The 60948-nt window shown below is 40.1% G+C and overlaps 1 protein-coding gene across 1 annotated transcript; it reads right to left on the reverse strand.

The window, feature by feature from the left end:
- Window positions 1–37546: 37546 nt before the first annotated feature.
- On the reverse strand, window positions 37547–58828 carry LOC122055176. The gene is made up of 3 exons (XM_042616556.1): window positions 58758–58828; window positions 58030–58327; window positions 37547–37726 (listed from the first exon to the last, which is right to left on the reverse strand). Exons 1-3 carry the CDS (start codon window positions 58826–58828, stop codon window positions 37547–37549), a joined length of 549 nt encoding a protein of 182 aa, XP_042472490.1.
- Between the last annotated feature and the right edge of the window lie 2120 nt (window positions 58829–60948).

Below are 60948 nucleotides of genomic sequence, written 5' to 3' on the forward strand. Positions count from 1 at the left end.
TTCTCTGCTTATTTCTGCTCATTCGCTTTCCTCTTCGCACATCTCTTTCGTAAGTGCTTCTCCTCCCTTCTCTTCTACTCCCTCATTTTTCATTCGACAATGTCCGGAGAAATGGTGGTATCGTGGTATGCATATTTTTGTTCTGATTTTGATAGGAGTGACCTCAGGTCGGTACAGTTTAGGTTGCAGCTTTCTGAAGCATACCAATTTCGCCTTCCGGGACCTGATGACCATCCTTATCCTCCTCTCACTGGCTTCGTGACCTTCTTCAAAGACCAACTTCTCAACGGTCTCCGTTTTCCTATCGCTTCCTTCTTTTCCTCTTTGAGTCGGTATTTTGGTATCCCAGTTCACCCCCAATGCCTTCCACATCATGTGTGGAATGGTAATTCTATGCCGCCTATATGAGATTCCTTTGACTCCTCAACTTTTTCATCATTTCTATTCCCTTAAGTGATCGGAGTCGGGTGTCTTCATGGTGCAATCTAGGATCGGATATAAATTTTTTGATGGCATGCCTTCTTCTAATAAAGGCTGGAAGTCTCATTTTTTCTATGTCCAGTTGTCTGATTTCATAACTTGGCCTATTGAATGGCGTCCTAATCTTCCTTCTCCTTTTGAGTTGTGTGATCATCAGCACCGGCCCGACTGTCTCACGGCTTCTGAGAAACTAGATGGAGTGCAACTTCGACTATCTTCTTTTCTACGGGAGAGTGTGTTGTATACTTTCGGGTTGAGCCCCATCTAGACGTCTTTGAGCGCACCTTTTGGTAAAATTACCTGACTCTCCTTTTATATCTTCACTAACTGAGGTATTTTCTTTTGCCTGCAGAAGTCATCATGTTCCCATCCTTCGCCCTTGACTCCTCCGTAATGCCCAGTGAAATCCTGCAAAAGCGAGGTAGAGAGATTATATCTGGCCAGGAGGTTCCCTAGGCCAGCGCCTCAGCAGGGGTCTCCTCTCAACAATTGGGGGACCCTGAGGCCCCCAAAGATGAATCACTTCCTATCAAGGCCACAGCTGGTGAACAAGCCTCCTCTCCGACTCCCGAGCAATATTTGCGCTTTCAACGCAAGAGGAGGCGTGTTACTCCATCAATCCAATCTTCACCCCAGAGGCCTCCTATGTCGCGAGCGTCCTCTAAGGTCAAAACTCTCGCCTGAGTAAGCACTCCGGCTTTATCGGAGGTTGCAGCCTCCTCTCCTGTCCCTATCCTAGTCTAGGAGCAGACAACCTCCCGAGCAGAAAATCAGCCCGGGACTTCTATGCCTTCTGCTCCTCCATCCTCGAGCCAGTAGCCACCTTCAGCTCCTGCTTCCTCCTCTCTCCCTCAGGAGCATCTCAAAGGACAATATTCCTTCACTTCTTCGTTTCAACTTCCATCCCTCCAAGTGCTGGGTCCCATCCCTTCCTTTAACACTTCTCCCAACCGAGGTCAGGTGTAACTTCATGGTGCTCTGGCCGATTCATAGAAAAGCACTACCGACCAGATTTTAGAATGCCCCCAACTGGACTTGGCCGACCAGTTCTCCCAACGACTAGTGTCGGTAAGTCTTATCTGCTTCCTCTTCATGTCCTTGGAATATTGCTAATCCTGCCCGCATTCTTTACAAACCTATGTTATGGGGCTGAGCCTCTCCCAGTACGTAGCCAGTCTTCATCGGGAGAATGAGTCCTTGAGGACTTGAATTCAGGAGACGACATCTCCTGTGACCGCTAGTCGTGCTTTTGACTTGATGACCTCTAAGATCCTGATTCAGTCTCACCTACAAATGGTGGAGGAGCAAAATTGAACTGCCTGAGACCTGGCCCACGCGAAGTCAGAGAAGGTGTAGTCCCTAAAGATCGCCCTGAAGACCAGTGAGTCCAAACTTAAGTCTGAGGGCCTAAGGCATGTTCAGATCCTGGCCGACTTGGAGGTGAGGGGCGCAGAGGTTACCAACCTCTCCCCCCCAACTACAGGACCTCCAAAAGGTACATGCCTCCCTGTGGATAGACCTTGCGGCTAAAACGGCAGATCTGTCTGCCAGCACAGATCGGGAGGCTTCCCTTCAGAAGCAATTGGATGTGGCTCAGGCTACTCTCAAATATGTTCAGGCAAAGCTCTCAGCGGCCAAGGCAGAGACAGCAGTTGCTCATCAGGAGTTGGCTAAGGCATGGGATGACACAAATAAGGTAAGGGAAGAGCTGAAGGACTACCAGGCGGGTGAGGACTCTCGTCTAATAGCTCACAAGACCTCCTTTCTAGCTTCCAAAGATTTTGGAGCTAAGATAGGTAATATTATCAACCAGATGTTTTGTTATGGTGGCACAGGAGCTTTATTGTAGCTGCAAGAGAAAGGCTTGCTCCGGTCAACTCCTCCTGAAAACTTTCTGGACCGGACCCATCTCCTCAACAAGCTCCTTGACGAAGCCTTTCCTTCTTTTCAGTAGTCTGAGATGTCTTGTAACTACCTTCTTTTATTCTGAACCATGATGTAGGCTTTTAAACTTGAAGTTTATCAAAAATGTTGTGTAAGCGAATAAGCTGTTAGCGGGCAACATTGTGTCTAAGTGTCTTTGACATTTTATCCTTATGCTTCCCCTCATGCGGTTAAGTAATAGGTCATGTGCCCAGCCCCTTCGTGAATTCCTGGTGGGCCTATCACCCAAGCAAGCATCATTGACAGAAGGGTTGGCTCTCCCTGGTCAGACGTTATCGTTAGTTATTAATAGCCACTTCATTTTCTTGAGCGGGTCACCCCTTATCGATTCCTGAGCAGCTTGGTCGCGAGTCGCAGTGATTTCAGAGACATCCCACCTGCCCAGGCAAGGACTACTGCAGCATCGTCTATTTCCGAGGTTATAAAGACTTTCATTCCTTTTGTACCATGTATCCCTTGATCCAGCTTTTTTTTGACAAGACCACTTCTGCACAATATTCCAAGACTATCCAACGGCCAACCTCGCTACTATACCTATAGCTGACATCAGCTACCTCGTCTATCGATCGCATGATTGGCGCTGATGTTAAGGCATTCTTCCATGCGTCCTCCCAGACAGCTATAAATAGCCTGCTTCTGTCACTTGGACTTATCGCTAATAGCTGAAGTCATCTTCCCTTCTTTTCCTTCTTCCATGCCTTTGCTTTCTTGCTTTCTGTCTGTAACCTCTCCATGGATTCTCCCACACCTAGGTACGCTCCTGGAGTCCCAACCTTCATCAATGTAGATCTAGAGAATCTCCGCTTTGTGTATGAAGTGTCCATGGTCATGCACACCATCATACCCTCCGAGGTCCATCGACTCTACCGACCTCTTCAAGGTTATGTGACTTTTTTCAAAGAACAGATTATGGTCAATCTTCGTTTTCCTATCCGCCCTTTCTTCTCCAATGTGAGTCACTACTTTCACATTCTCCTTTGTCAACTCGCCCCCAATTCCATTCAGGTTCTATGTGGGTTCGTTCTTATGTGTGACTTGTGTGATATTCACTAGACCCCTCGCCTGTTTCACTACTTCTTCACCCCCCCCCCCTCCCCCAGGCGCCATAGTGAGGGTCTTTTTCTCTTCCAGGCTCATACTCAGACTACCCTTTTTGCTCCCCTACCCCCTTCAGAGTTAGAGTGGAAAGAGAAGTACTTATTCCTTCGCTTTCCCTCTGTTGTGGAGTGGCCTACCGAGTAGCGGTCATTCGTTCCTTCGGCGCCTCCTCTGGGAGACTATCGCTCAGACCCTACTTTTGTAGAGGTGTCATCGCAACTAGAGGGTTGGCGCTTTGATCTGGGCATGTTGCTAATGGAGGATGTGCTATATCTATTTAGACTAAGTTTCGTTCCTTCAGAGTTGCCACACTTTCTTGGTAACTATTATCTTCGCCCTGCCTTTCTTTTGCCTCTCGTTCTAACCCTCCTTTAGCTGCAGCTAACACTTTCGCCCGAGCGTCTCTGACTATGCCCCTCCCACTAAGCGCTTTGGAAATAAATCACCGAGGTACATAATCTTGGGTAGGCGGGCCTTCCGCATTCTACTCCAACTACTTCCGGGGTGTCGCATATATTGTCTCTCGTCCTACTGCCCCTCAGGTGATGTCGCTTGCCCACTCTGTTCTAGAGCCTATTAGGCGGACTCATCCTGCTCCTCCCGCTCGTGGCCCTCTGACTCCAGAAGAGGGGGTCAGACTCAGACAAACAGTCACATTCACATCGGCCGAGGCGCAAACCTACTGAATCCTGACTGGTAGCTGAGGTCTACGCTATAACCGGTTAGTATTAGCCCTAGTACCAATTATGAGATGATTGAAAAGGGCTCATTTTTGTATCATATTTCATTATTAATAAAAGGCAAGGTTGGTTATGTTGGATCGCGGTGGTCGGCTAGAAAGGGGGTTGAATAGCCCTGCGAAAACAAAAACAACCCTTCTCAAACTTTAAACAGAACACTTGCATAAATAAATTAACTAAACAGAAAGTAAAATAAGAGGCAAAGGGTTTTTACTTGGTTATAACCTGGGAGGTTGTTAATCCAAGGAAAGTGTCGCACTATAATATCTCCTTCAGGCGGAGAAGCCTCTTACAGCAATGGAAGCGCAAAAAAACATAAGCTAAACTAACACGGAAGTGCACAAATGTTGGAATACAGAAATCTTGAGTTTTTTTCAAAGCTTCTGGACCAAGGCTATATTTATAGCCTTGGTCGGGATGCCTGGAAGGGGTCCAGGCGCTTGGGAGGGGATAAACTTTTATTCCAGGCGCCTGGGAGGGGATAAACTTTTATCCCCTTCGCAACGGATCGCGTTAGACGCAATCCTGGTCAAAATCCAACTCCAGCCGCCCGGAATGGCTCCGGGCGCTCGGACCAGCGCCCGGACTGGTCCGAGCGCCCGAAATGGTTCTGGGCACCCGGACCAGTAAAGTCAACAAGGTTTACTTTTGGTCCGGGTCCTCTGTTCCGGTGTTGCTCGCCTCAGTCCAGGTCTTTTGCTCCGGCTCTGCTCGTTTGGGTGATTTCAGCCAACTGAAATAAGGCTCACCCGAACCCAATTTCGACCTTCTCGAGCAACCTTCCGCTCCGTCTTCTCATCCCTCAGAAACGTCGCGCGCCTCCTTCTCATTCGCCCGCGTACTCTTCCGCAGTGCCTCGTACCTGAGACGCACGAGGCCGTCGGCTCCCTCCCGTGTCGTCCTTCTCGCTAGCTGCATCTTTTGCTCGACTCCTTGTGCTCCTAAGCTCCTGCACACTTAGACATAAGGTTAAAACACGACAGGACCTAACTTAACTTATTCATCACATCAAAATAACTTTGGGGTTCCAACAATCTCCCCCTTTTAGATGTGAGCAACCCAAGTTAAGCTGGGGTAAATAAACATAAAAATGAAATAACTAATATTGCAATAAAGTGCAAAAAGATAGAAAAATTATAAAAAATTGATTTACCTCCCCCTAGACTTATACTTTTCCTTCTCCCCCTTTGATCACATAAAAAATGGAGTTTTAAAAAAAAAATCTAAGGGTGCGTTTGGTTGGGGGTTATCCATCCAAGGTTATCAACGAAAACCCTGTTTGGTTTAGATAATCGATGATTCTCGAGTAATGTTTCATGCCCGGCACATCAGCAAAAGGGGCATACAACCAGGAATCGGAAAACCTCGGAACACTGAGGTTTTTCTTTATTCTGGGGTTAACGAATTTTTTTTACCCAAAATATCCTCGAATAAGAGAAAAATATGATAAAAAAGAAAAATGTAAAGAAAAATATAAAAATATAAAAAATAAAATATTTTTTTAAAAAATAAATAAAAAAATATAAAAAACATTAAAAATTTAAAAAATTAGAAAAAACGTAAAAAAAATTAAAAAATAGGGAAAAAATAAAAAAACATAAAAAATAGAAAAAAAAAATTAAAAATTGTAAAAATAAAAAAATATATAAATTATAAAATTTTAAAAAAACGTTAAAAAATGGAAAAAATAAAAAAAAACTTTAAAAATTTTTTAAAAAATAAAAAAATTTAAAAAAAAAATAAAAAAAACTAAAAAGAAATAAAAACACATACAAATAAAGAAAAATGGGAAAAAGAATAAATAAAAAACATAGAGTTTAAAAGATATATATGGTTGGTTTTGTAACTAAGGGTAATATAGTAAAATATTAAATTAGATTATTCATTAAACCTTCAAACAAACAAGTTTTTGTTGCATTACCTAGGTTGAATCAAACAACATTTGATTATGTTTTATTCCTCATAACCATGGTTATGTGATTACTTGGTAATCACATAACCAAGGTTATATATGATAACTTGAACCAAACACACCCTAAGGGTTAAAACTTAGAAAGTTTTGAAAATTATTTCAAAGATTTTCAGAAAATATTTCTAAATGAAAGAAGATCTCAAAGAAAATATCTAAGTTGAAAATAAAATCTAAGTTAGACAATTTTGTATGAAAAAAAATATTTTGAAAAATTTCTAAGTTTTTGCAATCAAAATTAATTTTGAGAATTTTTTTAAAAAAAAACTTAAGCAAGAAAAATTTTCTAAGCAAAATAATTTATTTTTTTTTATTTCCAAAAAAATATTTCAAAGACTTTTTAAAGAATTTTAACTTTAATACTTTATCAGAAAGTTAATTAAATATTTCATTTTAATATTATGGCTTCCAGGTAGTGGCGAGGCACTAGGCCTTCTTGGTTATTGGGGCAACAACCACTTTCTTAGACAAAGTCTCATAAAGAAATTAACTGTTTAATTTTCTTGCTGAGAGCGCTAAAAATTATCAGTTCAAATTAAACAAGACTTTGGAATCCAATATAGGTTCCAGCCTACTGGATTAACTAAAAATTTCTTAGGGGCATACCTTTTTGAAATTTTTCTGATTTGTCCCTGGTGATATCTAAAATACCAATTTAAATTATTATATTTTCTAAAATTTGTATTCAATGAACAAGTATGATTTTTTGGGTTATTTACTTGTATTTTCAAATTTTCATTTTCTAATTTTACTTTATCTAATTCTTCTAATGGGCAAGATTTAGCTAGAATTATTTTTAAGTTTTTATTTTCTTTTTCTAATTTACAGCAATCTTTTATTAACAATTTAATGAACTTAAATAATTTGTCGAGAGGAAGAGATCGTACTTGACTTACCTTGTCGATCCCGTTAACCGAGTCTCCCCCTAAATTGCTACTTTCTTCCGACGTAGCTCTCCCTCATCGATGCTCTCGATGCTCATTTTGGAAGATCATGACTCGCAGTCGTCGTCTTGACGACTTGCCATTAATGCAAGTCCAGAGAAGGCCTCGACTTCCGATTCAAACGACGTATCGTCCCACGTCACCTTTAAGACCTTGCGCTTTTGGACATCCTTCTTACCTTTGTCTTTGTCCTTGTTCCTTAGATTGGGGCAGTTGTCCTTGACATTCCCTTCTTCGTTGCAGTGGTAGCAGCGGATCGACCTTTTCTTTCTACCCTGCAGATGGTTAGTATTTCTAGACTTACATAGTTTCTTAAAACGTCTTACCATCATAACCATTTCCTCATCGTCGAGAGAAGACTCTGACTCCAGTTCATCTCTCGATGCTTTGAGGGCGATGTTGTACTTGGACTCCTTCACACCTGCACATCTTGATTCATGCACTTCAAATGTCGAGAATAATTCTTCCAAAGTAATTTTTTCTAAGTCTTTAGAAATATAAAAGGCATCTACTAGTAATGCCCATTTCGTATTTCTAGGAAAAGAATTTAATGCGTACCTTAGCAAATCTCAGTTACTTACCTTTTCTCCGAGATTTGAAAGTTCGGTGATAAGCTCTTTAACTCTTAAGTGTAGATGTGCAATTGTTTCGTCTTCTCCAAGTCGCAAGTTGGTGAGCTGGTTACGAAGTATATCCTGTCTTGCGAGCTTGGCTTCAGACGTCCCTTCATGTAGCTCAAGGAACTTCTCCCAAAGTTCCTTCGCGGAGTCGTAGTTGCCGATTCGGTTGACTTCTTGTGATGGAAGAACGCTCAACAGATGGTACTCTGCTTTACCGTTTGCCACGTAGTCGGTCTACTCCTTTTTTTCTACTGATATTACTCTTTACCTTCTGGTATTATAAAACTGAATTCCATAATTAAAAATAACTCAAAATCTGTTTTTAAAAATACCTGCATTCGCTTTTTCCAGGTAGCGAATTCCCCTTCGAACTTCGACGGATATATGCTCGGTCCGGCCATCATCTTTGCTTCGATCGGCGGTTAGTCCTCCTGAAGCGTCCTCACTCTGATACCACTTGTTGGATCACGGTGGCCGACTCGAAGGGGGGTTGAATAGCCCTGCAAAAATAAAAATAGCTCTTCTTGAACTTTCAACAAAACACTTGCATAAATAAATTAACTAAACAGAAAGTAAAATAAGAGGCAAAGGGTTTTTACTTGGTTACAACTAGGGAGATTGTTAATCCAAGGAAAGTGCCGCACTAGAATATCTCCTTCATGCGGAGAAGCCTCTTACAGCAGTGAAAGCGCAAAAACAGAAGCTAAACTAACACGGAAGAACACAAGTGTTGGAATACAGAAATCTTGAGTTTTTTTCAAAGCTTCTAGACCAAGCTATATTTATAGCTTTGGTCGGGGCGCTTGGAAGGGGTCTAGGCACCTGGGAGGGGATAAACTGTTATCCCCTTCACAACGGATCGTGTTTGACGCGATCTTAGTCAAAATCCAACTCCAAGCGCCCGGAATGGCTCTGGGTGCCCGGACCAATAAAGTCAACAAGGTTGACTTTTGGTCCGGGTCCTCTGCTCCGGTGCTGCTCGCCTGAGTCTGGGTCTTCCGCTACGGCTCCACTCGCTTGGGTGATTTCAGCCAACCGAAATAAGGCTCACCCGAACCCAATTTCAGCCTTCTCGAGCAACCTTCCACTCTGGCTTCTCGTCCATCGAAAACGTCGCACGCCTCCTTCTCATCCACCCACATACTCTTCCGCAGCGCCTTGTACCTCAGACGTACCGATCCCGTCAGCTCCCTCCCGTGTCATCCTTCTCGCTAGCTGCATCTTTTGCTCGACTCCTTGTACTCCTAAGCTCCTGCACACTTAAACACAAGGTTAAAACACGACAGGACCTAACTTAACTTGTTGATCACATCAAAACAACCTTGGGGTTCCAATAGGTTATTATATTTGTTTCAATTTGGTGCCGATTAAATAAGTATAATAATGTCCTTGAGTAGTAGGTTCTTATCTACAGCATATCAATTAGTTGAATTGATAGTGAGACATTGTAGATATACATGGAACACTACTCTTAACTATTCCTAATCAAGAATTAATATACAAGGACAATATTAATACGTTGAGAGTAGCATGTAGGTCAACGGATGACTTAATCTCACAAGTCATGGATATGAGATATCAGGTTGACACATAGATATATATTAGAGAATATATACTAAATAACCCACCATGAGAATATTTCATTGATCGTTATATGAGTGTCATAAACTTTCTCATGTGACTATTGGTATGAATAGTCCTTAGACCTGAAGTCACTACAGTTCCCTACATAAGGAGTTGTGTACTTTGGTATCGGCAAACGCCACCTATAACAAGGTGGACAATAAAGTCGATCACTGGGTATGCAATGAATTATGCAGAGGGATGTGAGTGATGTAGATGGCATCTATCCCTTTCATATGACGGAAGTGATATTTGTGGGCCCCTTGTTTAGTAGGACACAAGAAAGCATGGTCATGCTCAAATAAGTAAATATGAGATATTGAGCTTATTTGATTTAGTGTGTCTACTTAGAGATCAAGAAACACAAAGGTTGATAAGAGGATGACACAGTCTATGCCTCATTGATCAATCTAGATATCATGGATAGAGGGACCAAGTCATACAAGATAATAGCCACGGATAGGTTAGGTCGGATCTCGACTTTCTCGTCACTTGGGTAGCAATGATGCTTTGCTAGATGTCACTCATTACTTATGTATCTAAATGATGATTTGGGTACATTACCAATGTTACGAGAACCTATTGGATCACACACAAAGAATAAGTAGATTTGGAGATGGGTTCATATGATGAATCATTCGATTAAATCTAATCCGAATTAGAATTATTGAGTTAGACTCAATTGGATCTAATTATTGGATTAAGTCCAATTCAAACTAGACTCAAGGAGTCAATTCAAATTAATGAAATGTGATTCATTGAATTTGAAATTACATGAGATTAATTGAGTAAGACTCGATTGAATTAGACTTGAGTTAGACTCAAGTGAATTAGACTTGAGTTAGACTCAATTGAGGATTAATGGAGATATTTATTGAATTTCAAAATTCAATGAATCATTTCATTCAATTTTTGAAATTGAATTTGAAATGAGGAGTTTCAAGTGTGGTCCTTAATGGAGTGTAAATACTCATTAAGGCTCATTAATTGAATTAATGCTCATTAAGTGTTTTCATTGGATGAAAATATTTAAGCATTTTTCACTTCATTTTTGGGTAGATCTTCATTATCTCCTCCCTCTCTTCTCCTCTTAGCTGAAACCCCTTCTCTAGGTTGCTAGCACAACCTTAGGTGGTTTCCTTCTCCAACTTGTGAGTTTATGAGATAAACGAAGGCAAGGCTTGTTCGTGTGGATACCATAGAGGTGCAAACGTGTGATCGTGCTATAATACAAGCTATCTAGAGTCTGTATGCATGCACCAAAGGTATAACCTTTCATTCTCTTATAGAAAACTTAGTATATTTTTCTTTCCCTTCGCATGGATCTCTTGGAGGAACTCGATGGTTTGCACTGCGCATAAGCGTGTTTAGCACTCTAGTTCCTTACAGTGCTATCAGAGCCACTTGCGAAGGGATATACTAAGTTGTTAGAATTTTTATATGTGATATAGAAATGCATGATAGGTTTACTATGATCTGTAAATTATGAGTTTTGGCCAAAAATTAGTGTTTTGTTGAGAATGAAACATAGTTGGTATGTGACTAGCAAGGTCTCGGCCAAAGGTGTTTTGTTCGGAATGAAACATAGTCGGTTTTGAGGGTAGTAGGGTCTCAGGTATGGCAGCAACTCATAAATGAGTATGCAAAATATTTTTGTTTCGGGGGCGCTGCCCCTAAACCCCGTAAGGGGTGCTGCCCCTTGACCTCGCTCGGTAACCGGCTAGCGAGACTGTCATGGCGTTGCAGCTCATAATTTGATATTCACATCATAGTAGATTTATGTCATAAGGATATTGTGAATATATATATGACATGGTGCATGGCTATGGCCCTTGAACCCATATGTGATTGTGTGTGATGTTGTAATTCATAATACGGCCTATGTGTCGTGCCTTCATCCTTTTATTCTTGTTGTAATTTTAGACTACACTCGAATGTAACTCGAGTTTCTTTAGATTTTGTAATATACAAATTAGAAAGGAGTTAGTCTACTGGACGATGGGTGAAAAAGGAAGGAAGGACAACAACACACAACGACCAAGGAAGCGCTTGGAGAAGCTGCTTTGACCTAGGTTGACTTATCGCTCTTCTCATTGGCTTGAGAAGATCGTAGTTTATGGGGGCCATAACTATTAGAATGTATACTAAAAGCCTAGCTTTTGGTATAAACATTTATCTAGAAATAAGAATCACATTGGTCAAATGTCTACATTTATGATAAATGTAGTTGTTCAATTAATATTGTAGATAACATGGTGTGTGGTGTCACACATAGAAGATCATGTTATCAGTACCATATAAATTATAAATAGTAGCTCACGACCAAGATGGAAAGGAACAAACCATTGGAAGGTCGTAGTATAATTAGGTATTAGTTTATCTTAACTATATAATTACACTAGTACACTTAGAGTGTATTGAGTAGGACCATTAGAGGTCGTTTCTTTTATACTGACTTTATAAAGGAACAAAGACCTCAGTTATTATGGAAGTGTGTGCTCTTAATCCCAATATAATAACAAGCACATATATTTGATATTTATTTCTTTAATTTATCAATGGGTGAGATTTAGTTCGATAAATCAATAAGCCCGATAAGTTGAGAAATGATATCACTTATAGTGTGTGTTGTTGATTATAGAAGGAAACTGTGCCCTAGTAATCTAGGTTGAGAATGTCCCCAAGAGGAGCTCATAAGGATTGTCATGTTAAACCCTGCAAGTGGACTTAGTCCGACATGACGATGAGGTTGAGTGGTACTACTCTTGGACTAAGATATTAAATAAATGAGTTGTCAGTAACTCACTTAATTAGTGGACATTCGACATCTTAAACACAAGGAGACTAACACACTCATAATAAGAAGGAGCCCAAAATATAATTTAGGATTAGTGCGGTAGTTCAATAATAGTTCTCTAGTGGAATGAATTATTATTGATAAAATTAAGTTGTGTGTTCGGGGCGAACACGGGATGCTTAATTTTATCGGGAGACCAAAACCAATTCCTCCTCTCGGTCCCTATCGTAGCCTCTTAATTATAGAGTACTATACCCACCTATACCCACCTTCTTACCCATCCCATAGGGGCCGGCCAAGCTAGCTTAGAGACCAAGCAAGGGCCGGCCAAAGTTTGGTTCATGGGTGCTTCAAGGTGGCCGGCCCTAGCTTGGGTTCAAGACCCTATTAAAATAAAAAGGAATTTTAATTTTAAAAATTTTTTCTTATGTGGATAACATGATTTAAAAGAGAGTTTAAAAATTTAAATCTTTCCTTTTATAAGATTCTACAAAAGATTAAGAGAAGAGTTAAATCTCTTTCCTTATTTGTAGATTAAAAGGTTGATTTTAATTTTGGTAAAAACTTTCCTATTAATCATGTTTATTATTTAAAAGAAAGTTTAAAAATTAAAAATTCTCTTTTATTAGTTTCTACAAAAGATTAAGAAAAGATTTAATATCTTTCCTTATTTTTAGATTAAAAGAGATTTTAATTTTTAGAGATAACTTTCTTTTTATCCACATGTTAAAAGAAAGATTTTAATTTATAAAATTTCCTTTTTATTAACCAATCATTAAGGGAAAAATTATTGGAGAAATTTTTTATAAATTTCCGGAAGCAAATAAGAAAGTTTTAATTTGTGTTTAAAATTTTATTTGCTTGGAAATTTTATGGTGTGGTCGGCCATTGTAAATTGAAAAGAAAATTTGTTTTTAATTAAATAAATTTTCCTTTTCAATGGCAAAAGAATTAAGGAAATTTTTATTAAAGTTTCCTTATTTGCCAAGACCAAGGATTATAAAAGAGGGGGTAGAGAAGGCTTCATAGCGAACAACTCTATTCTATTTTCTCCCTCTTTTTCTTCCTTGGTGTGGCCGGCCATCCTCTCCTCCTCTCTTCTCTTTGATGGCCGAACCTCATCCTTCTTGTGGAGATTCATATGGTGGCCGGATCAAGTTTAGAGAAGAAGAAGAAGAAGGAGAGAAAGAAAGTTTTGTTTCTAGCATCCCTTGGAGCATGGTGGTGGTGGCCGAACCTCTTCATCCTAGGAAAAGTTTTGATGGCCGAAACTCGTAAGGAAGAAGAAGGTGTTTGGTGGTTCTCATCTCGGAAGATCGTTGCCCACACAACGTCCGAGGTTAGAAGAGGAATACGGTAGAAGATCAAGAGGTCTTTCTAAAAGGTATAACTAGTATTTTTCCTTTCCGCATCATACTAGTTATTTTTGGAAATAATACCAAATACAAGAGGCATGCGATTCTAGTATTTCGAATTTGTTTTCGATGTTGTGTTCTTTTGTTTTTTTTCTTTTCCTTGTGATTTGATTGTTCTTTTCGGTTGACCTAAAGTTATTTAAGGAAATTAAATATTAACTTTACTTAAAAGGCTTTGTCTAGTCGGTGGTGGTTGTTCTCATATCCAAGAAGGCCATGTGCCTCGCCACGTCAGTACTGGAAGCTAATTTTGGAAATTAATATTTAATGAAATTAATAACCTAGGTGATTTGGATTGAACGTGTTAAGTTCCGCAGGAGATCCGAGTCTAAACCTAAAAGAACAAATAGATTAAACTTTGGATCAAACGTGTTAAGTTCCGCAGGCAATCCAAGTTTAATTTAAAAGAACACATGGTAGGTAGGAAAAGGTTCAGACCTTTGTACAAAAATTTTTTACAGTGAAACCATTAGATTTTCCGAGTAGCAACCAACAATTGGTATCAGAGCTAGGGTTTTGCCTCTGTGTATTTGGTATTAGTTTAATTATGCACATGTCATACATAATTTAGGCAGGTTAATAGTAGGATGTGCTAACTTTGTGGATGCTGGATCCAACTATTATGGCTTATAGTTATTATGTGTGTGATTGGACCCTTGGACATGTCAAGGGCATTTTATTGTGTGTGCATGATTGTATTATAAAATACAGCAGGAGCTGTATTTAGTTTTATTAGGATTTTATTTTTTGATCTAGTTACATGTACATTCCTTTTATGGAATATAGGATCGATGGATGTAAATTTTATTTTATGTTCGATCTAGTTTACATATACATTCCTTCGAGGAATATAGGATCGAAAAATGTAAAATTCTATTTATGTCGCGGATCGAATCTTGCAAGGCGTGCAACCTTTTGAGGATCAGAGGCGCAGCGGAACAAGGAGCAAGATGGATGCGACAACTAAACCCGGTGGCTGTGGCTAAGGTTGGCGACACACAGAGGACAGCAATAGATAAAAGTCATAATAGTTGAAAATTAGTTTTTCTATTTATTGCTTTTTATGCTGTGTTGTGTGTGTTTGTATGCATGCTAAGTAGGCTAGCATAGTCAAAATTCCTCACTTTAAATAACTAAGTGGGAGAGGGATTTATTTTTAAATAAATTCCACGATCTCCATTACTGGTTTATAAGTGATGCAACAAGCTTGCGCGTTGGCTCTGAGTGCCTTCCTCCATATCGGATGAGCTTGTTTGCGGATCACTAGCTTAAACTTCCATTTTGGATGACTATACGAAGTTAATTAAGAGCGTGTGATCTTCCCCATCGGAAGGGACACAATCTTATTAACGGACTTAGTGTCAAGTAATGGTATACACTTAGGCACGTCTAATAGTATCCTCCCCATCGGAGTCACTGCTATTATTTGTGTGACCGAAGAAAACCAACTATTGATTTGTCAAATAAATAAGTTGACAAGATAATAAAATTAAAAACCTCTCTTACAAATGTTTGATTTTGTATACGTCCACACTATCGTGGCATACAAAATTCACGGTGTTTGAGGTAATTTTATTTGTCATAAAGATTTATTGACAAGATAATTAATGGGTAAACCCCTCCTCTTACAAATGTTTAATTTTGTATACGTCCACACTATCGTGGCATGCAAAATTCACGGTGTTTGAGGAGTTGGAGAATTTAAATAATATTATTTGAGGAATCAATGTTATTTTAAATTCAAAAGTTTTGACCAAATATTTGATCAAAGAAAGATCAACTATTAATTTTATTCGTCATAAAGTAAAGTTGACGAGATAATAAAATTAATGGATAAAATCTCTTCTTTGATTTTGTATACGTCCACACTATCGTGGCATACAAAATTCATGGGGATTTTAAGGAATTGATCTTGACCAAATATTTTTGTGATTCTTAGGATTTAAAATGTTTGTCAATTCCCTAGTTGTTATACTATAGAAAAGACTTAGTAGTCCCGATTGTAAAAATTGGAAATAGGACTTGGACATTAAGGTAGTCTGTCTTTTTAGAACTAAAGAACAATATAGGTGTATTCATTAGTTGAAACATGTTTAGTGGTGTTATCTACCAGAACCTGGAGTGTAGATACAGATGCCATTAATCATGTTCACAATTCATTGCAGGGTTCCAGGAAACCCGACAACTAAATGAAAATAAAAACATCGTCCACATGGGCACTGCTATAAAAGTGGCAGTTGTTGCAGTGGGAGATGTTTATCCTTTAATAGGAATAAAATATGGATTATTAGAAACTGTCTTTACGTACTAAGTTTAGAAAGAACCTGATTTCAGTTTCTAAACTATTATAGAATAGATATTGTGTCTATTTTGATAACAAAGTTGTTATCAAGAAAAATAGAGAAGTTATCTATTCTGGTATGTTGGTTGACAATTTATAATCCAATAACTCCCACGATGCAATAAATGAAAATTATAACACATCTTCTAACTTTAAGAGAAAGCAACCTTCGGAAATGAACCAATTATATCTTTGGCATCTAAGGCTAAGTTATATTAACTTGAGTAGGATTCATTGGTAGCTGATGAACTTTTGGGTTCATTGGTAGTGGAAATTTTTCCAACCTGCGAGTCTTACTTGGAAGAAAAAATAACCAAAAATCTTTTAAGTCTAAGGGGTATGGAGCCAAAGATATGTTGGAATTGTTTCATTCTGATTTGTGTGATCCTATGACTATCCAGACAAGAGGTAGTATCGAATATTTCATCTATTTTATAGACAACTATTCAAGATACAAATACATTTACTTAATGTGCCGCAAGACTAAGTGCTTTGATTAGTTCAAAGAGTACAAGGCTGATGTGGAGAAACGTCAAAGTAAAAGTATCAAGATACTACGGTGAGATCGTAGTGGCAAGTACCTCTTGGGAGAATTTAGGAGTCACTTATCAGAAGTAGGGATTCAATCCCAACTAACTGCACCTGGTACACCCCAACAGAATGGTGTAGAAAAAGGAAGGTATAGGACTCTTATGGAAATAAGTAGATTGATGATGAGTTATTATCAAATTCATTTTAAGGATATACTCTGGAAACGGAAGTGAATATAGTACCTTCCAAAGTCAGAACTCTCTACTCATATAGAATTGCTGAATAAGCGTAAGCCTATTTTGAAGCATATTCGGATTCAGGTAGTCCAGCACATATGCTGAAGAGAGATAATGATAAGTTGGACAGGAATTCACTTGTTTATGGGTTATCCTAGAGAAATGAAAGTAGGATTATAGTCTTAAAAATCAGAAGGTCATTGTTAGCATCAATGACCGATTTTTAGAAAAGGACTATGTAATAAATCACGTGCCCATAAGTAAATTTGTTCTTAAGGAAATAATAAAGGACATGTCTAACCTAGTACCAACTGTACAAGATGAAATATCACAAGAAACTGCAACACGTATCACAAATGATACACAATTGCAGAAAGTGCCTCGTCGTAGTGGGAGTGTTGTTAGGCAACCTAAAAAGATTCATGTTTTGGGAGAGTTTTTGGACTCGATCCCTGTAGGACATGAACCTGATCTCCGGACATATGAAGAAGCACTCCAAGATAAAGATGCAGCATCTTGGCAAAGAGTAATGAATAACAGAATTAGAATATATGTATTCTAATAAAATCTGGAAGCTTGTAGAACCACCAAATGGTGTAAAAGCCTTTGGGTATAAAAAGGTCTATAATAGGAAAAGAGGGATAGACAGGAAGGTAGAAACTTTCAAAGCAAGGCTTGATGAAAAAGGAAACCTTTTCATTGGTAGTCATGCTTAAATCTATCTGGATTCTTTTATCTATTTGGCAAGTGGATGTCAAGACAGCATTCCTTAATGGAAGTCTTGAAAAAAGCATCCATATAAAGCAACCAGAAGGGTTCATTGCAAAGGGCTAAGAGCATCTTGTGTGCAAGCTCAATCAGTCTATAGACTGAGACAAAGCTTCAAAGGTCTTGGAACATCCGGTTTATCAAAGTTATCTAGACCTATGGATTTATTTAGTAACCGGATAAGTCTTGTGTATACAAAAGGTGTGATGGAAACGTGGTGGTATTTCTTGTACTATACGTAGATTACATTTTTGATAGTTGGAAACAATATCAAGGTGTTATCGGAAGTAAGGGTATGGTTGTCCAAGCAATTCGTTATAAAGGACTTAGGAAAATAAGCACATATTCTTGGGAACAAGGTTCGCAAGAAAAGAATGTTGTGCTTATCTCAAGCTTTATATAACAAGCTCGTTTTAGCATGCAAAACTCCAAGAAAGGTTTTCTACCTTTTAAGCATGGAGTGTCTTTATCTAAAGAGATGTCTCCGATGACATCAAAGGAGATTGAGGACATGTAGGCAGTTCTTTATGCTTCGAAAGTTAGACAGCCTAATGTATGCTATACACGAGATCAGAAATCTGTTTTGCCAAGGGCATAGTTAACAGATATCAAAGTAACCCTAGACAAGGACATTGGACTGTAGTAAAGCATATATTAAAGTACCTTAGAGGCACTAGAGATTATATGCTAGCTTACAAGGCAGTTAATTTGGTCCCTGTGGGTTGCACGAATCTTGACTTCCAATTAGATAGGGACAATAATAAATTAGCCTCGGGGTTTTGTGTTTACTTTAGGAGGAAAAGTCATAACTATGGAAGAGTGATAAGCATAGGTGTTTTTCTGGACTCCACCATAGAAGTTGAGTATATGGCAAGCCTCTGAGGTAGCCATAAAAGCTAAATGACTCAATAACCTCAAGATGGACTTAGATATGATTTCTGGTTTGTCCAAAGATTATTGCAATTCATTGTAATAATATTGGTGCAGTAGCAAACTCGAAGAAACCATAAGTTTATAAGGCAAGTAAACGCAATAGAGCGCAAGTACCACCCAATACGAGAAATCGTATAAACGAGAAGAAGTTGTTGTTGCCTAGCTTGCATCAAGTGATAACCTAGAAGATTCTTTCACTAAAGCCCTTAAGGCAAGAGCTTTTGATGGGCATGTTGAAGGTTTGGGAATCAGATGTATGGTAGCAGTTATGGCAGCTTACTCTTTTAGTATAAGTGGGAGATTGTTAGAATGTATACTAAAAGCCTAGCTTTTGGTATAAACATTTATCTAGAAATAAGAATCACATTGGTCAAATGTCTACATTTATGATAAATGTAGTTGTTCAATTAATATTGTAGATAACATGGTGTGTGGTGTCACACACAGAAGATCATGTTATCAGTACCTTATAAATTATAAACAGTAGCTCACGACCAAGATAGAAAGGAACAAACCATTGGAAGGTCGTAGTGTAATTAGGTATTAGTTTATCTTAACTATATAATTACACTAGTACACTTAGAGTGTATTGAGTAGGACCATTAGAGGTCGTTTCTTTTATACTGACTTTATAAAGGAACAAAGACCTCAGTTATTATGGAAGTGTGTGCTCTTAATCCCAATATAATAACAAGCACATATATTTGATATTTATTTCTTTAATTTATCAATGGGTGAGATTTAGTTCGATAAATCAATAAGCCCGATAAGTTGGGAAATGATATCACTTTAGTATGTGTTGTTGATTATAGAAGGAAACTGTGTCCTAGTAATCTAGGTTGAGAATGTCCCCAAGAGGAGCTCATAAGGATTGTCATGTTAAACCCTGCAGGTGGACTTAGTCCGACATGACGATGAGGTTGAGTGGTACTACTCTTGGACTAAGATATTAAATAAATGAGTTGTCAGTAACTCACTTAATTAGTGGACATTCGACATCTAAACACAAGGAGACTAACACACTCATAATAAGAAGGAGCCCAAAATGTAATTTGGGATTGGTGCGGTAGTTCAATAATAGTTCTCTAGTGGAATGAATTATTATTGATAAAATTAAGTTGTGTGTTCGGGGCGAACACGGGATGCTTAATTTTATCGGGAGACCAAAACCAATTCCTCCTCTCGGTTTCTATTATAGCCTCTTAATTATAGAGTACTATACCCACCTTCTTACCCATCCCATAGGGGCCGGCCAAGCTAGCTTGGAGACCAAGCAAGGGCCGGCCAAATTTGGTTCATGGGTGCTTCAAGGTGGCCGGCCCTAGCTTGGGTTCAAGCTTGGTGTGGCCGGCCCTATTAAAATAAAAAGGAATTTTAATTTTAAAAAAAATTTCTTATATGGATAACATGATTTAAAAGAGAGTTTAAAAATTTAAATCTTTCCTTTTATAAGATTCTACAAAAGATTAAGAGAAGAGCTACATCTCTTTCCTTATTTGTAGATTAAAAGGTTGATTTTAATTTTGGTAAAAACTTTCCTATTAATCATGTTTATTATTTAAAAGAAAGTTTAAAAATTAAAAATTCTCTTTTATTAGTTTCTACAAAAGATTAAGAAAAGATTTAATATCTTTCCTTATTTGTAGATTAAAAGAGATTTTAATTTTTAGAGATAACTTTCTTTTTATCCACATGTTAAAAGAAAGATTTTAATTTATAAAATTTCCTTTTTATTAACCAATCATGAAGGGAAAAATTATTGGAGAAATTTTTTATAAATTTCCGGAAGCAAATAAGGAAGTTTTAATTTGTGTTTAAAATTTTATTTGCTTGGAAATTTTATGGTGTGGCCGGCCATTGTAAATTGAAAAGAAAATTTGTTTTTAATTAAATAAATTTTCCTTTTCAATGGCAAAAGAATTAAGGAATTTTTTATTAAATTTTCCTTATTTGCCAAGACCAAGGATTATAAAAGAGGGGGTAGAGAAGGCTTCATAGCGAACAACTCTATTCTATTTTCTCCCTCTTTTTCTTCCTTGGTGTGGCCGGCCATCCTCTCCTCCTCTCTTCTCTTTGATGGCCGAACCTCATCCTTCTTGTGGAGATTCATATGGTGGCCGGATCAAGTTTAGAGAAGAAGAAGAAGAAGGAGAGAAAGAAAGTTTTGTTTCTAGCATCCCTTGGAGCATGGTGGTAGTGGCCGAACCTCTTCATCCTAGGAGAAGTTTTAATGGCCGAAACTCGTAAGGAAGAAGAAGGTGCTTGGTGGTTCTCATCTCGGAAGATCGTTGCCCACACAACGTCCGAGGTTAGAAGAGGAATACGGTAGAAGATCAAGAGGTCTTTCTAAAAGGTATAACTAGTATTTTTCCTTTCCGCATCATACTAGTTATTTTTGGAAATAATACCAAATACAAAAGGCATGTGATTCTAGTATTTCGAATTTGTTTTCGATGTTGTGTTCTTTTGTTTTTTTTTCTTTTCCTTGTTATTTGATTGTTCTTTTCGGTTGACCTAAAGTTATTTAAGGAAATTAAATATTAACTTTCCTTAAAAGGCTTTGTCTAGTCGGTGGTGGTTGTTCCCATATCCAAGAAGGCCATGTGCCTCGCCACGTCAGTACTGGAAGCCAATTTTGAAAATTAATATTTAATGAAATTAATAACCTAGGTGATTTGGATCGAACGTGTTAAGTTCCGCAGGAGATCCGAGTCTAAACCTAAAAGAACAAATAGATTAAACTTTGGATCAAACGTGTTAAGTTCCGCAGGCGATCCAAGTTTAATTTAAAAGAACACATGGTAGCTAGGAAAAGGTTCAGACCTTTGTACAAAATTTTTGTACAGTGGAACCATTAGGTTTTCCGAGTAGCAACCAACAATAACCATGTCACGTTTTAATTTATGCATATATGTGATGTGTGCTTTGATTGTATTCGATACATGTCTAGTTTAAATATAATTAGGTCCTTTTAATATATGTCTACCAAAGTTTAATACTCACTTCTAGCTCGATCAATTGCAGTTAGGTTTTGCCAACGCAAAGTGACTCAATTTATCTTGCTAGAGTGCGACATGATAATTGTGATGTCCGACTATTAAACTTGGGTACGACTTAACTAAGTTGTCTCATTTATATTGAGAGCTTAGAAGCATATCACATAAGATGTAATTCAAATTCTACTAATCTTGGGCGATTAGCCAAAGCTAACTTAAGATGAGCGATAATATGAATTTCATAAGATGGGAAAATGAACAAATAGTATTGTTCATCTAGCTATACAAGAGTTACATTTGATGCAATTGGTATATGATGCCTACCTACATTATACGAGTCATCGGCGATTAGCCAAAGCTAACTCAAGATAAGGTATAATATGGATCTTGTCCCACATGAATGTCATTGTGATTGGATTTGGAGCTAGTAGTGTGGGTAAAACCACAATCATGACTCACTTCTACCAAGCTTTACAGTTCTGTGGGAGAATCATTTAATTAAAAGCCTAATTAAATGATTGATATATGATACTAAGTTCTACATTATGTTGTTGTAGATTACCATGTCGTCAAATACGTCGAACACTTTCTCTCTCTGCGATCTATCCTTGATAATGACAAGCTCAATGGAGCTAACTTCCTGGACTGGTACAGAAACTTGAGAATTGTTCTCAAGCAAGAACGAAAATTGTACGTCCTAAAGCAGCCTATTCCTGAAGCACCCCCCCTACTGCCACTAGAGCTGATAGGGATGCTTACAAATGTTAGGATGTACACTAAAAGTCTAGCTTTTTGTATGAACATTTATTTTGAAATGAGAATCACATTGGTTAAATGTCTGCATTTAGTTAAATGTAGTTGTCCATTTAATTTATATTATAGATAACATGGTGTGTGGTGTCACACAGAAGATAATGTTATCAGTTCCTTATAAATTATAAAAATAGTAGCTCACAACCAAGATGGATTGGGACAAACCATTGGAATGGTTGTAGTGTAATTTGGTATTAGTTTATCTTGACTATAAAATCACACTAGTACACTATGTGTATATTGAGTAGAACAATTTGAGGTTGTTCTTTTTATACTGACTGCATAAAAGAACAAAACATCTATTATTATGGATGTGCGTACTCTTAATCCCGATATAATAACAAACATATATACTTAGTATTTATTTCTTTAATTTATCAAAGGGAGAGATTTATTCAATTAAATTAATAGGCCCGATAAGTTGGGAAATAATATTATTAATATGGTGTGTTATTGATTATAAAAGGAAATTGTATCCTAGTAATGTAGGTTGATGATGTCCCCTTGAGGAGCTCATAAGGATTATCATGTAAACCCTGCAGGTGGACTTAGTCCGACATGATAATAAGGTTGAGTGGTACTACTCTTGGAGCTAGATGTTAATTAAATGAGTTGTCAGTAACTCATTTAATTAACGAGCATATGATATCTTAAACACAGGGAGACTAACGCGCTCATGATAAGAATGAGCTCATATTGTAATATGGGATTGGTGCGGTAGTTTAATAATAACTCTTTAGTGGTATGAGTTATTATTGATGAACTTAAGTTGAGTGTTCAGGTCGAACACAGGAAGCTCAAGTCCATCAGGAGGCCAAAATCAATTCCTCCTCTCGATCTCTGTTGTAGCCTCTATAAAGCCTCGCATTCACCCGTTTTGATTTTGCTTCCTACCCAAGAAAGGGGCCGGCCACATCCTTGCTTGGTGCCCAAGCAAGGGGTCGGCCAAGCCTTGCTTGGTGCCCAAGCAAGGGGTCGATCAAACCAAAAGAAAAGAAAAAGAAAAGAAAGAAAAAAAGGGAGATTTTTTCTCAACAGAATTAGAGATTTTTCTAAAAAGAATTACGTTGATTCTTTCTTAGAAATTTTCTAAAAAGAATTATATTAATTATTTCCTAAGAAATTTTTCTAAAAAGAATTATGTTAATTTTTTCCTAGAGATTTTTCTAAAAAGAATTATGTTGATTTTTTCTTAGAAATTTTTTAAAAAGAATTATACTAATTCTTTCTTAAGAATTTTTTCTAAAATGAATTATGTTAATTCTTTTCTAGATATTTTTTCTAAACAAAAATCTATTACTTTTTCTCCTTTTCATCTGGGGCAAAGGGTTATAAAAGGAGAGGAGGTTGTGCCACAAAAAACAATAATTCAATTAAGAAGTGATTAGTTTTTCTCCACAACTAAAAACCCTCTCCTTTCCCTTAAGGCCGACGCCCCATTTTTTCTTTTCTTTCCTCTAGGGTCAGCGCCCCACTTCTTTTCTTCTTCCCTTTTCTTCCCTCTAGGGTTGGTGCCCCATCTTCTCTTGGTGGTCGGAGCTTGGAGGAAAAGAAAATGAAGAGACGAAGCACCTTGGTAGCCGGCGTTTTGGAGGAGGAGGCATTCTTTTCTTTGCATCCTTTGGTGGTAGGCAGCTTGGAAACAAAAAGGGTTCAAGTGTTTTTGTCTTGGTAAATCGTTGCCCACACGACGTCCAAGAAAAGGAGAGGAATACAGCAGAAGATCAAGAGGTCTTTGTCTACGAAGAAAGGTACAACTAGTTATTTATTCCGCAGTACAACTAGTTTTATTTTCTTTGTATGGATCTTGAAATACCAACACAAGAGGCTAGCGATTTTGTGTTTTCATTTTTGTGCTTCAATTTTGTGTTTTGATCTTGTACTTTGATTGAGGTCTCTATAGTTAAACCTAAGGTTACTGTGAGAAATTTAAATATTCAATTTCTTTGAAAGGCTTTGTCTAGGAAGTGGTGGATGATCCCATAACCAAGAAGGTCTAGTGCCTCGCCAACGACCTGGAAGCCAATCCTTGAAATAAATATTTAATCAACTTCTGTAATATGGTTTAACTTTTGAAGAACACAAGGGTTGAACTTGGAGTAAAAATATTAAGTTTCGTTTCTAATCCAAGTTTAACTTTGAAGAACGAACTTGGAGTAAAAATGTTAAGTTTCGTTTCCAATCCAAGTTTAACTTCTGAAGAGCACATTGGTTGCTAGGAAAAATTTTGTGCTTATACAAATTTTTGTATAGGGGAAACAAAATGGTATTCCGAGTAGCACCCATCAACAAAAAGCGTCAAGATGATACATTAGATGTATCATGCCTTATACTCGCCACCATGAACTCTTAGCTTCAGAAGCAACATGAGAACATGGATGCTTATGATATGGTTGAACACCTTAGACAACTATATCAATGACAAGCAAGGAATGAGAGATTTGAGATCTCTAAAATGTTGTTTCAATGCAGAATGCAATAAGGAAGTCCCATAGGGCCATATGTACTCAAAATGATTTGGTATGTAGAAAACCAACAGCGATTGGGATTTCCACTAGTCCAAGAATTGGCCACTGATCTTATCTTCCAGTCATTGCCCGATAGCTATAATCAATTTATCATGAACTACAATATGAATGAAATTGACAAATCACTGCTTGAAATGTTGAGCATGTTGAGAACTACTGAACTCAACCTTAAGAAAGCAAAGCCTAGTACCATTTTGATGGTGTCTAAAGGTAAAGGCAAGTGGAAGCCTAAAGGTAAGGGTAAGACCCAAGCCAACGGCAAGGGTAAGACTCATGCACTGAAACCCAAAGGTGGGGTTGCTAAGGAAGGAACCTGCTTCCACTACGGTGAGACCGGACACTGGAAGAGGAACTGCAAGATATACCTAGAGGAACAGAAATGGAAGAGAAGTGAGACTTCTGCCTTAGGTATATATGTTATAGAAGTCAATCTATCTATTTCTTCTTCATGGGAATTAGATACTGGATGTACATCTCACATTTGTACTAATGTGCAGGGGCTAAGAAATAGTATAGCATTGGCAAAGGACGAAGTGGATCTACGAGTAGGCAATGGTGCAAAAGTTGTTGTTATCGCTGTAGGAACATATTCCTTATCTTTGCCCATTGGGCTTATTTTAGAACTAAAAGAGTGGTGTTATGTGCCCGCTTTGACAAAGAGCATTATCTTTGTTTCTTGTTTGGACAAGAAAGGTTTTTCATTTATAATAAAGAACAAATGTTGTTCCATTTATTTCAATGATATGTTCTATTGTAGTGCACCTCTTATGAATGGCATCTATGTTCTAGACCTTGAAAACTCAATCTATAACATAAATACCAAATAGTTCAAATCTAATTATTTGAACCAAACATATCTCTGGCATTGCCGCTTGGGTCACATAAATGAGAGTCGCATATCCCAAGTCCATAAGGATGGACTTTTAGACTCATTTGATTTTGAATCATATGAGACATGTGAATCTTATCTTCAAGGCAAGATGACAAAGACTCCATTTAGTGGACACGGTGAAAGGGCTAATGATCTGTTAGGACTCATACATACTGATGTATGTGGCCCTTTCAGAATAGCGGCTAGAGGAGGCTATTATTACTTCATTACCTTCATTGATAATTTCAGTAGATACGACTATGTGTATCTGATGAGACACAAGTTAGAATCCTTTGAAAAGTTCAAAGAATTCAAGAATGAAGTACAAAACCAACTTGGTAAGAGTATTAAGATACTTCGATCAGATTGAGATGGAGAATACCTTAGCCAAGAGTTTCATGACCATCTCGTTGAGTGTGGGATCATATCTCAACTCACTCCACCTAGAACACCACAATGGAATGGTGTATCAAAAAGGAGAAATTATACTTTATTAGATATGGTACGATCGATGATGAGTCATACAGATCTTCCTACTTCCTTCTGGGGGCATGCTCTAGAGACGACCACTTTCACACTTAACCGAGTTCCATCCAAGGTCGTCATAAAGACACCATATATGATATGGACAGGGAAGAGTCCCAAGATGTCTTTTATGAAGATTTAGGGTTGTGAGACTTACGTTCGACGACAAGTCTCAAATAAACTAGGACCCAAATCAGATAAGTGTTATTTTGTTGGATATCCCAAGGAAACAAAGGGATATTACTTCTATAATCTCACACAAGGCAAGGTGTTTGTTACCAGAGCTGGTGTCTTTCTAGAAAGGGAATTTATTTTTAGAAAAACTAGTGGGAGTGAAGTTGAAATTCAAGATACACAAACTAGCACCGACGCCTTGATGGAAATTAAACATGTACCATAAGGTGTTGTGGATCAGGATTTTGTTACACCACAAGAAGTTATGGAACAACAACTTGTTCAAGTAGCACATGCTCTACACAGATCTGATAGGACTCATCGTCAACTTGAGAGATATTCATTTCTCTTGTCTAACCATGGTGATGTAGTGCTTATTGGTCTCGATGAGCCTATATCTTATCAGGAAGTTGTACAGGGCCCAGATTCTGAGAAATGGCTAGAGGTCATGTGATCCGAAATGGAATCCATGTACACTAACCAAGTATAGACTTTGGTTGATCCACATGAAGGGAGCAAACCCATTGGGTGTAAGTGGGTCTTCAAAGTGAAGACTGACATGGATGGACATATGCATACCTATAAAGATAGATTGATAGCTAAAGGTTTCAAGCAAATTCATGGTATAGACCATGATGAAACTTTTTCACCAGTTGCGATGCTTAAGTCCATTCAAATTTTACTTGCTATTACAGCTTACTATGATTATGAGATCTAGCAGATGGATGTCAACCCACATTTCTTAACGGAAATCTACTCGAGGATGTGTACATGACACAACCTGAGGGTTTTGTCGATCCAAAACATGCTGGAAAGGTTTGCAAGTTGCAAAGATCCATTTATGGATTAAAGCAAGCTTCTAGAAGCTGGAATCTTTGATTCGATGATGCAATCAAAATATTTGGTTTCATTAAGAATAAAGATGAACCTTGTGTCTACAAGAAGGTTAGTGGGAGCACAGTAATCTTTCTCATATTGTATGTAGATGACATACTACTCATTGGAAATGATATCCCTACTCTTCAGTCAGTGAAGACTTGGCTTGAGAATTATTTTTCAATGAAAGACTTAGGTGAAACAGCCTATATTTTAGGCCTTAAGATCTATAGAGATAGATCTAAAAGATTGCTTGGCCTAAGCCAGAGTACGTATATTGACAAGGTGCTTAAACGTTTTGCCATGGAGAATTTCAAGAAGGGATTCCTACCTATGTCACATGGTGTGAGTCTTTCGAAGACTCAATGTCCCTCTTCTAAGGAAGAAAGGGACCACATGGATCAGATTCCTTATGCATCTGCTATATGGTCTATCATATACGCCATGCTTTGTACTCGCTCAGATGTTTCATATGCGTTAAGCATGACGAGTAGATACCAGTCAGATCCAAGTGAAGGTTACTGGATAGCAGTCAAGAATATTCTTAAGTACTTGAGAAGGACTCAAGATTATTTCTTGATCTTTGGAGGCGATGAAGAGCTTGTTGTAAAGGTTACACCGATGCTAGCTTCCAAACTGACAAGGATGATTACATATCGCAGTCAGGGTATGTGTTTTACTTAAATGGTGGTGCTGTGAGTTGGAAGAATTCAAAGCAGGACACAATCGCTGATTCTACAACAGAAGTCGAGTACATTGCTGCTTTAGCTACAACAAAGGAGGTTGTTTGGATCAGGAAGTTCATTACAGAGCTTGGTGTTGTTCCTAGTATAGCAACCCCAATAGACCTCTATTGTAATAACAATGGGGGTATTGCACAGGCTAAGGAACCTCACTCTCATCAGAGATCCAAACACATACTACGACGATTCTATCTCATTCGAGAGATCATCGATGGAGGAGATGTGAGGATATGCAGAGTACCGATCGATGCTAACATTGCGGACCCTTTGACCAAGGCTTTGTCACAAAGAAAGCATGATGGTCACACTAGGTCAATGAGTATTCGATATCTCAGAGATTGGCACTAGTGCTAGTGGAAGATTATTAGTATTAGCCCTAGTACCAATTATGAGATGATTGTAAAGGGCTCATTTTTGTATCATATTTCATTATTAATAAAAGACAAAGTTGGTTATTATATTTGTTTCAATTCAATGTCGATTGAATAAGTATAATAATGTCCTTGGGTAGTAGGTTCTTATCTACAGCATATCAATTGGTTGAATTGATAGTGAGACATTATAGATATACATGGAACACTACTCTTAACTATTTCTAGTTAAGTATTAATATACAAGGGCAATATTAATGCGTTGAGACTAGCATGTAGGTTAACGGATGACTTAATATCACAAGTCATGGATATGAGATATCAGGTTGACACATGAGTATATATTAGAGAATATATACTAAATGACCCACCATGAGAATGTTTTATGAATCGTTATATGAGTGTCACAAACATTCTCATGTAACTATTGGTATGAATAGTTCTTAGACCTAAAGTCATTACGGTTCCCTACATAAGGAGTTATGTACTTTGGTATCGGCAAACATCATCTGTAACAAGGTGGACAATCAAGTCGATCACTGGGTATGTAATGAATTATGCGGAGGGATGTGAGTGATGTAGATGAGATCTATCCCTTCCGTATGACGTAAGCGATATCTATGGGTCTCTTGATTAGTACGACACAAGAAAGTATGGTCATGCTCAAATAAGTCAATATGAGATATTGAGCTTATTTGATTGAGTGTGTCTACTTAGAGATCAAGAAACACAAAGGTTGATAAGAGGATGACACGGTCTAAGCCTCATTGATTAATCTAGATATCATGGATAGAGGGACCAAGTCATACAAGATAATAGCCACGGACAGGTTAGGTCGAATCTCGACTTTCTCGTCACTTGGGTAGCAATGATGCATTGCTAGATGTCGCTCATTACTTATGTATCTAAATGATGATTTGGGTACATTGCCAACGTTACGAGCTGTCTCAAGCCCGATCTGCCTTGTCTCACTCAACCCAAGCCTTGGTAACTAATAAGGATGGGGAGAATGAGTGTCGCTTGGCTGATCGGGTAGAGCACCAACGCTCTCCATAGTTTGGCTCTCAAGTAGGTGATCGCTTCATCCGATCGCTAGCCTATGGAGCAGTGGGAGCAGTCCAACAACTCCAAGAAGGAGGGTACTTATTGTCCGACCCTCCTGAAGATTTCCTAGACCATCATCGGATCATTAATGAAATGTCTGATGATGTTTTTTTAGAGTTTAAGTGACTCAGCCCATGTATTGCTTCGTTTTTCTATTACTTCCCTTGTTTATAAGAGTTTTTTCATAGTCTTTCAATTCTTGCTACCCATTGAAATTTTCCTAATTTCCTTAGGCTGGATCCATGTGTGTAAGTGAGGCGGAGCTCTTTAAGCCAAGAGATAAAAGAACTTATTGTGAAAGATCTTTTAGATCTTTGCCCGTCCTGGTTGGGACAATCAACCGAGGATTAGAAGAGATTTGTTTGACTCTTGCACAAGGAGTGTAGTAGGACTTAACTAAGTCCTGCGTCTATGACTTGAGGACTTTCGAAGTGCCTCATTGAAAGAATTAAGCTTAATCCAGGTCAGGATTGTTAACCAGGGTTTTTGTGCATATGCTTGTGTGCTCATTCCCTGGCCTTAGATCTTTCTCTCAAACAACTACTGTTACAAAGAATAACCCCCTCAAACATGGTAAGGATAGAGGTAATTAGCACTCCATGGATGATCCAATTTTCTACCCTTAGTGTCCTGCAGGTAATAAGCACTAAACACTAATTTCTTAATGACCTTATAAGGGTCATCCCACTGAGGTGCTAACTTAGTTACCTCTCCTACTGGTTTGATCCTCTTCCATACTAGGTCTCCTTCTCCAAAGAAGCAGGGGATCACTTTCTTATCATAGTTTTTCCATATCCTTTGTCAGTACGCGGTTAACCAGTTAGTCATCCTCTCACGGGTTTCACTGATGAGATCCAGCTCTAGAAGCTACCGCTCAGCATTCTCAAGGTCATATAAGAAACGCCGGATGGATGGAACTCCAACCTCGATCAGCATGAATGCTTCGTTGTCATACATGAGATGGAAGGGAGTGAGTCCTGTACTCTCTCGCGAAGTCATTCGGTATGCCCAAAGAATGCTTGGGAGCTCTCCAACCCAGTTGCCACCCACATGGTCCAGCTTGACCTTCAGCCAGTGAACTATCTCCCTGTTATGACTTTGGTCTGTCCATTGCTCTGCGGATACACCATGGAGGTGATGGCCTGGGTGATGTCAAACCCTCGACCTTCAGCCAGCGAACTATCTCCCTGTTATGACTTCGGTCTGACCATTGCTCTGCGGATACACCATGGAGGTGATAGCTTGGGTGATGTCAAACCCTCGACACCATTCTTAGATCCTGTGCCCTTGGAACTGTCGACCATTATTAGAGGCTAACTTATGAGGAATTCTAAATTGACACGAGATGTTCTTCCATAGGAACTGGATAGCAGCTCCTTCCGTTATCCTAGTCAGGACTTCTACCTCTATCCACTTAGAGAAGTAATCCACCCCCACGAGTAAAAAGCGCCTCTACCCATGAGCCATGGGGAATAGTCCCACGATGTCCATGCCCTATTGGTCAAAGGGACAAGAGACTATTGAGGTCTTCAAAATCTCGGTTGGTCGATGGGTCAGGTTTTAATGATTTTGGCAAGAGAGGCAGGTGTCCACCAGCCGTTGAGCATCTCTTTGTAAAGTAGGCTAAAAATACTCGGCCAATAGTACTTTTCAGGCTAGCATCCTTCGTCCAACATAACTGCCACAACATCCCTGGTGAACTTCCTGCAGAGCATATTCCACCTTGTCCGAACCTAGGAATTTGAGCAGTGGTCGAGAAAATGCCTGCTTATACAATTGATACTCAATCAGTGTATATGCATGAGCTCTCTTCCTAATTGATCTGGCTTCCTCAGCATCCACAGGTAAGAATCCTTGTTGAAGATAAATGATCATTGGGGTTCTCCAGTCGATTAGTTCCTCCAAGTTGTTCTGTAGGTCAATATGAGCTATCAGGAAGCTCTGGGAAATCAACTTATCCAACACCCAAGTGGCCAAGGACCTGGCCATTTTGGCTAGTTCATCTGCTCTCTAGTTGTCTGCTCGGGGAATCTTGATCACTATAACTTCCTTGAATCCCTCCTTCATTTTCTTATATGCTTCTCTATATAGTTGTAGTTTCTCATTGTTGACTTCAAAGTTATTGATCACTTGCTGAGCTACTAGCTGAGAATCTGAATAAATGACTACCCGGGTTGCCCCTACATGCTGAGTTGCCTGCAACCTAGCCAGTAGTGCCTCATACTCCGCATCATTATTGGTAGCTCTAAAGTTTAGCCTAACGGCTAGCTCATGATGTCCTCTTGAGGGGATATCAGAAGTATCCCTACTCTGATTCCTTGCTAAGTAGATGATCCATACATATATATTTTTCATGTTTCCTCCGCATCACCTTGATGGATCTCTGTTAGGAAGTCAGCCAGGGTTTGTGCTTTAATCGTTGTTCCGGGCTGATAATGTATATCATATTCTCCTAACTCGATTGCCCATTTGATGAGGCGGTCGACTATCTCCATGTTGGTAAGAGTCTTTCCCATGGTATAATTGATCAAGACGGTAATTGGGTGTGTCAAGAAGTAAGTTCTTAAGCGAGGAGCCATGAGAACCAATCCGTAAATCAACTTTTCCAGGGTCGTGTATCGAAACTCAGCCCCTTTCAATAGGTGGTTGAAGAAGTATACTGGCCGCTATACATCGTCTTGTTCTTTTACCAACACTACCCCCACGGCCTCAGGGGTAGCTGACAGATATACCTAGAGTGATTCTCTACAATAGGTTTAAACAATGAGGGCAAGGTCTCCAGATGTTGCTTCAGTTCCTCAAAAGCCTTGCAGCACTCTTCATCCCACTGAAACTTAGCAGCCCTTTGAAGTACCTTAAAGAAAGGGAGTGCTCGATCTGTAGATCAGGATATAAACCTAGAGAGCGTCATAATTCTACCCATCAGCTTCTATACTTCTTTCAAATTCCTAGGCGCCTACATGTCTCAGAGGGTCTGAACCTTCTCCAGGTTGACTTCAATTCCCCGCTTAGAAATAAGGTACCCCAGGAATTTCCTCCCCGAGCTCCAAACAGACACTTTAGTGGATTCAACTTTAGCCCATACTGTCGCAGCGTGCCACAGGTCTCCTCCACATCAGAAATGAGATTTGTTGCTACAGCAAACTTGATGATGATGTCATCCATATAGACTTCTACGTTCCACCTGATTTGCTCCCGGAAGATCTTGTCCATCATCCACCGATAAGTAGCTCCGGCATTCCGCAGCCCGAACGGCATAACCGTATAACAAAAAGTGTCGTCGACTGTGATGAAACTAACTTTCTCCTTATCTTCCCGGCGAGAGGGATCTGGTGGTATCCCTAATAAGCATCAAGCATACAGATCCCCTCACGGCCCGAGGTTGAATCCATCATCTGGTTGATCCTTGGTAGTGGGTAACAGTCCTTAGGGCTAGCTCGGTTGAATCTCAGAAGTCAATGCAAACCCTCCACTTATTGTTATATTTGGACACCAAGACCACGTTAGAGAGCCAGGGCAGAAATTGTACTTCCCTAACGTGTCACACCCCAGAGGAGTCCCTGTCCGAAGAAAATTTCGGCAGCACCTCCCCTGTACCGGTGACAATCTGAAGCATTACTACAGACATAATATACATCAGCCACAGGCGGCTGGAATATACACACAACCACGCAGTTATATATATATCATCAGCCCACACGGCTGGAACAAAACCAACACAACGGATAAACATAAAATACAAGCTCATACAAAATCAAATAAAACACTGCTAGCCGGCTAGGCTTACACCAGACAACCAAAACAACACTCCGAACACAAAACCGGAACACACAAAGTCAAATACACACATCTCATATACCAAGATAAAATAACAAAAAGGCGGAGATATATCTTCTGATGTGACGTGGGGACCAGCAGACAGGATGCTCCAAGCGACACCATAAATAACCTGGTACCTGAAAAAGATAGTGTCAACGGGGGTGAGTTCAACAACTCAGCGAATACCAATGGACATGAGTAGTAAGATATATCTAACAGCAACAAACATGGAATACAACTTCCTAATCATATATAGGAAATATGCAAAACTGAAAGGTAACTGAGGAAGCTGTACTCACCAGGAACTCCTATCCAGACAAAAGGGTCGTCAAACCGAAAGTGTCAATAATCCTGTATGCAGGTCAAAGGTATGCATCCAACCAAAATGCAGCAACCAAATGCAGCAAACACAATCACAATAACATAAATATATCAATGCATATGATGCTAATGATGCGTCCTGGTCACCCCTGACGCCAGTCAGTCCTCTCACACACAAATGGCGAGACCGAGTGGGTAGGGCTATGACAACCGTGCACTCTGTCGTCACTGCTCCTGATGAGTGACCGAGTGGACGGGATGCTGTCGGAGTACTCCTGTCCTGTGACCCCAAATCATAAATGGGGGAGCTCAATGCTCTCAACTCCCGGTACACGATGACGGGGAGGTATCTCTGCCGGCTACCACGCTGAGTCACCTGACCAACGGAGCCAAACAGAGTCCACCGTCTGCCGGCTACTACGCTGCTACACTAAATGCCAGCGGAGCCAAACAGAGCGGAACTGACTGCCGGCTACCACGCTGAGTCCTCAGACCAACGGAGCCAAACAGCAGAACCGCCACACACCTGTCTGATATACCACTAATCCATGAGTGGTGGTGTGTGCAGTACATGTAACTGGCGATGGGCTCAACCATAGTGGAGCCGACAATCGCACAGCATGCAATCATGATGCATGTCACTATGCATAACAAAAACTGATCAACATAACCATATCCATATATACAAAATGGGTACTGTAAAAACGATGGTCACATACCAAAATCTATAGTACACAGGTCAGATAGAATATCAAAAACCTATGTCCTGAACATAATAAGTATGGAATATCCTGATCAGCATAGAAAAATCCATATATACATAATATGGGTACCACAGTATCAGTAGGTCAATCCACGGATCTAGGGCATACAGGTCCTCTATGGTATAACAACCTAGATCCTAAACATATCTTCTTCCATACCATATGTACCAACAATATGCACATATCAAAAATCAAGGTCTAGGTACACGAATCATATATGATATACAAATAGAGGTACACAAGCCAGTCATGGCATAAAACCTAAGTATCAGATAATCTCGATACACATGACTGAAACCAAAAGTCCAGAACCTAGTCCTAACCTCAGTAAAACATGGTATGTCACTTATTCTAGAAACTAAGATACTCATGGTAATACAGTACTCATGGCAATAAATCACATGATATAAGCACGGGTACGTCACAGGCGATAAACCTAACATGCTATGGATATCAAACAGTGACATACCAAAGACAAACATGTTCATTGCTTGTAGTTATAAAATACTATGCATATCCAAAGACAATATCATAAAAGATAAGTCAAGAGGTACCCGCCTCCAATAGAAGGGTCCAATCCGATCCAAATCCAACGTCGAGATGCTCGTCTCGTGTTAAAGTCCTGTAATACATGGTATACCGATTTAGCTAATTACATATAAATTAATTAGCTAGATCAAATCTCCGAGAAGCCAACCTAAATCCACATCAAATTAGAAAGTTATGGTTCACTTCTATTTGATAATCTTAGTCTTCTTTCATAGTTGATATCTTTGAACTAATCAACTAGAGATGTCAACCAATAAATAAATCTGTAACCCATAATCAAGTAGATTAAGCAAATCTTAAACCATTTTACCTTCCAATGAGGATTTTGCTTCACACAAAATCAATCCAAACTTAGCCAACTCTAAGACTAGTTCATTCTTAAACATCTCATATTAGTAAGCATCAATTTATCAAACATATGAGAAATTAACAAACCGAATCTCACCATATCAGATTTGCACATCTCGGTGGATAGTTCTAGTGCAGTTGTGATGAAGTAAAGCATCTCTTATCAAATCCGAAAGGAAATTGGACGATCGTCATCCAACACAGTTGCCCTAAACCAACACCACATTTTAGATCCAGTACCCAAATCCTTTGCTAGGTTTAATTGTTTACCTCTATAGTGGCAGCAGGCAGTAGAGCACCGCCGTGATCATTGGAGAGGTGTTGCTAGCCGACTAACTTGCCATCAACAGCTAAGATCTAGCATTATGGTAATCGACGACATCCCGATGTCCCACCACAAAGATGAAGGAAGCCTTGTCTTCTAATGGAAGAAAAATGAGAACATGGCAAAACTAGGGCACGAGGATCCATCGGATCGACGGCGGCGATGGCTTGAGTGGCACATGGACCTGAAGCCCCATGCCTAGGGCGAGCGCTCGCCGTGTCAGGCCAAGGAGCCTCGAGGATCAGGTTGTCAACGCCGGCATCTTGCTTCACGCCATTGGTGGTCGACGGCGCTGCTCGGGTGGCTGGCGATCTGAGATCGGCCCGGCGGAGAGTGAATGGAGGAAGGCAGAACCGTCGGCATCGCATCGGTTAGGACACGGGGTCGGGGGAAATCGGGAGAGGGAAGCGGCGTGGGAGAGAAGAAGAAAATAAAAAAGAAAAGATATATAAAAGAAAAAGGAAATGATTTAAAGAAAATAAACATTTTCTCTTTAAAATAGGGTAGCCCAAACAGGCCTTCCCGGGCCCTATTTTTATCCCCGTAAACTCGTCCATACGGTCTCCGAAAAATTCCCAGAAAATTTCCAAAAATTCCGAAAAATTCTCTTATTAATATTCGTCATTTTTTTCGGTATTTTACATAACGTGTCCTACTTTCAAGAGTTGATCAACTTCAGCTCGGATGATCTTATTTTGTTTGGCTGAGAAGTTTTGTTTTTTCTACTTAACCGGCCGAGAATCAAGCAGAAGGTATAGCTTGTGCTCAGCTACCTCGGGCTTGACCCCTGGTTGCTCCTTGGGGGGACCAAACAAAGACGTCCCTGTTGTGTGTCAGACATTCGACCAGATCCATCTTGATTTCGATCGGTAGGTCACTGGATATGCGAATGATCCTCTCTAGATGCTCAGGGTACTTTCCAAGGGATGGGCTCTTCGGTTATAGGAAGAGGTTTCTCTTGGATGACATGGATCCTCCTATCCTAGGTTCTTTGAGCTTTGCGAGCCTCGACCTTCACCATGTTGATGTAACACCTATAGGAGACCAGTTGCTTGCCCTTGACTTCCCCGGCCTGGTCGTCCACAGGGAATTTCATCTTCTGATGGAAGATAGAGACTGTCGCTCGAAACTCATGCAGTGCGAGTCTTCCCAGGATGACGTTGTAGGAGGATGGAGAATCCACTACGATGAAGGTGCTCCTCCGTGTCCTCACCAATAGTTCGCTACCAAAAGATATGACTAGCTTAATTTGGCCCATTAGTCATACCTTGTTGCCAGTGAACCCATACAAGGAAGTAGCTACAGGTTGGAGTTCACTAGCGTCAATCTACATGCCTTTGAATGTATTCTTGAACAGCACATTAACAGAGCTTCCAGTGTCAATAAAACCCTGGCCACGTAGTTGTTGGCGATGACAACTTTGATTATGAGGGCATCATCATGAGAGAGCTCCACTCCCTCAAGATCCTGCAGTCCGAACAGGCCCTGTAGCTTGTTCCCAGCTGCATCCCACCGCATGTATCTCTAAGTGACGCTCATGGGATTTTTGGGCCCTAGTGGAATCTCCATCCGTGGGCCCTCCGGAGATTATGTCGATCTCCTGGATGGCGACATTTCCCTTGTTCTCTTCCTCATGGGATTCCATTAGCTCCTTGCCCCGACCTGGCTGCTGGGTTCCTTGACCTGCATTTTTTAGCAGGGCCTTACCTAATTGCTTTGTGGCAACATGCGAGTTGGCTAGCAACTTTTGAAGCTTGGGTACGATCTCAAGCCGAGGTAGGCCTAATTCAGCTGCCCTTCGAAAATCTCGATGAACTGGACGCAATCTCCGGTGGCATGGGTGTGAGACCTATGGTAGGTGCAATAACGGGGCCCCCACTGACCAGGTCTAGGGGCTTGGATAGCTTCGACTCATTGCGCCGCCCTGGATTCCTGACCGGGTGGATACCTTAGTCGTGTGTCCTTAGATCGATGAAAGGGTCAAGCTGGAGGTTGGGGCGACTTTTTCTTCGATTTGTTGGCAGGAGCAGGTGCCTTGTCTGCTTTCCGCCGAGCCGCCTGGACTTCTTCTATATTGATGTAGCTGACTGTCTTCCCTAGCGCCACATCAAAATTCTTTACTGGCTCTCGAATGAGGGCCCAGAAGAACTCCCCCTCCACCTGTTAGAGTGTATACTAAAAGCCTAGCTTTTGCAAATATTTATTTTAGAAATAAGAATCACATTAGTCAAATGTCTACATTTATATGCTAAGTGTAGTTGCTCAATTAATTTATATTGTAGATAATATGGCGTGTGGTATCACACATAGAAGATAATGTTATCAGTTCTTTATAAATTATAAACAGTTGCTCACGACTAAGATGGAAAGGAATAAACCATTGGAATAGTCGTAGTGTAATTAGGTATTGGTTTATCTTGACTAATAAATAACACTAGTACACTCTAAGTGTATTGAGTAGGACCATTTAAGATAAGTTCTTTTTATACTGACTTAATAAAAAAATAAGACCTTAGTTATTATGGAAGTGTGTGCTCTTAATCATAATATAATAACAAGCACATATATTTAGTATTTATTTCTTTAATTTATCAAAAGATGATATTTAGCTCGATAAATCAAAAGTCTCGATAAGTTGGGAAATGATATTACTTATAGTGTGTGTTGTTGATTATAGAAGGAAACTGTGTCCTTTTAATCTAGGTTGATAATGTCCCCAAGAGGAGCTCATAAGGATTGTCATGTTAAACTCTGCAGGTGGACTTAGTCTGACATGACGATAAGGTTGAGTGGTACTACTCTTGGACTAAGATATTAATTAAAGTGAGTTGTCAGTAACTCAATTAATTAGTTGACATTCGACATCTTAAACACAGGGAGACTAACATACTCATAATAAGAAGGAGCCCAAAAATATAATTTGGGATTGGTGCGGTAGTTCAATAATAATTCTTTAGTGGTATGAATTATTATTGATAAAATTAAGTTAGGTGCTCGGGGTGAACACGGAAAGTTTAATTTCATCGAGAGACCAAAACCAATTCCTCCTCTCGGTGCCTATCGTAGCCTCTTATTTATAAAGTATTATACCCACCTTTATACCCATCCTAAGGTGGCCAACCAAGCAAACTTGGAACCAAAGCTTGGGCCGACCAAGCAAATAGGATGAGCCAAGTTGTGTGGCTGGCCCTAGCTTGAACCCAAGCTTGGTGTGGCCGGCCACATCAAATTAAAAGGATTTTAATTTTTAAAAAAACGTTGATTCCATGGTTTTAAAAGAGAGTATAAAATTATAAGTCATTCCTTCTATAAAAAGATTAAGAAAAGATTTGATATCTTTCCTTATTTGTAGATTAAAAGGAATATTTTAATTTTGAGAAAACTTTCCTTTTTTGTAACCATGTTCATGATTTAAAAGAGAGTTTTAAAAGTATAAATTTTCCTTTTATAAGTTTCTACAAAAGATTAAGAAAAGATTTGATATCTTTCCTTATTTGTAGAATGAGAAAAAGATTTTAATTTTAAAATATAACTTTTCTTTTTGGAAATCATCCACATGTTTTAATAGAGAGATTTTAATTTATAAAATTCCTTTTATAACCAACCATAAAGGGAAAAATTATTATAGAAATTTTTATTTTAAAATTTCTAGAAACAAATTAGGAAGTTTTAATTTTGTGTTAAAACTTTCCTTGCTTGGAGCAATGAGGTGGCCGACCATGATAATTAAGAAAGGGAAATTGGTTTTAATCAATTAAATTTTCCTTTTCATGACAAAGAAAATAAGGAAGATTTTATTTAATTTTTCCTTATTTTCCAAGACCAAGGAATATAAAAGAGGGGGTAGGTGTGCCTTCATGAGGGGCAACTCTATTCTATTTTCCTCCCTCTCTTCCTTGGTGGTGGCCGGCCCTAGTCCTTGTTCTTCTCCTCTTCTCTTCTTCTTTGGTGGCCGGCAGCATCATCCCTTGGAGCTTTGTGGTGGTGGCCGGATCTTGCTTGGAGGAGAAGGAGAGAAAGGAGGCTTTGTTTCTAGCATCCCTTGGAGCTTGGTGGTGTGGCCAAAATTCTTCATCTCAAGGAGAGGAGCTTGGCCGAAACTTGCAAGGAGGAAGAAGAAGGGTTTGGGTAGTTCTCATCTCAGTAGATTGTTGCACACACAACGTCCGAGATAAGAAGAGGAATACGGTAGAAGATCAAGAGGTCATTGCATACAAAGAAAGGTATAACTAGTAATTGTTTTCCGCATCATACTAGTTTTTCTTTGTATGAATTCCAAACATAAGAGGCATATAATTCTAGGTTTCGAATTTGTGATTTGAGTTTGTATTTTTTTTTTTATTTTTTGAATTTGTGATTTGATTGTTCCTTTTGGTTAAACCTAGGGTTATATAAGGAAATTAAATATTAGATTTCATTGAAAGGCTTTGTCTAGGAAGTGGTGGTTGCTCCCATATCCAAGAAGGCCTAGTGCCTCGCTGATTTCTGAAATTAATATTTAATTGAATTTATAACATAGGTGGATTTGGATCAATAATGTTAAGCATTGTTTGCGATCCAAGTCTAAACCATTAAGAACAGATAAGTTAAATTTTGAATCAATAATGTTAAGTTCCATTTGCGATTCCAAATTTAATTTCTAAAGAACACAATAGGTTATTAGGATAGGTTTGACACTTGTACAAAATTTTTGTATAGTGGAACTAGTACGATCATCCTAGGACTAACCAACAATTGGTATCAGAGTTAGGGTTTACCTTTGTGTGTTTGGTTTTCAGTTTAATTATGCACATGTCATACATAATTTAGGCAGGATAATAGTAGGATATGCTAACTCTGTGGTTGCAGGCTCCAACTATTATGGCTTATAGTTATTGTGTGTGATTGGACCCTTGGACATGTCAAGGATATATTATTGTGTGTGCATGATTGTATTTAACTATTACAGCAGGAGCTGTATTAGCCCTAGGATTTTACATTTATGTTCGATCTAGGTATGATGTGCATTTCCTTATGGAATATAGGATCGATATATGTAAAATTTTTATTTTTATCGTGAATCATATCCTTGCGAGGCGTGGTGCTATTTGAGGACCAGAGGCGCAGTGGAAAAGGAAGCTCGATGGACCCGACGACATGAACCCTAGGGTAGGTAGCACGCGAAGGATAGTGATGGAAAAGACCATAATAGTTGAAAAATTAATTTCCATATTTATTGCTTTTATTTACTGTTATGTGCGTGATGTATGTTTGCTAGGTTAAAATTCCTCACATTAAATAACTAAGTGGGAGAGGGATTAAGTATATTAATTCCATGGTCTTCATTACTGGTTTGTAAGTGATGCAACAAGCTTGCGTGTTGGCTCTGAGTGCCTCCCTCCACAATGGATGAGTTTGTTTGCAGATCACTAGATCAAACTTCCTTTATGGATGGTTATAGGAAATTATTTAGGATGTGTGTGATCTTCTCCAACTGAAGGGCACAATTCTATTTAATGGACTTAGTATCAAGTAATGGTATACACTTAGACATATTTAATAGTATCCTCCCCAACGGAGTCACTGCTATTATTTGTGTGACCAAAGGGATACCAACTATTAATTTTATTTGTCATAAAGTTAGGATGACAAGATAATAAAATTAATGGATAAAACCTCCTCTTACACATATTGAATTTGTATGCGTCCACACTAACGTGGTATGCAAGATTCCCGATGTTTAGAGGTGTTGGTAAATTTAAATAGTATTATTTGAGGAATCAATATTATTTTAAATTTACAGTCTTGACCAATGTTTATTTTGTGATTCTTAGGATGACTTTCAACCCACTGACCATTATACTGAAAGAGAACAAACTTACTGGTCCAAACTACATAGATTGGAAAACAAACCTAAATATTGTCATAACTGCTGAAAGCTATAAGTTTGTACTGGCAGAGGTCTGCCCTGATGCACCTAATAGTGATTCTAGTGAAGAGGAGATTGAGTATCATAAGAAATGGGTAAAGACAGATGAGATAGCACGATATTACATTTTGACTTCGATGTCAAATGTATTGCAACATCAGCATCAGGACTTACCAACGGCTTATGATATAATGAACAATCTCAAAGAACTCTTCGGACACCAGAGTCGGACTGCTAGGCAAGAGGCAATGAGAAAATTAATAACAGTCACCATGTCAGAGGGGACACCCGTAAGGGATTATATCCTTAAGATGATGGTTTATCTTAACGAAATACAGATCCTTGGAGGTGAAATCGATGGAGAAACCCAGGTCGATATTATTCTCCAAACGCTACCCAAAAGTTTTGAGCAGTTCCGCCTGAACTATAACATGAACAAAAGAGAGTATACGTTGGCGGAACTTCTGACAAAACTACAGGCAGCAGAAGGTATATTTCGTCACAGTTCTCAGATTCACTATGCTAAAAATGGTTCTACTTCTAAGTCGAAAGGCAAGAAGAAGAAGAAATAGGCTATCTCAGTAAAGAAGGTGAATAAACCTCTAGGTACAAGACCAAAAGCTGGAATGAAGAAGCCGAAGGGCAAGTGCTTCATCTGCAAGCAGTCAGGACATTGGAAGGCAGACTGTCCTCATAGGAAAGAGAACAATAAAGGTATATCTCATTCTCTAGTAGTTGAAACATGTTTAGCGGTGTTATCTATCAGCACCTGGTGTGTAGATACGAGAGCCACTGATCATGTCTGAACTCTTTGCAGGGGTTCCAAGAAACCCGACGACTATTTGAAGGAGAAATAACAATCTACATGGGCAATGCTACTAAGGTGGCGGTTGTTGCAGTGGGAGACGTCTACTTATCTTTTGATAGAAATAGAAGTTTGGTTTTAAGAAATTATCTTTATGTACCCAGTTTCAGAAAGAATTTAATTTCAGTTTCTAAACTGTATTTGGATGGATATTTTGTTTCTTTTAATAACAATGTGGTTATAAAGAGAAATAGAGTTATTATCTGTTCTGGTTAGGGGTGCAAACGAATCGAATCGAGCCGAATATGCTGAAAAATTTAAGGCTCGAATTCGGCTCGAAATAGGTATATTCGAGTTCGAGCTCGATTCGAAGCTCGAAAATTTTAAAATGTTTGGTTCGAGTTCGGTTCGAATTAGGGTTCGGGTTCGAATTCGGCTCGAAATATTCGAACATGTTCGCGAACTATTCGAATTATTACTCGAAAATAGGTTCGAAAGGCTCGAAATTTATTTATTTAATATATATTTAACTTATATTAATAAATATTAAGGCTCGTGAGCGGCTCGCGAGCGGCTCGAACAATATAATTTGGATTCGAGTTCGGCTCGAAAAAAAGTTCGAACATGTTCGAGTTCGGCTCGAATACGAATCGAATATTTTTCGAGCCGGCTCGAAAAACTCGCGAGCCGGCTCGATTCGTTTGCAGCCCTAGTTCTGGTGCATTGGTTGGTAATTTATATACTTTAAATCTAATTTCTCCTACAAAGCAACAAATGGAAATTAATAACACATCTTCTAATTCAAATAAGAGAAAGGACCCTTCGGAGATGAACCAAACATATCTTTGGCATCTAAGGCTTGGTCATATTAACTTAAGTAGGATTCAAAGACTTATAGTCGATGGACTCTTGGGTTCATTAGTGTTGAAAAATTTTCCAACATGTGAATCCTGCTTAGAAGGTAAAATGACCAAGAGACCTTTTAAGGTCAAGGGGTATAGAGCCAAAGATGTGTTAGAACTGGTTCATTCTGTTTTGTGCGGTCCTATGTCTATCCAGGAAAGAGGTGGTTATAAATATTTTATTTCTTTCATAGACGATTATTCAAGATACGGATACATTTACTTGATGCACCACAAGTCTGAATGCTTTGATAAGTTCAAAGAATATAGAGTTGATGTGGAGAAACATCTTGGTAAAAGTATCAAGACACTACGATCTGACCATGGTGGCGAATACCTCTTTGGAGAGTTTAGGAATTACTTATCAAAAGCCGGGATCCAATCCCAATTGTCTGCACATGGTACACCCCAACAGAATGGTGTGGCAGAAAGAAGGAATAAGACTCTTAAGGAAATGGTTAGATCGATGATGAGTTATTCAGAATTACCAAATTCGTTTTGGGGATATGCTTTAGAAATAGCAGTGTACATTCTGAATATGGTACCTTCTAAAACAGTTCCTTCTACTCCCATAGAATTGTGGAATAGGCGTAAGCCTAGTCTGAGTCATATCCGGATATGGGGTAGTCCAGCACATGTGCTGAAGGGAGATACTGACAAGTTGGAATCACGTACAGAAGTTTGTCTGTTTGTGGGATATCCTAAGGGAATGAAAGATGGTTTGTTTTATAATCCTAAAAAACAGAAGATCATTGTTAGCACCAATGCTCGATTTTTATAAGAAGATTATGTAATGAACCATAAGCCCATAAGTGAAATTGTTCTAGAAGAAATTAGAGAGGACACGTCTACTTTAGTACCAACAGTACAAGATGAAGTACCACAAGAAATTGCAACATGTGTCACAAATGATGTACAGTTATAGACAGTGCCTCGTCGTACTGGGAGGGTTGTAAGGCAACCTGAGAGATTCATGTTTTTGAGAGAGTCTTCGGACTTGATCCCGGGTAAACATGAACTTGATCCACGGACATATGACGAAGCACTCCAAGATAAAGATGCAGTATCTTGGCAAAAGGCGATGAATTCTGAAATAGAATCTATGTATTCTAATAAAGTCTGGGAGCTTGTAGAACTACCAAATGGTGTAAAAGCCGTTGGATGCAAGTGGATCTACAAAAGGAAAAAAGGGACAGACGGGAAGGTAAAAACCTTTAAAGCAAGGCTTGTTGCGAAAGGGTATACTCAGAAAGAGGGAATCGATTATGAGGAAACTTTTTCACCGGTAGCCATGCTTAAGTCTATCCAGATACTCTTATCTATTGTCGCTCATATGGATTATGAGGTTTGGCAAATGGATGTCAAGACAGCTTTCCTTAACAGAAGTCTTGAAGAAAATATCCATATGAAGCAACCAGAGGGATTCATTGAAAAAGGCAAAGAGCATCTAGTGTGCAAGCTCAATCGGTCCATTTATGGACTAAAGCAAGCTTCAAGATCTTGGAACATCTGGTTTAACGAAGTAATCCAGTCATATGGATTTATTCAGTGTCGGGATGAGTCTTCTGTATACAAGAAGTGTAATGGAAACGTGGTGGTATTTCTTGTACTATACGTAGATGACATTTTGTTAATTAGCAACAATGTCAAGGTGTTATCGAACGTAAGGGTATGGTTGTCCAAACAATTCGATATGAAGGACTTAGGAGAATGTGCACACATTCTTGGGATCAAAGTCATAAGAGATCGCAAGGAAAGGATGTTGTGCCTATCTCAAGCTTCATATATAGATACAATCCTTGCTCGTTTTAGCATGCAAAACTCCAAGAAAGGTTTCTTACCTTTTAGGCATGGAGTAGCTTTATCTAAAGAGATGTCTCCGAAGACATCAAAGGAGATAGAGGACATGAAGGCAGTTCCTTATGCTTCGGTTGTGGGAAGCCTAATGTATGCAATGCTGTGTACGAGACCAAATATCTATTTTGTCGTGAGCATGGTTAGCATATATCAAAGTAACCCTAGACAAGGACATTGGACTTCTATAAAGCATGTATTGAAGTACCTGAGAAGGACTAGAAATTATATGCTAGTTTACTAAGTAGATGATATACTTCCTGTGGGTTACACGGATTCAGATTTCCAATCAGATAGGGATAATAGTAAGTCTACATCAAGCTATGTGTTTACTTTAGGAGGTGGAGCCATTACATGGAGGAGTGTTAAGCATAAATGCGTTTCAAACTCAACCATGGAAACAGAGTATGTGGCAGCCTCTGAGACAGCCAAAGAAGTTGTTTGGCTTAGGAACTTCCTAATGGACTTAGATGTGATTCCTGGTTTACCCAAAATCATCACAATTTATTGTGATAATAGCGGTGTAGTTGCAAACTCGAAGGAACCACGAGCCCATAAGACGAGTAAACATATACAGCACAAGTACCACCTGATACGAGATATCGTCAAGCGAGGAGAAGTTGTTGTCGCCAAGATTACATCAGCAGATAACCTGGCAGATCCTTTCACTAAGGCCCTTCCGATGAAAGCTTTTGATCGACATGTGGAGGGGATAGGAATCAGATGTATGGCAGCAGATATGGCAGCTTAGTCTTTTAGTATAAGTGGGAGATTGTTAGAGTATACACTAAAAGCCTAGCTTTTGTAACCATTTATTTTAGAAATAAGAACCATATTGGTCAAATGTCTACATTTATATGCTAAGTGTAGTTGCTCAATTAATTTATATTGTAGATAACATGGTGTATGGTGTCACACACAGAAGATAATGTTATCAGTTCTTTATAAATTATAAACAGTTGCTCACGACTAAGATGGAAAGGAATAAACCATTGGAATAGTCGTAGTGTAATTAGGTATTGGTTTATCTTGACTAATAAATAACACTAGTACACTCTAAGTGTATTGAGTAGGACCATTTAAGGTAAGTTCTTTTTATACTGACTTAATAAAAGAGCAAGACCTTAGTTATTATGGAAGTGTGTGCTCTTAATCATAATATAATAACAAGCACATATATTTAGTATTTATTTTTTTAATTTATCAAAGGGTGAGATTTAGCTCGATAAATCAAAAGGCCCGATAAGTTGGGAAGTGATATTACTTATAGTGTGTGTTGTTGATTATAGAAGGAAACTGTGTCATATTAATCTAGGTTGATAATGTCCCCTAGAGGAGCTCATAAGGATTGTCATATTAAACCCTGCAGGTGGACTTAGTCTGACATGACGATAAGGTTGAGTGGTACTACTCTTGGACTAAGATATTAATTAAAGTGAGTTGTCAGTAACTCAATTAATTAGTTGACATTCGACATCTTAAACACAGGGAGACTAACATACTCATAATAAGAAGGAGCCCAAAAATATAATTTGGGATTGGTGCGGTAGTTCAATAATAATTCTTTAGTGGTATGAATTATTATTGATGAAATTAAGTTAGGTGTTCGGGGTGAACACGGGAAGCTTAATTTCATCGGGAGGCCAAAACCAATTCCTCCTCTCGGTCTCTATCGTAGCCTCTTATTTATAAAGTATTATACCCACCTATATCCACCTTTATACTCATCCTAAGGTGGTCGGCCAAGTAAGCTTGGAACCAAAGCTTGGGTCGGCCAAGCAAATAGGATGAGCCAAGTTGTGTGGTCGGCCCTAGCTTGAACCCAAGCTTGGTGTGGTCGGCCATATCAAATTAAAAGGATTTTAATTTTTTAAAATTTTTCTTATGTGGATTCCATAGTTTTAAAAGAGAGTTTAAAATTATAAGTCATTCCTTCTACAAAAAGATTAAGAAAAGATTTGATATCTTTCCTTATTTGTAGATTAAAAGGAATATTTTAATTTTGATAAAACTTTCATTTTTTGTAACCATATTCATGATTTAAAAGAGAGTTTTAAAATTATAAATTTTCCTTTTATAAGTTTCTACAAAATATTAAGAAAAGATTTGATATCTTTCCTTATTTGTAGATTAAGAGGAATATTTTAATTTTAAAATATAACTTTTCTTTTTGGAAATCATCCACATGTTTTAATAGAGAGATTTTAATTTATAAAATTCCTTTTATAACCAACCATGAAGGGAAAAATTATTAGAGAAATTTTTATTTTAAAAATTTCGGAAACAAATTAGGAAATTTTAATTTTGTGTTAAAACTTTCCTTGCTTGGAGCAATGATGTAACGACCCACCTTCTGGGTACTGGCTGTAAGGCCGGTCGCTACAATTACTGCTGTCTATATGTTGTGCGGAAAGCTGGGCTAATTAAAATTTTACTCTACTAATGACGGATACAATTACTAAGAAAGGTCTAAAGACCTTCTTTGCTAATGTACATATGCTAAAGAGGGGAAACTGAACATCCCAACTGAGCTAAGGACTAGAAACTAAACTTCCCAACTAACTACAGACCTGCCGATCGATCCGCAGATCGATCGAAGCTATGGGGCATTCGGTTCCCAACTGGATCGGTCGAGCAGACCGATCCATGTGTGGCTGGATCGGTCGGCAGACCGATCCAGGTGTGGCTGGATCGGTCGGCCGACCGATCCAGGCACCTGAAACCCCTGGAACGCTACTGTATCGTGTTAGATCGGTCGGCTGACCGATCCAGGAGGATACAGTAGCATACTGTATCTGTCTGGATCGGTCGGCTGACCGATCCAGAAGCCTGGTACGCTACTGGATCGGTCGGCAGACCGATCCAGCGTCTGATTTCCTGATACGAAATCAGAGATGCTGATTTCGACACTTTGTCGTGCCAAAACCACCTGCAACCACTCTAACATATACTAATAACTATTCTATCATACATTGGGCAACATTCAAGACATAATATAATGCATGTTCACTAGTTCATACCATTAACCATACTAGAATGCGAAGCATAAGAGAAAAGAGAACAAGACTTTAATAACTAGACTTGCTACAAGTTCTAATGCGTAGTAAAATAAAACTAGATCCCTAGGATCTTTATTCCAGGTTCCTTCCACACACATCTTGATCTGCATTGCCCTCCAGCCTCCACTAGTCCACTTTTCTTTTACCTGTATCTGCAGTATAAGAAAAGTAGCATCTGTAAGCTAAAAAGCTTAGTAAGAAACCATCTACCTCACAAAAAATATGCACACGATGCAGATATGGTTTTTAAAACATGCTATTCGAAATATACTGACTAGGCTAAACATGGCATGGCATGTGTTCATACAAGCATAGCAATCAAGAACTGAACATAAGCTATCATAATGTATCAACAAGGAAGAGCTAAACTGAAGTTGAAACTGAAACTAAGCTGATCTCACATAACTGATTGTGAATTTGAAAAGCTATACATATAATAAGTGAAAATACTAAACATGCTGCTAAGGGGCCCTGGCAACTGTACTTGCTGTGTGCGCATCCCTATCTAAACCCGGGATTGCAAGTTCCGAATCTAGTAGGGTTTACTAGGTTAGCTAAACCTAGGGACGACTATGGGAGTCCAGTCCAGTGGATATCTAATCCAGTACAGTGTCACTGCTGAAAGTAAAATACTGAATGCTATGTACTTATTTTGCTGAATCTAGGTTATCTGAACCTAGAACTAGGTTGTCTGAACCTAGAGGCGACTGTGGGAGCCCACCCATTGGACTGTAGTCCTACATAAGTAGAAATAAAACTAATTTGCTGTTTTAAATGCTCCTAGTGCATTTAATAAGTTAATTAAACTGTCTATTACTGAGCTAGACCTTTAATCGAACACCTAGGATACTCTAACTCTTCTCCCTATTAGGGAGACCACCTCTAGGCACCCGACAATGTTCAACCTCCTATCTGAAGAGGGAAAACGTGCCCGGCCCATCTAGAGGTGCTCAACTAAATCCCTAATCTGCAAAGAGAGTTAAACACACCCTAGATATCAATAAAAATCTGCATACCTCCTAACTAAAGCATAAAAACTCAAACGGAAGCTATTATACTGCAGGTGAGGGGTTTCTTACCTCGTATGCTAGATTTCTTACAAATCTAATCGCTAGAAATTCCGGTGGGGACGACTTCTCGATGATTCGCTCGCGTCCACGTGCTCTACTCGCGGAGGGAAACGTCCTCGTGCTGAAATCATCGCCGGAAAGTGAGCTTGGGGCCCTAGGGAGAGAATCCTAGGTCTCCCTTGAGGTGGCGCCGAGAGAAGGAGAGAAGAAGGGGTTGGCGTCGGTGAGGGTTTTGGAGAAAAAGTGGCGTGAGGCTTGTGAGGAGAGGGCTGCCGAACCAAATTATAAACCAAAACCTACTTAAGTTTTTAATTTATGTTAAGTGGGTAACTAGGCCCAACTCAAATATAAATATAAATGTTTCCCTTCTCTTTCAGCACGGCCCTGCTGGGTTCACCGGTCACTAAGGCTAACTAAAGGTTTAGCGGACCCGAGAGGTCCCGGATTCGATTCCCGCTTAAACCATTTTACTTTTCTATTAGTTTTGCTACTTCCGCTACTCGGAAAATTCCGGAAAAATATCTAAAAATTCCAAAAAAATCGCAGAATAATTCTAATGCAAGTTTGAGAATTTTCGGGCATTACAATCCCCCATACCTTATAAAAAGTTCATCCTCGAACTTAGAACAATTCTGGGTACTTCTGTCTCATGCTGGCTTCTGTCTCCCAAGTTGCCTCTTCTGCTGTGTGACTGTGCCAAATGACTTTGACTAATGGTACTTCCTTGTTCCGCAATTTCTTAACTGCTCGGTCTATTATCTGAATAGGCCGACTATCATAGCTTAGGTCCTCACGGATCTGTACCGACTGGGGCTCAATCACCTGTGTGGCATCTGGGGTATGCTTCTTCAGCATAAAGACATGAAATACGTTGTGGACAGCTGACATTTCCTGGGGTAGCTCTAGCTCATATGCTACCTTGCCCACTCTTCTGCTGATAAGGTATGGTCCCACATATCTGGGACTTAGTTTGCCCTTTTTCCCAAAACGCATTACTCCCTTCATGGGAGCCACTCTGAGGAACACTGAATCCCCAACTGAAAACTCTAAGGGTCTGCGCCGCGTATCAGCATAGCTCTTCTGGCGGCTCTGAGATGCCTCTATCTTCTGGCGGATCTGCTGTATGGCTGCTGTGGTATCGGCTACTAGATCTGTCTGAAGCTCTAGTTCTTTCTATTCACCACCCTCATACCAGCAGATTGGAGATCTACACCTCCGCCCGTAGAGAGCCTCGTAAGGTGCCATGCCGATAGTGGCCTGATAGCTGTTGTTGTATGCAAATTCTGCTAAACTCAGATATTTGCACCAACTTCCCTTGAAGTCTAGGGCACACGCTCGGAGCATATCTTCGAGTACTTGATTCACTCGCTCCGTCTGACCATCTGTCTGAGGATGGAATGCTGTGCTGAACTTTAACTTAGTGCCCAACGCTGACTGTACACACTCCCAGAAGTGTGATGTGAATCTGCTGTCTTTGTCCGAAATGATGGTTCGTGGGACTCCATGTAGTCTGACGATCTCTTGGAGATACAACTGAGCTAGCTTCTCCATGGAGTAGGATATCTTGATAGCTAAGAAGTGAGCTGATTTAGTCAACCTGTCGACTATTACCCAGATGGCGTCAAAACCATTCGTGGTTCTGGGCAGTCCCACTATGAAGTCCATAGAGATATCCTCCCACTTCCATTCTGGAATCTGTATAGGCTGCAGAACTCCTCCTGGTCGCTGGTGTTCTGCCTTGACCCTCTGACAGGTGAGGCAGATGCTAACGTATCTGGCGATGTCTCGCTTCATCCCGGGCCACCAAAAATGGTTCTTCAGGTCTTGGTACATTTTGGTGGAACCTAGATGCATCGCATAGGGAGTCTTGTGAGCCTCATCTAAAATTTGTCTCCGTAGCTCCTCCTGACCTGGAACACAGAGTCTGTCACCAAAATACAACACCCCGCTATTGGACACTCTGAATTCTCTACTTTCTGATTCTGCTAGCCCTTGCTTGATTTTCTGAATTCCAGGGTCCTGCTCCTGAGCTGACTGAATATCACCAAGCAAGGTAGACTCTAAGGTCATAGCAGAGAGCTGTCCAACGATGAGTTCTAGACCGAAATCTACGATCTCTTTCTGGAGGGGCGGTGACATGGCTGTAAGGGATAATAAGGTAGCACTGGATTTTCGGCTAAGTGCGTCGGCTACCTTATTGGCTTTCCCTGGATAGTAGAGGATATCTATATCGTAGTCTTTGACTAGCTCAAGCCATCTGCACTGTCGCATGTTCAGATACTTCTGAGTGAAGAAGTACTTCAGACTCTGATGATCTGTATACACTCTGCACTGAGCTCCATATAAGTAATGTCTCCAAATTTTGAGAGCGAACACTACTGCTGCAAGCTCAAGGTCATGAGTAGGGTAATTCTTCTCATAATCCTTGAGTTGTCTGGAGGCATAGGCGATCACCTTGCCGTTTTTCATCAATACTGCTCCTAGTCCCAACTTAGAGGCATCACTATAGATGTCAAAGCTGCTGGTGTTGTCTGGTAGAGCCAAAATGGGAGCACTGGTTAATCTTCTTTTTAGCTCGCTGAAGCTGTTCTCGCAGTCCTCTGTCCACTGAAATTTCCTGTTCTTTCTGGTAAGAGCTGTCAGTGGGGAGGCTATCCTGGAGAAATCCTCTACAAACTTTCTGTAATAACCTGCTAATCCCAGAAAGCTTCTGATCTCACTGGCGTTCTTCGGTCTCTTCCAGTTACTTACTGCTTCTATTTTGCTGGGGTCTACCATGACACCATCCTTTGAGATGATGTGACCTAAGAAAGACACCTGATCAAGCCAGAATTCACATTTCGTGAACTTGGCATATAGCTGATTCTGCTGAAGTGTCTGTAGTACTGTCTTCAGGTGCTCTGCATGTTCTTCCTGAGTTCCTGAGTAGATAAGAATGTCATCGATAAACACAATAATAAACTTATCTAAATACTCCCTGAATACTCTGTTCATGAGATCCATGAATGTAGCTGGAGCATTGGTCACGCCAAAGGGCATGACTACGAACTCGTAATGTCCGTATCTGGTCCTAAATGCTGTCTTCGGTATATCACCCTCCTTGACTCTGACTTGGTGATATCCTGATCTGAGGTCAATCTTAGAGAACACTGCTGCTCCCTTTAACTGGTCGAACAGGTCATCTATTCTGGGAAGAGGATACCTGTTCTTGATCGTGACTCGATTCAAGACTGTAGTCTATGCATAGCCGCATGCTTCCATCCTTCTTCTTCACGAACAGTACAGGCGCTCCCCATGGTGAGTGACTAGGGCGTATGAAGCCCTTGTCAAGCAGCTCCTGTAGCTGCTCCTGAAGTTCCTTCAGTTCTGCTGGACCCATGCGATATGGCGCTTTGGAAATAGGATTGGTGCCGGGGAAGAGCTCTATCTCAAATTCAATCTCCCTGACTGGTGCTAGGCCTGGTAACTCCTCAGGGAAGACTGCTGGGTAGTCACATACAACTCGGACCCCTGCTAGCTGTTGGTCCTTGTCCTGGCTGGTATTGACTACATGTGCTAAGTACCCCGTACATCCCGAATCCATCAACCTCCGTGCTTTCATAGCTGAGAGAAATTTTCTGGCTTTCCTCTTTGGTTCTCCGATATACTCGAACTGTGCTTCTGCTTCGGGTTGGAATACGACTTTCTGTTACGGCACTCTATGGAAGCATCGTATCTGATCAGGAAGTCCATTCCAAGGATGACGTCTTAGTCAGTCATTTCCAGCAGGATCAGATCACAGAAGAGTTCCCTGTCTGCTATAATGACCGGCACTGCTCTGAGCCAGTGCGTGGATGCCATGATCTCTCCTGAAGGTAGTGCCGTCAAAAACTGACCACTGAGTACCTCTGAGGGTATTTCTAATTTTTCGGAGAACATCCTGGCTATATATGAATGGGTTGCCCCAGTATCAAAAAGAACAGTAGCACTATACTGAAAAATGCTAATCTGACATGTGACAACTGTCGAGGCATTGGCTACGTCCTCTCTGGTGAGTGAGTAGATCCTCGCATTCGCCATAGCTAGAGGGGCTTCTAATCTGCCCTGGCTGATAAGTGGACCTTCTAGAGCGGCATGCATCTGATATAACTGAGCTGGCTGGCCTGCATACTGAATCTGCTATGGCTGAGGAAGACCGGTCTTGTTCGGGCACTGCTTGGCCATGTTCCCTTCTTGTCCACATTCAAAGCATCCTCGTGTGCCCTTGCGACAAACCCCTGGGTGAAATTTCCCATAAGTAGCACACTTTGGATAACTGGGTCGCTTGCTAGATGGTCCTCCCTTTGGGTCACTCCCTGATTTGCGCTTACTGTTGGAGTTCCCTTTCCAGTTAGAGCTGTGGCCTTGCTGTTTTTGAGTGTGAGGGTTTCCTTGGCCTTTGGACTCTGAGGAGACCTGCTTCTGCTGTTCTGGTAATGCTCTGTGGTCAAGGCACTGCTCACTAACTCCTCTGTGGTTTGTGGCCTATGTATGCCACCAGCCACGTTCATTGCTATCTCTGGCCTCAGCATCTTGAGCATCAACCGGATTCGTTCCTTCTCTGTGCTGACTAGCTCTGGGCATAGACGAGCCAACCTGTTGAATTTCTTCACGGCTTCCTCAACTGAAAGGTTGCCCTGACGAAACTCGGTGAACTCGTCGTAGTGGCAGTTTGTGAACCGTATGTGAAAGAACTCCTCGAAGAATTCCCTCTCGAAGTCAGCCCATGACATCTGGTTCACTGGGTGCTTCGTTCTAATTCTTTCCCACCACATGCGTGCGTCTCCTGTCAGGCAGAAGGAGGCACACTTCACCTTCTCGTGTTCTGGCCAGTCCAGAAGCTCCATCGTGCTCTCCAGTGTTTTGAACCAGGCTTGTGCATCCCATGGTTCACTAGTGCCTGAGAAGTTCTCTGGCTTGACTCGCTGCCACTGGATCAGATAGGCTTCCTTTCTTGGCTCAGCTGCTGGCGTTGGCGCTGTAGGCTGAGCTGGTGGAACCTCTAAGACTTCTGGAGTTGTCAGATTCGGTTCCGGGGTGACTGTGGGGGTATTCTGCTGATTAGCCTTTAAGGTGGCTATTTCCTGTTGCTGTTCAGCTAGCTGCTGCTATAACTGAGCCACTAATGATGTAAGGTCGGGAGGAGGCACTGAACTGCCTGCCTCTTGCTGGGGCTCAGTAGCTAGTGCCCTTCTAGCTGGGCGTCCTCATGTCATTTCTAAAGACATAGAGAACATAACATAACTAATGTAATCGCAGTTATATAACTACTGATATCATGTTTAAAAACTAACACATACTAACAAGCAGTAGGCATATAAACATGAACTGTAATAACAAAATGAGGAGCATAAATTAAGTAGAGGTATTCTTACTTGGAAGCTGTAGGTTCAATGCTGATGTGTGTGTAGGAAGTATGGAACTTGGCTCTGATACCACTCTGTAACGACCCACCTTCTGGGTACTGGCTGTAAGGCCGGTCGCTACAATTACTGCTGTCTATATGCTGTGCGGAAAGCTGGGCTAATTAAAATTTTACTCTACTAATGACGGATACAATTACTAAGAAAGGTCTAAAGACCTTCTTTGCTAATGTACATATGCTAAAGAGGGGAAACTGAACATCCCAACTGAGCTAGGGACTAGAAACTAAACTTCCCAACTAACTACAGACCTGCCGATCGATCCGCAGATCGATCGAAGCTATGGGGCATTCGGTTCCCAACTGGATCGGTCGAGCAGACCGATCCATGTGTGGCTGGATCGGTCGGCAGACCGATCCAGGTGTGGCTGGATCGGTCGGCCGACCGATCCAGGCACCCGAAACCCCTGGAATGCTACTGTATCGTGCTGGATCGGTCGGCTGACCGATCCAGGAGGATACAGTAGCATACTGTATCTGTCTGGATCGGTCGGCTGACCGATCCGGAAGCCTGGTACGCTACTGGATCGGTCGGCAGACCGATCCAGCGTCTGATTTCCTGATACGAAATCAAAGATGCTGATTTCGACACTTTGTCGTGCCAAAACCACCTGCAACCACTCTAACATATACTAATAACTATTCTATCATACATTGGGCAACATTCAAGACATAATATAATGCATGTTCACTAGTTCATACCATTAACCATACTAGAATGCGAAGCATAAGAGAAAAGAGAACAAGACTTTAATAACTAGACTTGCTACAAGTTCTAATGCGTAGTAAAATAAAACTAGATCCCTAGGATCTTTATTCCAGGTTCCTTCCATACACATCTTGATCTGCATTGCCCTCCAGTCTCCACTAGTCCACTTTTCTTTTACCTGTATCTGCAGTATAAGAAAAGTAGCATCTGTAAGCTAAAAAGCTTAGTAAGAAACCATCTACCTCACAAAAAACATGCATACGATGCAGATATGGTTTTTAAAACATGCTATTCGAAATATACTGACTAGGCTAAACATGGCATGGCATGTGTTCATACAAGCATAGCAATCAAGAACTGAACATAAGCTATCATAATGTATCAACAAGGAAGAGTTAAACTGATGTTGAAACTGAAACTAAGCTGATCTCACATAACTGATTGTGAATTTGAAAAGCTATACATATAATAAGTGAAAATACTAAACATGCTGCTAAGGGGCCCTGGCAACTGTACTTGCTGTGCGCGCATCCCTATCTAAACCCGGGATTGCAAGTTCCGAATCTAGTAGGGTTTACTAGATTAGCTAAACCTAGGGACGACTATGGGAGTGGATATCTAATCCAGTACAGTGCCACTGCTGAAAGTAAAATACTGAATGCTATGTACTTATTTTGCTGAATCTAGGTTATCTGAACCTAGAACTAGGTTGTCTGAACCTAGAGGCGACTATGGGAGCCCACCTATTGGACTGTAGTCCTACATAAGTAGAAATAAAACTAATTTGCTGTTTTAAATGCTCCTAGTGCATTTAATAAGTTAATTAAACTGTCTATTACTGAGCTAGACCTTTAATCGAACACCTAGGATACTCTAACTATTCTCCCTATTAGGGAGACCACCTCTAGGCACCCGACAACGTCCAACCTCCTATCTGAAGAGGGAAAACGTGCCCGGCCCATCTAGAGGTGCTCAACTAAATCCCTAATCTGCGAAGAGAGTTAAACACACCCTAGATATCAATAAAAATCTGCATACCTCCTAACTAAAGCATAAAAACTCAAACGGAAGCTATTATACTGTAGGTGAGGGGTTTCTTACCTCGTATGCTAGATTTCTTACAAATCTAATCGCTAGAAATTCCGGTGGGGACGACTTCTCGACGATTCGCTTGCGTCCACGTGCTCTACTCGCGGAGGGAAACGTCCTCGTGCTGAAATCGTCGCCGGAAAGTGACCTTGGGACCCTAGGGAGAGAATCCTAGGTCTCCCTTGAGGTGGCGCCGAGAGAAGGAGAGCAGAAGGGGTTGGCGTCGGTGAGGGTTTTGGAGAAAAAGTGGCGTGAGGCTTGTGAGGAGAGGGCTGCCGAACCAAATTATAAACCAAAACCTACTTAAGTTTTTAATTTATGTTAAGTGGGTAACTAGGCCCAACTCAAATATAAATATAAATGTTTCCCTTCTCTTTCAGCACGGCCCTGCTGGGTTCACCGGTCACTAAGGCTAACTAAAGGTTTAGCGGACCCGAGAGGTCCCGGGTTCGATTCCCGCTTAAATCATTTTACTTTTTTATTAGTTTTGCTACTTCCACTACTCGGAAAATTCCGGAAAAATATCTAAAAATTCCAGAAAAATCGCAGAATAATTCTAATGCAAGTTTGAGAATTTTCGGGCATTACAAATGAGGTGGCCGGCCATGATATTTAAGAAAAGGAAATTGGTTTTAATCAATTAAATTTTCCTTTTCATGACAAAGAAAATAAGGAAGATTTTATTTAATTTTTCCTTATTTGCCAAGACCAAGGAATATAAAAGAGGGGGTAGGGGTGCCTTCATGAGGGACAACTCTATTCTATTTTCCTCCCTCTCTTCCTTGGTGGTGGTCGACCCTAGTCCTTGTTCTTCTCCTCTTCTCTTCTTCTTTGGTGGCCGACGGCATCATCCCTTAGAGCTTTGTGGTGGTGGGCGGATCTTGCTTGGAGGAGAAGAAGAGAAAGGAGGCTTTGTTTCTAGCATCCCTTGGAGCTTGGTGGTGTGGCCAAAATTCTTCATCTCAAGGAGAGGAGCTTGGCCGAAACTTGCAAGGAGGAAGAAGGGTTTGGGTAGTTCTCATGTCAGTAGATTGTTGCCCACACAACGTCCGAGATAAGAAGAGGAATACGGTAGAAGATCAAAAGGACATTGCATACAAAGAAATGTATAACTAGTAATTATTTTCTGCATCATACTAGTTTTTCTTTGTATGAATTCCAAACACAAGAGGCATATAATTCTAGGTTTCAAATTTGTGATTCGAGTTTGTGTTTTTTTTTATTTTTCAAATTTGTGATTCGATTGTTCCTTTTGGTTAAACCTAGGGTTATATAAGGAAATTAAATATTAGATTTCATTGAAAGGCTTTGTCTAGGAAGTGGTTGTTGCTCCCATATCCAAGAAGGCCTAGTGTCGCGCCATGTTTAACCTGGAAGCCGATTTATGAAATTAATATTTAATTAAATTTATAACATAGGTGGATTTAGATCAATAATGTTAAGCATCGTTTGCGATCCAAATCTAAACCATTAAGAACAGATAAGTTAAATTTGGAATCAATAATGTTAAGTTTTATTTGTGATTCCGAATTTAATTTCTAAAGAACACAATAGGTTATTAGGATAGGTTCGACATTTGTACAAAATTTTTGTACAGTGGAACCGGTATGATCTTCCTAGGACTAACCAACATCACCAGATCGTGGGAGATGGCGCTCATCAAGATCTCTAAGGTAGCGGACGGGACGTCTTGTGCTACCTGGTTGAAGCGTTTGATATAGCTTCTCAAGGGTTCCGCAGACCCTTGCTTGAGGGCGAAGAGATAGTGGTCTATCTTTTGATACTTCCTTCTACTAGCGAAATGGCGCAGGAAAGCATTCTTGAAGTCTTGAAAAAATGTGATGAATCCGTTCGGCAATCCATCGAACCACTTCTGTGCCAAGCCAGACAGAGTGTTTAAGAACACTCGACACTTGATGGCGTCGCTATATTGGTACAGTAATGCAGTGTTCTGAAATTTTTGGAGATGATCCTCTGGGTCCTTGCTACCATCGTATTCCCCAATAGATGGGGGTTTGTACCCCTTCGGTAGTTTCTCCTCGAGTACCCTTAGAGAGAAGGGCACTTGCTCCTCACGCAACTCCCTCGGCTCCTCCTAAAGGACTAACTTTCCCCTTCTTCAGATCTCTGGACGAGGAACTCTCGACCGTGGAGGTCAGGTGATGCTCTTTCTTATTATAATAGTCTGGGCCCTTGTTATAATAGTCCAAGCAGGGCTTGAGATAAAAGGCCTAGGGGAAAGTCTCGGGTTATTTCCTCTTAGACCCCTTGTCGGAAACGTGAGTCTGGTCCTTCAAAACTGCAAGCATCTTGTGTGGTTGTGAAGCAATGGTGTATTTTTCAAAAGTCACTCACCTCTTGGCCTCCCTGAACAGTTCATACTTTCCTGCTGTCATGGTGACATTGATCTTTCCGGTATCCTCCATCGTCACGCTCCAAAACAGGTGAAGGAAGTTCCCACAGACGGTGCCAAATTGATCATATCCGGAATCTAAGTCAAACGAATGCTAGTTGAGATGGTGTCGGTGTTGACGAAGAGGCGACTTGGACACACCTAGGGTATGTGCACCAGGAAGGTGAACCTCCACGTGGAGCTCAAGGACAGTGGTGATGAGACTGGCAGTACTTACACTCTGCACACACTCAGACAAGTACACGGAATGTTAGAGACCAGAAACCAAGGAAAAAGTCTCCGGCATAAGCCCTCCGACGCTCAAGTCAGGTACTTTTTCCCTAAAAGAACAGTATACGAAGGAGAAAAGATCTGTAGAAGATGAGTGCGTATGTGCGCGTGCCTAACTAAGGGAGATAACCTTCCTTTTTATATGATGATACGTACCTTCAGAGCCTGCATGTTAGAGAATGTCAGGTGTCAGGATATGTAGGTGAGAGAAAGTGTACGACGGCTTCTTATTGGTGGAAGGAAGGTTCCATTCGCAGATGATAATAGACTATTTGAATATTTCCTGACGTATGACACTTATTCCCTAAACAGGATGTTACGATTCCCTGGCATTGTTGTCGTCTAGTGCTTTTTGTCCCGCCCGATTTTAGCTACGGACAGCTCAGGATGATCGTTCGAGTGTGCCACCTGGCTCAAGTCTTGATGAAGGGGACGAGCTGTGGTGAGAGCCCCATCTTTTACGTTTGGATCGCTAAAGGCCGACCGAGAGTTATTTTACTGAAAGTACCGGGTCTGGCTATGCGGCCCAAGCTAAGGAAACCCGACCAGTCGGGGTAGGTCAGATATTACTTCATGTTGTATCTTTTGTCTAAGATCTGGGACCTTGATCCATCTGTATCCGATCAGAAATTATGTGGCTGATGACGTTAGGCGATCTAACTCCTTTCCCCTCCTAACTACTGACTGTCACGTCCCTTTGACTTCTGACTGTTCTTGACTTCCACGTCTCATTAACTTTTGACTGTCCTTGACTATCACATCCTCTTGACTTCTGATTATCCTTGATTATCACATCCCCTTGACTTTTGACTATCTGACTTTATCAGACCCACCTTCATGCACCATATCAATTTAGTTTTAATGAAATCCAGTTGTTTATTGAATTGGTAAAAACAACGAAACACTGCTCTGCCTTCTCAGGGTGGTGCATCATTCTGTTCGTCTGAACTTCACAAAAATGGCGAAGTACGTGCTTGGGACAGAGGATACGACGAGGGGGAGAAATCAGGTGAAATCTTTAATTGTGTGTGTCTGAACGCCTACCAAGGTATCTTCTTATTGGTTAATTATAGTTTTACTTAAGCAGGTCCGGGGTCCGAAGGCTGGTGCAGTGGTGCTTACGAGTTTAAGCCTGCAAGACCGTCCAGCAGCAACGACGACATGTCCTTCTCGCCTTTGAGAACTCTCCCCCAACTTTTTCTTTGCATAAGATGGAAAGTTCTTTTGTAGTCAACGAACAGTAATTAACCTTCATAATCCAAATCTAATCAACCTTATTTCACTTTTTATTCTCTCCTAAGACAGGATCCAACTTTCTAATAAATCTCGTTAAATAGAAGTACCGAGCAATCTACAAAATTAGGCCATTTTGCCGGTGCAAACAAGGCGGATCGTATCACATGCATGATGCATGAGTGTTGTCGGAGCTGGGCCAGCTGATGCTCATCCCTTGGACGAATGCTCTTTGTTAATTACAATACTTTGTGCTGTCCAATGTCATCTGTCTCATATATAGTTTATATCATTGTTCCTTGTGGTCCTAAATGTAGTCCTCACGGAGGCGGCAAGTTGATTAGAGGATGACGGTTTTTATAATGGAGTAGAGATCAATTTATGACAAGTGTATGTTTTTGGAAAAATATTCCTTCTTTCTCTTAATCATTTGACGATGGACTAACTCCGTGATATACCTTCAATTCCTTCCTACTTTGCTACAATTTAGGGTCCTAAATGTCATCACAGTGGCATGAGAACAGAAGCAGGCATCTTCCACGCACTGCCAGCCAGGCACAGTACAGCTAGAAAGCGAAGTCTGTGGGCGCCATGGCCACTAGACGATGTGACCGGTTGAACAAGGAGATT

The sequence above is a fragment of the Zingiber officinale genome, chromosome 3B (genome assembly GCF_018446385.1).
Source record: "Zingiber officinale cultivar Zhangliang chromosome 3B, Zo_v1.1, whole genome shotgun sequence".
NCBI classification, from domain to species: Eukaryota; Viridiplantae; Streptophyta; class Magnoliopsida; order Zingiberales; family Zingiberaceae; genus Zingiber; species Zingiber officinale.

Excerpts from the sequence above, each read along its gene's own strand:
- LOC122055176 (XM_042616556.1), bottom strand. The coding sequence starts at position 58,828 with ATGGAGGATACCGGAAAGATCAATGTCACCATGACAGCAGGAAAGTAT. Across the intron at positions 58,328-58,757 it reads CTGTTCAGGGAGGCCAAGAG|CGACGCCATCAAGTGTCGAG; the intron begins GTGAGTGACTTT and ends GTACCAATATAG. Across the intron at positions 37,727-58,029 it reads CCCACGATCTGGTGATGTTG|GTGGAGGGGGAGTTCTTCTG; the intron begins GTTAGTCCTAGG and ends ACACTCTAACAG.